The sequence below is a fragment of the Primulina eburnea genome, chromosome 13, assembly GCF_022965805.1.
Source record: "Primulina eburnea isolate SZY01 chromosome 13, ASM2296580v1, whole genome shotgun sequence".
NCBI lineage: Eukaryota > Viridiplantae > Streptophyta > Magnoliopsida > Lamiales > Gesneriaceae > Primulina > Primulina eburnea.
The window spans coordinates 3310435-3382523 of NC_133113.1; the positions used below are offsets into that span (position 1 = coordinate 3310435).

General features: G+C 37.0%; 3 protein-coding genes across 3 annotated transcripts; 1 reads left to right on the plus strand and 2 right to left on the minus strand.

Annotated features, from left to right (window-relative positions):
- Window positions 1–21575: 21575 nt before the first annotated feature.
- On the minus strand, window positions 21576–23831 carry LOC140810203 (uncharacterized). Its single transcript, XM_073168075.1, has 2 exons — window positions 22062–23831; window positions 21576–21773 (listed from the first exon to the last, which is right to left on the minus strand). Exons 1-2 carry the CDS (start codon window positions 23829–23831, stop codon window positions 21576–21578), a joined length of 1968 nt encoding a protein of 655 aa, XP_073024176.1.
- Window positions 23832–25214: 1383 nt separating this feature from the next.
- On the plus strand, window positions 25215–25939 carry LOC140810204 (uncharacterized). Its single transcript, XM_073168076.1, has 2 exons — window positions 25215–25432; window positions 25504–25939. The coding sequence occupies exons 1-2, from the start codon at window positions 25215–25217 to the stop codon at window positions 25937–25939; spliced, it is 654 nt and encodes a 217-aa protein (XP_073024177.1).
- A 6572-nt stretch (window positions 25940–32511) lies between these two features.
- Window positions 32512–33543, minus strand: LOC140810173 (protein EXORDIUM-like 2). Its single transcript, XM_073168036.1, has one exon. It carries the CDS (start codon window positions 33516–33518, stop codon window positions 32634–32636), a length of 885 nt encoding a protein of 294 aa, XP_073024137.1. The 5' UTR covers window positions 33519–33543; the 3' UTR covers window positions 32512–32633.
- Between the last annotated feature and the right edge of the window lie 38546 nt (window positions 33544–72089).

Sequence of the window (72089 nt, forward strand, 5' to 3'; positions counted from 1 at the left end):
GAGGATCTGTATTCATGGGAAATGATCATGCCTTGGAAATCGCTGGGGTCGGTACTGTCAAAATTAAAATGTTTGATGGCACCATTCGCACCATACAGGAGGTACGACATGTGAAAGGACTGACGAAAAATCTTTTGTCCTTAGGGCAATTGGATGACATCGGGTGCAAAACTCGGATCGAGAACGGGATCATGAAAATTGTGAAAGTAGCGCTTGTGGTTATGAAGGCGGAAAAAGTTGCTGCAAATCTGTATGTACTTTTGGGAGAAACACACAAAGAGGCAGAACTAGCAGTTGCATCAATTGGTTCAGGAGAAGAATTAACAGTGTTATGGCATAGAAATCTCAGGCATATGTCAGAATGGGGTTTGAAAATTCTCTCAGAACGGAAGCTGCTGCCGGGACTTACAAAAGTGTCACTACCTTTTTGTGAGCACTGTGTTACCAGTAAACAACACAGATTAAAGTTTGGCACTTCTACTGCCAGGAGCAAAAGCATATTGGAGCTAATTCATTCGGATTTTTGGCAAGCACCGGTTGTATCCCTAGGAGGAGCGAGATACTTTGTCTCGTTCATTGATGATTTCTCTAGGAGATGTTGAGTATATCCAATCAAGAAGAAATCAGATGTTTTCCAGATCTTCAAAGATTTCAAAGCGCGGGTTGAACTTGATTCTGAAAAGAAAATCAAGTGTCTGAGGACTGACAATGGAGGAGAATATACCAGTGACGAATTTGATGCATATTGTCGACATGAGGGCATCAAAAGATAGTTCACGACGGCTTACACACCTCAACAGAATGGAGTGGCAGAGCGGATGAACAGAACCTTGTTGGACAGAACAAGAGCTATGTTGAGAACTGCGGGTATAGAAAAGTCATTTTTGGCGGAAGCAGTCAAAACCGCTTGTTATATTATCAATCGTTCTCCTTCAGTGGCAATTGATCTGAAGACTCCGATGGAGATGTGGACCGGGAAGCCGACAGATTATTCTCATTTGGATACATTTGGAAGTCCGGTGTACGTTCTGTACAATGAGCAAGAAAGATCAAAATTGGATTCGAAATCCAGAAAATGTATCTTCTTGGGTTATGCTAATGGAGTAAAGGGGTTTCGCTTGTGGGATCCTATTATTCACAAGCTTGTCATCAGCAGGGATGCTATCTTCGAGGAAGATAAAGTAAAAGGAGACAAAGGCACACCGAATTCAGAAACTACTATTTTTCATGTGGAAAATAAGACAGACGAATGTCAAGTTTCTTGTGAAGCAGTATCAGAGCACGAAGAACAAGAACATTTTGAGTCTGAAGTTTCCAATGTGAGGCAGTCAACTCGAGACAGAAGACCACCAGGTTGGTTTTCAGATTATGTCACTGAAAGCAACATTGCATATTGTCTATTATCAGAGGATGGTGAGCCATCGAGTTTCCACGAGGCTACTCAAAGCTCGGATGTATCCTTATGGATGTTAGCAATGCAAGAAGAGTTGGAGGCATTAGACAAGAATAAAACTTGGGATCTTGTTACACTACCACGAGGGAGGAAAGCCATTGGAAACAGATGGGTCTATAAGATCAAGTGTAATGGCAACAACCAAGTGAAGCGGTATCATGCTAGATTGGTGGTAAAAGGGTATGCTCAGAAAGAAGGCATTGACTTCAATGAGATATTTTCTTCTCTGGTTCGGCTTACAACAGTCAGAGTGGTGCTGACATTGTGTGCGGTGTTTGACCTACATCTAGAACAGCTAGATGTGAAAACGGCATTTCTTCATGGAGATCTTGAAGAAAAAATCTATATGCTCCAGCCAGAAGGTTTTGCGGAAAACGGCAAAGAGAACTTGGTTTGCAGGTTGAACAAATCTCTGTACGGTTTCAAACAGGCGCCGAGGTGTTGGTACAAGAGATTTGATTCCTATATCATGAGCCTTGGATACAACAGACTAAGTGCAGACCCTTGTACGTATTTCAAGAGGTCTGGTGATGATTATATTATTTTGCTGTTGTATGTGGACGACATGTTGGTAGCAGACCCCAACAAAGATCAGGTCCAAGGATTGAAGGCACAGTTGGCTAGGGAATTTGATATGAAGGACTTGGGACCAGCAAACAAGACTCTAGGGATGCAAGTTCACCGAGACAGAAGTAACAGAAAGATTTGGCTTTCGCAGAAAAATTATTCGAAGAAAGTCTTGCAACGCTTCAACATGCAAGATAGTAAGCCAATTTCGACCCTTCTTCCTGTTAACTTCAAGTTATCCTCCGAGATGTGTCCTAGCAGTGAAGCAGAGAGGATGGAGATGTCTCGAGTACCATATGCATCAGCAGTGGGAAGTTTGATGTTCGCCATGATATGTACAAGACCGGACATTGCTCAAGCAGTGGGAGCAGTTAGTCAGTATATGGCGAATCCTGGATGAGAGCATTGGAGCACTGTTAAGAAGATCCTTAGATACATTAAGGGTATCTCGAATGCTGCATTATGTTATGGAGGATCAGATTTTCCACTCAGGGGCTATGTCGATTCAGATTATGCAGGTGATCCTGATAAGAGGAAATCTACTACTAGTTATGTGTTTACGCTTGCAGGAGGAGCAGTAAGTAAGCTGGGTTTCAAAATTGCAGACAGTTGTGACGTTATCTACAACAGAGGTAGAATACATGGCAGCTACTCAAGCGTGCAAGGAGGCAATATGGATCAAAAGGTTATTGGAGGAGATCAGACACAAACAAGATAATGTTCTTTTGTTTTGTGACAGTCAGAGTGCCTTGCACATCGCAAGGAATCCAGCCTTTCATTCCAGGACGAAACACATTGGAGTACAATTTCACTTTGTGCGGGAAGTAGTAGAAGAAGAAAGCGTGGATATGCAGAAGATCCATACAAAGGGTAACATAGCCGATTTTCTGACCAAGCCAGTGAACACTGATAAGTTTGAGTGGTGTAGATTCTCAAGTGGTCTAGCGGAAACGTAAGCAGCAGAGAATGGCAAGATTGAAAGGATATGTGGAGATATGCTTGATTCTCAATCAAATCTTCAAGTGGGAGAAATGTCGGCAAGTCAACATTCAAAGTTGGATGGTGCACATGTTAAATGAGTGTGAGAATTTTGAAATGATGCGTTCAGACTGAACGCGTTTTATACGCGTCTTCACACGGACTAGAGGCTCTATAAATAGAGCTCCCCCCTTCATTCTGAAATTATCCCTTCTTCGAGTTTTCTCTCATCTATTAGTTCTATAATATTTGTGAGGTGTTTGTTCTCCTGTATTAAGAGAGTGTGTGTTCTCTTTGGAAACACAGTGAGTGAGTTGTACACCACAAAATATTATAGTGGAATTCTTTTCATCTTGCCCGTGGTTTTTACCCTAATAATTTTTAGGGGTTTTCCACGTAAATCTCGGTGTCCAGTTTATTCTTTATTTTCGGGTTTATTATCTTAAATTCCGCACGTGGGACCAACAATTCACAGGGTCTGAGGCAATATGTTAAAAAAAAAAATTGTTGTGATAAATAACCGTAAAGCTCATTTTGCAAATTAAAAATAACCAAACAATATATATATAAAAAAAATATAATTTACGAGTTATATATTTATCTCTTTGCTATTTTTTCTTCGTGCGCCACAACATCAACATGACTATAACGTAATGCAGTATCATATAAACAATTAATTTGACAAACGATTGAAATTGGCAACAATTGTAAGATATGTTGCCAAAATTGAAATTTATCAATATAAACTATCAAAATAACAATGATAAATATAATGAACCAATATTGTAAATATATATGATTTGTTTTAAATAATAAATATAATATCTTATTCAAGAAATAGAAAATGAAGATGTGTAAAATAAGTAAGTATCAAATTTTTTTGTGTTTTACTTTTTGAAATAGGTTCAACTACATAAATTCAAGAAAAGAGGCCAAATAATCGATAAGTAAAATATAAAAGTTTATCACATGAGTTGACACAAGATAAAATAATAAATATATTGGATAAACATTACCATTTTATGCATTCAAATTTTTTAAAAATTTAATTAATGAGCCGTGTAGCTTTATTGTTTGGGCTTTACATAATTTGATTAAATCTACAATGAACACAATCATCATATTTAATCATGTTTTCAATGGATCAATGTTCAATTTTTTTTAAATGTACTTCATATCACATACTATTTAGGTGTGAGCCTCAACAACATGAGACTTATGATTTTTTTTTTTGGCCCCTATGAGGACCGGGCCTGAGGTGATGGCCTCTCTCGCCTCACAGGAGGTACGGCCCTAATTATCCTATCGCTTTCGTACATAATTTTAAAAAGTATACGTTTCACTTAATTTAGGATGTTTGCGTGATTTTACAGCATGCCAACCTAACCCTTCATAGGCAAAAACTTGTGTGAGACGGTCTCACGGGTCGTATTTTGTGAGACATACCTCTTATTTGGGTCATCCATGAAAAAATATTACTTTTTATGCTAAGAGTATTACTTTTTATTGTGATTATCGGTAGGGTTGACCCGTCTCACAGATAAAAATTCGTGATACCATCTCACAAGAAACCTACTCTCTCTCATGTGCATATATGTATCAGAACATGTGCATATATGTAGGATTCTGATATGTAAATTTAGGAACCAATGACTAAGAAAATGTACTTTATTTTGAATTTTACACGCAAAATTTATCCACTCTTATGCTATGCTTTCTGGAAGATCCGAGGTGAATTGGTTGTTCATGACACAAATTCAAAAAGTATGGAAAATCTACTGAAAAAAAAATATATTTCAGAAATCAAACCATCAAAGTACATATTAATCAAATATCTAGCATCTTCTATAAAAACAACAATAATTTCGGACACACAAAATGTAAATAGACACCAAGTCCATAAAAGCTACAATAACTTCAAACACACAAGGTGTCAATATACCATAAATATATAACCACAATAATAAAAGTATACTAAGAGAACAAAGCGTAAACTGGCTATGATTACACTCAAATGTGTATGTATTCTCGAAGGTAAGTCCATGCTCGAACCACCTTTCAATAATTGTCTCTCTTTTGTAAGGGTAAGCAAAAACCATATTACTTTTGAATGGAAAAATAAGAAATTACTCGAACATTGACATAAAAAAAAGTTAAAAATTGGAACAACATTTTTTCAACACAATAACAACTAGTTTATAGTTTCTTTGTAGTTGCGTCTATAGTGAACTCTCGTATGACAACGACTAGATGTTGATGAACATGTATTGATTTGTGATGACATGCACTTAGTCTTCCTACGACTTGGCTGACTGCGCACATCAGGAGTCTTAATTACCTTGGATTCACCAATACATTACTCATATATTTCAAATTTTGGGATTGAATTTATATTTACTTTGTACGCTTCGCGATACATTTCAATGTTGAAATATTTGTCACGAAAATTTTGCAACGACAGAGATTTCGACTCAATTGCGAAGTAGGCGTGCTTGCGTGCAGTGGCGAAGCCATATTGGCTAAAATTTTAAATTCTATAATATTTTAATATATTAAATTGATCTACCCGGGATAATATTATATTATTCCAAAATTATATAAAATTTAGATATAAGTTTTTTTTAAAAAAATTGGGCCACCCGAGCAAGCCTTTGGCTCCGCCCCTTCTTGCATGGAAGCTTATTGATTTGTCAAGCCCTAAATGAACAAGTCTCGTCCATTAAATCCACAACAGATAGAATTTTCACCATCAACAACCTCAAACTTCTAATTACAGGAATGATGCACTCTCAAGATTTTTGATTCAATATAGACACTGGCGACAACCTTTTCCTTTGTCAAACTTAACTCCTTAACCATGAAAAATGTTGATTCACGAAGCTGGTGCATCATGTTCATGATTTGGATGCATATGTGGTCCATCATAGCCACAAGAGGTGAAAAAAAGAGTTATTCTAACTCAATTATTCAAACATTCGGTTGTATTATTATTTATAACACCTATCTATTACCAAGAAATAACACATTCACCCTAGTATGTGGATCAGCACTTGCAGCAACCCTCTGGCACTGCCTGCACGGATAGGTTGAAACAAACCATATAAAAACATGTAAAAACGACACTTATCATATATTCCTGCGAAGAAGGATCATACACAACTTTCTTGAATATCAAAAATCAATGTCTTTTGTTATGTTGGGGTGATTTCTCAAAATCTGAAATGAAAGAAAAACAATTAACATTTTGGTTTTCAAAAATAAAAATATATATATAAAAATAAAAAAAATGATAAAGAATAATTAATTTAGAATTTACATGCTTCACAAAATTGTCAACTAAATATATTAAATAATAAGTATGGTGACGACACATAAATAGTTGTTGAACAACTTTGATAATCCCAGAATGTCTGTCCGAGAAAAAAATGAACTCGTTGAATGGAAGACTTTAATACGATAATAAGACATTTCTCATATGGTAACAAAATCAATCTCAATTCATAGAATTCTCTGCATCTACTATATCATAAGCAATTGTGAAAAGATTATCATTGACATACTTTGACACAAAAACTAAGATATCATCTTTATACTTATTCTTTATATGATTTCCATCCAAAATAATCAAAAGCCTACAACTACTAACAAAACCAACAACACATACATTAAAACAAATGAATAACTGTCAAAAAATTTTATTCAGAGTTTCAATCTCATACTCAACAACACTACCAGGATTTGTTTCTCAAACAACATCACAATACCATCTTAATCTATCATAGTTTCCTTCATCTATGCCATGGATATCATGCATCACCAACTCTTTGTCCTTCCACGCTTTGTGATTGTCCAACTCTACCACATAGCCTATTTGCAAGTCATTTCGTATAGTATAAGGACAATAAGAGGGCTCACCTCTCAATTTTTATTTCACCACATTCGCCACCCGATATCATCAGTTCTAAGATGCCAACTGTTGTGTAGATGTTCTCAGGACATGTATGAAGCAGGTTGCATTTTCGGATGCCAAAAAAATTGTATGCTTTATGTTTCGAAGCATAAATTTTCCAGCCACGACTCTTTTCACTACAAATAACAATAACATTTTTCCTATCATTTTTATTGTTATAAAAAACAACATCTTGTAGCAATAACATATATTTTAGCACATTTCCTAAAATTATCGACATCCTTGAATGTTTGACCTTCATAACAATGCAATTAATCCAAGTATCTATCGTGTTCAAGCATAGGGCTTGGTCAACATTATTATCACTCCTTGATTTCGCGTCTTCATCATCAACCCTTACCAATTTAATATAAAATTGATGATATCAATAAGGAAATAAAGACACATTGATCAAATATAAACATTAATATCAAAAAATATCATCGTCAATTACACACATGAAAAAAAAATATAGATAGAAATTTATTTTACCTCCCAAAATTTAAGTTCTTCAGATTTCAAGTTTATTCTATGTCGTCAATTCGATCATCGTGAGCTTCATACACATAAAAAGTTGAATCTATTAAGTACATCATCATCATTATTGATGATGACGGGGTGAATTGGGTCTAAGTGAGGTGGGCAATCACACTGGGTTGAGTTGCATTATGTCATGATATATTGGATTTTTAGATGAAACATGCTCAGGCTTTGATATGTCTACTTTAAGAGAACCAATAATGTTGGTGGGGGCGTCAGAGTATTCTCCGGTGTGGTCACTTCGATGTTCAAGTTTGTTAAGTGATTCCTCTTTCTTTCTTTTTTTCCTTTTTGGATAGATAGAGTGTACGAGTATTTTTTGCAAGATTATTTGAATGTCTCATTTGTGGGGACCCGGACGCTAATCAAGTTCTTAATCATCGTTGGGATTTAATTATCTATTCTGATAAACAGGGTCTAAAATTTTTCTTTTTAAATATATAACTGCGGAAGGTAATGGAATCTAAATACTATACATGTCTGTATATAAAATACAATTCAGTATTAAAAATACAATAATGTACAACATTCTAATCTAATGTTCACTACTAAAATTCTAGTGGTAAAATCCAATCTACTGTAAGTCCGGAATCACCACGCTAAACTCGTCTTCTCTCATCATCTTCGTGACCCCGATCCTGCCTCCCCTGATGTCATGAACACATACAAACAAGACACCAGCCGGATAACTCCGGTGAGAATAAATCCCAGTATAAAACATGGTAAGCATGTATATAAACAAACTATTTCATAAAACATGCAATCCTGTATAAACCAATATATTTCATAATCTATGAAATAAATCAAATAAGCATGTAACTCAAATCAGATAAACATGCATATAAACGATCTAAATCGTAAAAACATGCTAGCACAACTGGAAGCAATAACGATGGGTCCCATGATCTAGGAGCCACATCCATATAAGCATGAAGTCCTAATCAAATCATGTCTAGACTTGACTCGATCTATAACTCTAGGGATCCCGGTGTGAATAAGACGATCTATCACCTACCCTACCACTCGGGGTGATTGTACGTCTTATTCCTAGACTTCGGTCTAATCTGTATCCACATCTACAATAGGAGAGGTGATCTTCTCCTAAGCTGTGATATCACCGAACGTCTAGCAGTCTGGCTGATCTCCAAACTGTCCTATCTTAAATGCATGAATACAATCAGTAAACAAAGCATAATCATATAAAACATAAACAAGAATATAGTATGTGATTTATTGGGCAACTCAAGTAGTGATCTCAATTGAGTTGTTTCTTCCCGAATATCACATGAATTATACCTTTGTCGTCCCCGTCTGAGGAAGACGAAGTCTCGAAGTCCAGTCTGTCCATATCCGATCTGAAATGACAATACAAATACACTGTATCAATGTGTAACTCAAAACACAATCTGTTCTGATCAATACTCAACTCAGTACATAATCTGATCAATCTGTTCCAGCATATGAATACCTAACAAATACATCTTCAGGGATGCTGAAATACAACACACAGACATACTGTATTCTTTCTTCGATCTGACTTCACATATCTACTGAATAATCTATCCAAACATACAAGAATAATCATCTATTCATTCTTCAATTAAGAATACTACCATTTAGTGTGAATTCTCAGTCAATATCTTCTAAAATTCATAACAATTGTATAACCAACTTATTCTTAAATCTGTCTTCGATTATACAATGTCTACGGTAGTAGAAACACCATATCTGAATCATATACAGTTCTGACTACATCATAAATTCAAAACATTTCAAAACGCAACAAAACTTACGTCCTTGTATAGCTTTAGTCGAAAGGAGTTCAATACCGCTTTCGGATTCGAGTTCTGACACACGGATTCTTCGTAAACCAAATTCTAAACTCAAGAACTAAACTTTCTCCCTCATCTGTCGATTTTTGCTTGAAAAGTGAGAGGAAGACACGAATCCATCTATATATATAGCTTGCATGCCATGCAAAACGTGGCCTCATTCTTCTTGTTACACGCATGACCGCGGGTGCGGTAGTGCAAGGAGCGCGGGTGCGCTCATGCAATGTCTATCCTTCCTTTTCCCGAAAGCTTAGACCGCGGGTGCGGTGTTATCATTACCGCGGGTACGGTACCATCACCGCGAGTGCGGTCTTGTTCTTACCGCGGGTGCGGTGTCGCCTCGAATAAAATTTGCCAACTTTCTGTCCATGCACCGCGGGTGCGGTCTTGGTTGCACCGCGGGTGCGGTGATGCTTCGACCTTTCTTGCAAAAATCCACAATTGCATGACCGCGGGGGCACTCCTGTTCTGGGCGCGGGTGCGGTCTTGCAAACCCTATTTTCTCATGTCTTTTCTTCCCTCATTGCATGTCATGCGTTTTCATATCTTCCAAGTCTCGCGTTAATAACGATTAATAATCTTGGTTTATCAATTCTATACTTCTTGGGCATTACATTTCTCCCCTTCTTAGATCTGAGTTCGTCCTCGAACTCACAACAATCAATTCAAAGATATCAGAAGAAATGTATCACAGAGTTTAAACTAAACTCCCATATCTAATTCCAGTCTGGAATAAGAATTCGTTAAGTGTCATGTCATAACACTTCTTCAATTCTTCTGACAGAATCAGTCTCGCATTACTGGCTATACACGTCCGTATAAACCAATCTACAGCTCATAACAACCCAATGCCAGTAGTGTTACCCAGTCTGTTTATCCCAATCAAGGACGTATAACATCTTCAGCTTCAAATACCAATCGTCATTATCCGACGTTGGTTTCCTAAGTCTGTCCATTCTGAACTATTTTAATAGCTATTGTCATACAGTAATTCATACAGTGACAATAAGTCATAAGAACGAGTGCTAACCTTCAGCACTAAAGCTGTATAGTGCTAACATCCAGCACTACAGCTGTACCCAAAGTCTTCCAATATCTGGATAACCCCTTCTGACTGTCTGTCAATCTGTGAAACAATCTAAGAAAGAGTTCATGATATATTCTGTCACGAGTACAAACTCAAGCAAAATCACAATCTGACATAATCTACTATGACATTCTGATCTTTCTGACCACTTTTCTGACACCGACCTGTGTCATTTAGTCATGTTTGTACGTTATCTGGTACAAACTATTAGATATAGATTGAACAATCTGTCAATCTTAATCATATCATATTACACAATCTGTACAAATAACGGTAAGTTCATTACCAAGGCTATAGAAATGTACTCCCATTTCTATTTAGAACTATACAATCCTGTAATAAATCTTCTGATTTCTATCTTTCTGTCTTTTCTGTTAGCGATTTAAACATATCAGTACAATTTCTGCCAACACAATTCTGTTATAACTGATCTGATCGGTTTATATCACGACTGTCTGTTCGAATATCATACATTCTCAACTATCTGAATGAAAACTGAATCCATAACTGTTCGGTTCTGACGTTATTTGTGAATTCAGATTCGAACCATGCTGTATAAACACTCAGTTACTAACATAAATTAAGAAAGAAATACCTACCTGGTATTCGGCTCTGACTATCAATATCAAAATCTGTAAACAATTCTGAAACATGTTGATATCATAAAATAATCAGTCCCATCCAACACAAAATCACAGATCTGTTAATTCTGATTGATGTTCTGTTCTGATTAGCAAAATACAATTCTGAACCCTCTGATTCCTGAACTGATGTACACTCAACTGGTTACAAGAAACTGTATCAGCACTGATTCACAATAACAGTAATATTACATCAGATTCAGAATAGAAAGAACCTATAAAGATCTAGTGAGTTTAAGAAAACTCATAAAATAACAAAATCAAGCAACTGTAAATTCTGGCTATCTGACCAATCCTCATACTGCCCAGATCAACTGCTCTATCTCATCTTCAAATAACATATGCTCCCAACAATATAAGATATCGCAAATACTGATGTAGAACAATAACAATACTCAGCAGATATATAACAATAAGAGAATAAAATAATCAGAATAAGGTAATCTGCAGGTAATAAATTTCTGACATTTCTGGAATTCCTGATCTTTCTGTCTTAACTGTCTAAATCAACCGATCTTCAGATACTGTATATTCTGAATAAACACTGTATCAATAACTGCATACTGGATTCATACCTGACCCATTTCTGTATACATTGATCATAGTTCTCTGAATATTTAACACAATCTTCAATTATTCAATATAATCAATCAAGTGCTGCAATATCAAAATCTCACAGGTATAACAAGCATAAAATGATCAGAACATCTCTGAATATACTGAAACATGCCAAAGAGCAATACTAAATCAGATATAACTCCTGGTCGGTACTCTTTTATTGATCTTTCAGTTCATTCTGTATCATTCTGTACATTCAATGTCATTCTATGCTGAATTCTAAAACAACAATCAATATCTGATCTGAATTCAATTCTGAAATCTATCTTTCTGATATAAAGCAATTCTAAAATCTTATCTGGGCAAGATCAGTTAATTTGTACATCATTAGCAAATCTGCCGATGCTATGCTCGATTTCAGTCAATCTACTGAATACATAAAGATACTATTTGTTCCTTTCTGTATTAATCGAGTCATATACAACACATATATCAAAGGAATTCGAAATCTAGAATCCTTACTGTGAAATCTCTACTCATCAGCCATATCTGGTCTGAATCTTGTACTTTCCTGACTGGAATCTATAATAGTTCTGTACTTGTTTAGCATATTAACATCAATAATGCGGTCGAATCAGAAGACACAAGTACATTATAATCTAACTCAATCTTATTCTTATCTTACTGTAGAAATTTCTGATATCACTCTTTCTTTCCCAACAAATAAGAATCAATACCACAGTACCAACAAACCCCACAGATACATCATATATCAATGCAATTCAGTCTAAGATAATCGTAGGGAATGCAGTAGTATATATCAATACATATGCAATCGAATTATAAAGAATAGTACCTGTTGTAGATTCTGGGTCTGTTTCTCAAATAAACGATGTTCCCTAAGATCTTCGAGACCATCTCTGGGGACAAACTTTAGCAAAATGCCCCAGCTGTTTACAAATATTGCATCTACCAAGCACTCCTTGGCATTGCTCTGAAGAATGTCTCCCTCCGCAAGTCCTACAATAGACATCAGTATGGCTTGTGCTGGAACCACTTGAACTGGAGGAACCACTTCCCAACTTCTTGAATGGCTTCTTACGAGTTTTCAGCAAATCTTGTTTCCCACTCGTACTGCCACGCTCATATCGAAGAGGGGATTGCTGTGTCTGGGGTTGCTTCACACACAGCCGTGTCAATTGTCTAATCAGACTTGCCTCAGCTCTCTTCGCTCTACTCAAGATATCCGCAAAATGGTAAGATCGCTGCAGATTCATAAATGCAACTACCTCCGAATTCAACCCTCTGATGAACTGATTCACTATAGATTCATCATTTCCAGCTATCTGAGGAGCAAAATGCAGTAGAGTAGAGAATTTGGCAATATATTCATCTATATTCAATTGACCTTGGCTTAAATTCTCAAACTCTGCTTTCTTGTCCTCTCGGTACGAGACTGAGAAAAATCGTCGATAAAATTCAGTTCTGAATATTTCCCACGAAATCACTGTACCTCTCTGTTCCCACATTCTTCTACTGGTAATCCACCAATTCCTGGCGGCTTCTCGTAACTGATAAGGTACCATTTTAACTCTCTGTTCATCCTACAATCAAGTAAATCAAACAAAATCTCTATGTCATCCAACCAGTTCTGACAGTCTTCAGACGTCTCGATACCACTCAAAATCGGCGGCTGGAATAACTGTAATTCTACCAACTTTATTTCTATCTGCGTTTCTGATGCATCTATCTGTTCAGACGAAGTACTACCCCTTTCTGGAAATCTCCGAGGCGGTATATCTGAATATCAAACAAATCAATGTACAATCTGTATAATCTGTCTCAGCCCTCCTCTGATCATATACCTCTGATTCAGACTTGGTTCTGATCCAGGCTTAGTAATTACATGCTGCAATCAACTCAGATACAAAAAACATGTAATAGGGAAAACAGTAAATCATGCTAGCACCCATAATGTAATTCAACATTATAATAAATCTCATGCTAGCAATCACATGCAAGGAAGAAAATTCAATCTACCCCGCTCATTCTCTTCTATCTCAATCTAACTTAGTCTAAAAGATCTATCAGTTCTGACTATCTTAATCTAAAGGATCTCTCGCTCTGATACCACCTGTTGTGGGGACCCGGACGCTAATCAAGTTCTTAATCATCGTTGGGATTTAATTATCTGTTCTGATAAACAGGGTCTAAAATTTTTCTTTTTAAATTATATAACTGCAGAAGGTAATGGAATCTAAATACTATACATGTCTGTATATAAAATACAATTCAGTATTAAAAATACAATAATGTAAAACATTCTAATCTAATGTTCACTACTAAAATTCTAGTAGTAAAATCCAATCTACTGTAAGTCCGGAATCACCACGCTAAACTCGTCTTCTCTCATCATCTTCGTGACCCCGATCCTGCCTCCCCTGATGTCATGCACACATACAAACAAGACACCAGCCTGATAACTCCGGTGAAAATAAATCCCAGTATAAAACATGGTAAGCATGTATATAAACAAACTATTTCATAAAACATGCAATCCTGTATAAACCAATATATTTCATAATCTATGAAATAAATCAAATAAGCATGTAACTCAAATCAGATAAACATGCATATAAACGATCTAAATCGTAAAAACATGCTAGCACAACTGGAAGCAATAACGATGGGTCCCATGATCTAGGAGCCACATCCATATAAACATGAAGTCCTAATCAAATCATGTCTAGACTTGACTCGATCTATAACTCTAGGGATCCCGGTGTGAATAAGACGATCTATCACCTACCCTACCACTCGGGGTGATTGTACGTCTTATTCCTAGACTTTGGTCTGATCTGTATCCACATCTACAATAGGAGAGGTGATCTTCTCCTAAGCTGTGATATCACCGAACGTCTAGCAGTCTGGCTGATCTCCAAACTGTCCTATCTTAAATGCATGAATACAATCAGTAAACAAAGCATAATCATATAAAACATAAACAAGAATATAGTATGTGATTTATTGGGCAACTCAAGTAGTGATCTCAATTGAGTTGTTTCTTCCCGAATATCACATGAATTATACCTTTGTCGTCCCCGTCTGAGGAAGACGAAGTCTCGAAGTCCAGTCTGTCCATATCCGATCTGAAATGACAATACAAATACACTGTATCAATGTGTAACTCAAAACACAATCTGTTCTGATCAATACTCAACTCAGTACATAATCTGATCAATCTGTTCCAGCATATGAATACCTAACAAATACATCTTCAGGGATGCTGAAATACAACACACAGACATACTGTATTCTTTCTTCGATCTGACTTCACATATCTACTGAATAATCTATCCAAACATACAAGAATAATCATCTATTCATTCTTCAATTAAGAATACTACCATTTAGTGTGAATTCTCAGTCAATATCTTCTAAAATTCATAACAATTGTATAACCAACTTATTCTTAAATCTGTCTTCGATTATACAATGTCTACGGTAGTAGAAACACCATATCTGAATCATATACAGTTCTGACAACATCATAAATTCAAAACATTTCAAAACGCAACAAAACTTACGTCCTTGTATAGCTTTAGTCGAAAGGAGTTCAATACCGCTTTCGGATTCGAGTTCTGACACACGGATTCTTCGTAAACCAAATTCTAAACTCAAGAACTAAACTTTCTCCCTCATCTGTCGATTTTTGCTTGAAAAGTGAGAGGAAGACACGAATCCATCTATATATATAGCTTGCATGCCATGCAAAACGTGGCCTCATTCTTCTTGTTACACGCATGACCGCGAGTGCGGTAGTGCAAGGAGCGCGGGTGCGCTCATGCAATGTCTATCCTTCCTTTTCCCGAAAGCTTAGACCGCGGGTGCAGTGTTATCATTACCGCGGGTGCGGTACCACCACCGCGAGTGCGGTCTTGTTCTTACCGCGGGTGCGGTGTCGCCTCGAATAAAATTTGCCAACTTTCTGTCCATGCACCGCGGGTGCGGCCTTGGTTGCACCGCGGGTGCGGTGATGCGTCGACCTTTCTTGCAAAAATCCACAATTGCATGACCGCGGGGGCACTCCTGTTCTGGGCGCGGGTGCGGTCTTGCAAGCCCTATTTTCTCATGTCTTTTCTTCCCTCATTGCATGTCATGCGTTTTCATATCTTCCAAGTCTCACGTTAATAACGATTAATAATCTTGGTTTATCAATTCTATACTTCTTGGGCATTACATCATTGGTCAAGCGAACCTGGTATTTACAGTAGAGAAGTCAAATGATGGTATTGTTTTCAGTGTCCAATTGTTACTTATGACGAGATGGTAACCCATACTATGTTCACTGTCATTGACAGGTCTGACAACGCATGCTTGTTTCACCCTAGTCACACCATCCCTATGTGTGCTGAAAGACTTTATAATAATTATTAATTCATAGTGCCCCATACCGGTGATTTTGGAGATGACACATGTATCCGGGTGCCTGAGTAAATAACCGTGACATGGACCAACGTCTCTTATACTACTCGAGCTCTTCCTACCTGGGCTCGTGCTCCCTTCGCCTTTCCTGGCTTCATAACTACCAAGATTCTGGGCCGAAGATGACCTGATATATTATCCGGCGGTATCAATTATCGTTCAGAGACATGAACATCTTATGTTGTGGAGCTACATATTACAGAATCATGGATTTCGGATAAATTCTTGAACATTTTTTGCCTCGTCGAGGCTCACAAATATGTTCAATCAACCTATAACCACCATAGATTGAGATAACTAACATCCACTTCTTTGGAGCAACAAACATCCACTTCTTATATTTACAACAACCCAAAAAATAACGGTTACAAGTACCACTTACATATTTCATTCTCAACCTAATCAATAAAAAAATTACATTCAATGCAATATATAAAAATTGAATCATGGTTTCATTCATATAAAACATTACACAATCACACTGCACATTTTCATAATATGAAATTTCAATATTTAAGTTAAAATACATTACCATAATCATTATTGAGCATGAAAGATTTATAATCGCAAACGATGAGGAATTCCATAATCTGTCCAAAATTGGAATACAGGAACTAGATTCTCACTCACATATATAAATATCAGAGAACCTCTTTGTTAGAATGAAAAAGAGAAATTTCGGTTACAAAAGACACAATGTACGAGAATTCTTCATTATTACGAAATTTAAAAATGGGTGAATTTCAAATTTACAAACGTAAATCAATCCAAACATTCCAGTGAATTTGAATTTAAATTCCTCAATCCGAGCATGCCCTAGAGTTTTTTGAATAAATATAATCATGTTAGATTTTAGAGAGAGTGCATAAACTCTTTTAAAACTTTTTTTAAAAGCTTGAGTTACAGTAACTCGTTCTTGAAATGTTCAAAAAAATGAATGGAACATGGCGAAATTAAATTTAGTTTGACTAACAAATTAAAAACCGATTGAACATTTTATAAAACATTTGAAAAGAATGTAAGCTGAATGTATAACAAAGTATTGTTGAAACATTTTATCAAATATTTTGTATGCAAAATTTTGATATTTTAGAAAACACATAGAATTCTTCAACAATCAATCCATAAACAGAAACAACAAACAAATGCAATGACAGAAAGATGCACGAATTTGTTTATAAAAATTCGAATGTCAGATCCTTCTACATCTCTCATCCTTTCGTTGTTGGAAGGATTACACTTCAAGACCTCGATTTACACAATCCTTTGCCTAATCAAAACACCTAATATACTCTCGATTATTTGTCGCCACCTCATAGTCAACCTGATTTTTAATGTCATTAATACGAAAACTACAAAAACAGAATTAATATAAAGACTATCACTCAACTAAAATTTGAAGCTCATCTCTCTTATATATGTGAGTGATTGTGTATGAGAAAACTAATCCATTTCAATGTTGATAGGTTCGTAACAGTTATAATTTTGTTATCACATTTCTTATTATTTTCACTTCTGACATGCTTAATAAATACATTTTGATGTTATTTTGTTGTAAAAATAAATTTTATGGTCTTGGAACAAATTTGAGCTGAAAAATGATTTTTATCAAATTTAAAGCTGCCAAGATAAAAATGTAAAAGAAAGATAAAATAGAAGAAGTCATGGAATAAGGCACGACCACGTCTTGTTACTTTTTTTCTGCTGCATGTGAAACTGAAACTAACTGAATTTCAACGATTGAAATTCAAAATTTGTGAAAATTATGCCAAATTTTAGAGTTTTAATTATGGTGTTTGACTTAAAAATTATTTTTGGTGAGAGAAGTTGTTATTGGTAGAAAAAAATATTAGATAGAGTTTTATGGAATAAAACTCTATATTCTTCAACATTGGGTTCTCTTTTAGTCAATGAGATTTTCCTATAGGCCTAATCAACCATCTACACAAGAAACACAAGGAATTTCTCATTCTTTCTCCAAGAAACTATTGGCTATGTTTTATATATGATTCTAGGGATATTTTTGAGTCTTTTTCTTGTTTTTCACGTGTAGATAGTGAAATTCTATCAATTTTTGTTTCTTTTTCTTGTTTTTCAGGTGTAGATGGTTGATTAGGCCAAAAAGAAAAACTCATTAATCAAAAGAAACCAAAAAAACTCTATATAGTATTTTTCCCTCTTAATAACTTTCTCTCCAAGAATTAATTTTAATTCAAACATCATAATTAGGACTCTAAAATTTGACATATTTTTCACAAATTTAAAATTTCACTCCTTGAAATTCTGCTAGCTTCAGTTTCACATACAGCAGCAGAACAGTCACAAGACATAAACACTCATTATTCCAGGACTTCTCTATTTTATCTTTCTTTCACAGTTTTATCTTGACAACTTCAAATGTGATAAAAATCACATTTTTAGCTCAAATTTGCTCTAAGAACATGAATTTCTTCCTACAATAAAATAACACTAAAGTGTATCAATTAAGAATGTTGGAAGTGAAAATAATGAGAAATATGATAACAAAATTACAAATTATTATGAGCAAATCAAGTGTATATACTACCAAGTATATCCTCACACACAAGGATAAAAGCTCCCACTAAACTAATATATCTATTTAGACATTTCTTCTTGGGATTGCTCTCATTTTTGCTAATTTCTTCATGTAAGCTAGCCACGCTTTGAATTCCTTTCAAAAACGTGTATTTGATCTTCAAATATGTTATATATATAGTCTCAAACAGTGATATATACGTTAGACATGATCGTTGGAAAGGTTTTATGCTTTATCTGACATTGCAACGATCATATTTGTTTTCTGGCTCAAAGAGCTTAACGGTTAAATGAATGAAATGGTTGGATGAGCAAACCTGTTAAATGAACTGGTTGGATAAGCAAAAGGTTGAATGGATGTGGTCCGATCCGGTGATTAAAAGTCTTGATTCATTTATTTATGGACAAAATAATCAACATGAAAGTTGTATCTTTTTCTCTTATCTTTCCATAAAATCAAGAATCAGTCCATTTTTAGTTGGTACCAGAGAGATATTCTTGAAATATCGCCACTGCTCATGTCCAGTCGGAACCTGTATTCGTATTGCAGACCAAAACATTCATCGCGATTTATCAGCTTCTTGGGTTTCGATTCAGACATCGACCATTGAAGATGATTTGTAGATCACTGTATTATACTCAAACTCATACTGAATCGTTCCATTTCGATAATTGAACTGAGAGATACGACTGGAGAATGTTTGGATAGTCGGATCTTGCGACCACCATTGCACCTCGATAACGTCAAAATTCATCAACCAGACTGAGTTATGTTTTCTAGATAAATGAGTTTTATTTACAATCATTTTGCCCGTAATTCTTGCCAAAGGCTCAGCTTCCACCCACTTGGAAAAGTAATCGACTGCTACTAACAAAAATTTCTTCTGAGCTCGGGCAAGCGGGAAAGGACCTACAATGTCCATGCCCCATTGATCAAAAGGGCAGGATGCCCAAATAGGCTTCATAAGAGCAGCCGGGCTGTGTTTGAAATTTGCATGATGTTGACAGCCTTCGCAGGTTTGAACCACCCGAGCTGCATCCTGACCAAGGGTTGGCCACCAAAATCCTGCAAGCATGGTTTTTCGAGCTAGAGACATTTCTCCGAGGTGCTCCGCGCAACATCCTTCATGAATTTCCCGGAGTACATAATCTACCTCCTTTTTAGGCAAGCATTTTAAAAGAGGTCCCTGGAATGATCTTTTATACAAGATTGAGTTTAAGAGCACAAACCTGAGAGCTTGTCTCTTGATCTTCTGAGCTTGACCTCTGTCCTCGGGTAGTGCACCCTTTTCAATAAATCTGATTAAGGGCGTCATCCAGGAGTTTTCTGGATCGGGTGTTCCTTCTTCGTCCATCGAGAGGATCAAGCGGGAGACATGCAATACCTCCCGGGTGCTTACTTCACTTAGGGATGCTCCCATTTTTGCCAGAATATCTGCCTCGTCGTTTTCTTCTCGGGGGATTTGCTCGATACTCCAATCCGAAAAGCCTTCTGCTCGAGCTCTGATAAGTTGTAGATATTTCAGCATCCTATCATCTTTAGCTTCATACACACCCTTTATCTGCTGTGTTACGAGTTGTGAATCAGAATATATAATTATCCGGGAAGCCCCGACTTCTCGAGCAGCTCGTATTCCAGCTAGCACAGCCTCATACTCGGCCTCATTATTAGTTACTCGGGAATCAATCCTTATTGCCAATTTGATTTTTTCTCCCGGGGGAGATATCATCACGACTCCTACTCCGCACCCCGCAAGGCTAGACGCCCCATCTACAAAAACTCTCCACACTTCTTCTCTACTAGGCTGGATCATCAAAGATAAAAAGTCTGATAAAGCTTGTGCCTTGATAGCCACTCGTGGTTTGTATTCGATATCGTACTCTCCCAATTCCACCGTCCACTTAATCATTCGCCCGGATACCTCAGCATGGGTCATGATTCTACCAAGAGGGCTGTTGGTAAGAACCACTATTTGATGCGATAAGAAGTAAGGTCTTAGCTTCCGAGCGGTCATGATCAAAGCCAATGCAATCTTCTCCACCTCTGTATATCGGAGCTCGGGCCCTCTTAGAGCGTGGCTGACATAATAGACAGGCTTCTGATCAGAGCCTTCTTCTTTGATTAACACTGAACTGACAGCATGCTCTGTAGAGGATAAATACAGGAATAATCGCTCCCCGGGCTCGGGCTTTACTAACACCGGGAGCTCTGCAAGATGGGCTTTCAAGTCCTGGAAGGCTTGTTCACATTTATCGTCCCATCCGAAGTGCTTGGCCTTTCTCAAGACTTGAAAGAAAGGATAACTTCTGTGTGCTGATCGGGATATAAATCGAGAAAGGGAAGCAATCCTTCCCGTCAGCTTTTGCACCTCTTTTACAGACTGAGGAGAGGGCATACACAAGACAGACTTTACCTTCTCCGGGTTTACCTCAATTCCCCGATCTGTTACCATGAATCCCAGAAATTTGCCACTCTTTACGCCAAAAATACATTTGGCCGGGTTAAGCTTGATCCCATGTTGCATGAGGGTGGCAAAAGTTTCCTGTAGATCATCAATAAAAGTAGTGACCTCCCGGATCTTGCTTAAGATATCATCCACATAGACCTCCACGTTCCGCCCCAGCTGTTTCTCGAACACTTTGTCCATAAGACGCTGATAAGTGGCCCCTGCATTCTTCAACCCGAAAGGCATTACAATATAACAAAATGTACCTCCCGAAGTGACGAAACTAGCTTTATCTTGATCTTTTTTGGCCAAGGGAATCTGATGATACCCCTGGTATGCATCCATAAAGCTCAACAGCTCATAGCCCGAGGTGGAATCTACCAGCTGGTCAATCCGGGGCAGCGGATAATGATCTTTGGGGCACGCTTTGTTTAGATCGCGGAAGTCTACGCACATGCGCCATTTGCCAGTGGATTTAGGTACTAAAACAAATTGGAAAGCCAAGTAGGGAATTGAATTTCCCGAATATGCCCCGCCTTCAGGAGCTCCTTGACTTTTTCTGCTATGACTTTGTCCTTTTCAGGACCAAAGTGCCTCTTTTTCTGCTTCACGGGGTGAGACCCCGGGAGGATGTTTAAATGATGCTCCGATAAAAAGGGGGAAATCCCCGTAAGCTCCTGCTGGGACCAGGCAAACACATGAATGTTAGTTTTTAAACATTTAATTAAACTTACCCGGGTGGTCGTGCTGAGATCCCGAGCCACCCGGATCTGCTGTCCTGGCCCAATCTCCACCGCCTCCTGCTCTTCCTCGGCCACAAAGTGTATCTCCCCTTCCTCCACTATCCTTCCTCCTGTCTCACCTATCTTAGCCCTCTTCCCCTCCTTCTTAGATCTGTTCTGATCCGCCCGGACCGCTTCCACTTAACACTTTCTAGAAGAGGGTTGATCTCCCCGGACTTCTCCTACCCTTGCTCCCACAGGAAATTTTATTTTCTGGTGGTAGGTAGACGCTACAGCCCTTAACTCATTCATGGCCGGCCTCCCAAGGATGATGTTATACGATGAGGGGGAGTCCACCATAGTGAAGGAAGTCATCACTGTTCTCTTGAGATCGTGAGAGCCCAGGGTCAGAGGTAAAATAATCTCCCCTTCCGGATAAACCACGTGCCCGGCGAAGCCAAAAAGAGCAGTTTCCACTGTTTCAAGGTGATAGCCCTGTAAATCCATCTGCTCAAAAGCATCTTTGAAAATTACATTCACAGAACTGCCTGAATCCACGAAGACCCGCAGAATGTCATAATTCGCCACTCGGGCTTGGATCACCAAGGCATCGTTGTGGGGTAGATTCACCCCTCTTAGGTCCTCCGGGCCGAAACTGATGATTGCCTCACTCTTCCTCGATCCTTCCACCTCCAAACACTCTCTCCTACTCCTTGACTTCCTCGCTCGATTGGAGTCTCCATCAGTAGAGCCTCCGGATATCATTTTAATCGTCCCTACAACCGAGGGTGACTTCTTTCTTTGCTCGGGTTCAGGCCCCCTCCTCCTTCCGGGTTCGATTCTAGGATTGTTTCTCACACCCCCTCCCCGGGAACTAGATCCGGGCTGCCGGGACGTCCATGGCGGCACCCTAGACATCTGGGTATTGATAATGGGCCTTGGGAGGGAAGGCGCAACATAATTTCCCTTCAGAACTTTGCAATCCTCAGTGTTATGGTAGCCTAACTTGTGAAGCGCACAAAATCCCTTTTTCTCTGGCCGGGCCAGTTGATGATCCGGGGCCAAATCCCTACTACATTCCTGCACCTCCCTCTCTCGGGCAATCTTCAGAGGCACATGATGAGAGAAATGCCCTGAATTGCCTCTCTTTTGTCCCCTCTCCTCGGGCTTAGATACCCGGTCTCCTCTTTCTTTCCTCACCGCTTCCCTCTTTTGTTTCTGGGCTTCCTCCATATTTATGTACTTCTCTGCCCGGGATAACATATCCTCAAAATCCCCGGGCATCTTTTTGGTTAGTGATTTGAAGAATTCACCCTCTCTCAAACCCTGGGTGAAGGCAGTAGTCTTGGTCTCGGTGGCACAAGACGGGACGTCTAGAGCCACTCTGTTGAATCTTCTGATGTAAGCCCGCAAACTCTCCTCAAGGCTCTGCTTTACCTCAAAAAGACTGAAGGCGGTCTTTTTGTATTTCTTACTACTACTAAAGTGGTGTATGAATACCTTTTGGAAATCTCGGAACGAATGCACGCTTTGGGGGGACAAACCCTCAAACCATCTCTGAGCGGAATCCACCAGAGTGGTCAAGAACACTTTGCACTTGATTCTATCAGTATAGCAGTGTAACATGGCCATGTTCTCGAATCTGGCTAAGTGCTCCTCCGGGTCCGCATTGCCATCATAATCTTTTATTTTGGCAGACTTGAAGTTTCCAGGAAGAGGTTCCCGAACAATGATATCGGCAAATGGACATCCCTTTGCCGCGGCCCAGGCAGAGCTGCGACTTTCCAGCTGTCCTTCTAGGACCTTCATTTGCTGCTTTAAATCTTTCAACTCCTCTGCTGTAGTCGGAGCCTTCGACCCGACACTATAATCTACATTCTCTTCACTCCCTTCCTCCTCCTCCTTTCGCCCCTGCTCCTGTTCTTGCTCCTGCTCTTGCTCCTGCTCCTGCTCTGGTGGTGTGTTACGTCGAGAAACTTCTTTCCGGGCCATAGCATGAACCATTGCATCAGCCATCATTTTTTTTAATTCCTCTCGGGTCATGGTTAAGAGATTCTGGTCGGTATTATTAACGTTTACTTGTCTGGAAGATTGTCCCACGTCCGCCTGGGCCCGGGAGTTATCTTGGTCTGTTCTTCTGGTACGAGCCATATCAACGCCTCGAGCTCAATATAATTTCCCACAGACGGCGCCAATGATGAGATCCTCTTGAAATGGGCGAGCCGGGTAAGGAGCTCCAATCGGATCAAATCAACAATTTTTAATGTTTTGGGAATTTTGAGCGAAGAAAGGAGCTCCAATCGGATCAAATCAACAATTTTTAATGTTTTGGGAATTTTGAGCGAAGACAATGGCTTGAACGACACCTGCAAACAATGAAAAGAACTCGTGAATGGGCGCCGGAGGGGTTTCCGACGTAGCCACTCCGATGATAAAGTCAGCAGGTTGTATGATGATGAACTTCGAACAATATTTCAGGAAAAATACGTAGAATGCTTAAAGTTTAAAGGTTTTTTTTTTCAGGATCATTTAATGACATTAATACCTGCTATTTATAGGAGAGGAATGGGTAGTTACCTCGATTCCCGCGTCACCTACTAAGTCGGTCTACCATACTAGCTTCTGATGACTTCTCGGACACTCTAAACCCAAGTTGCTCTGGCGGATTAGATTGGCTGTAATGATTACACTCGAGTGTGGCTCATTTATCGAGGTAGCGCTATTTTCGAGGTTGCCCAAGTGGGTATCCAACCGAGAACATTCCCTGGACAGGTGAGAAGCACCCGGCCAACTCTATGAGGACCCAGGCTACTGGTAAAGGACTACGGATGAAGCCATCACACCCGGGAAGGGAAAACTTACCCGGGCATTCACAAAACTACCCGGTACCCTGGTTTGTACACATGGGTTTCAGATGAACAAACCCATATCCTTATAGGGGTATCATGATTGAAACTAGGGATGATAATATGTGGGGATGGTTGGGTCTAACAGATCCGAGACTTGACATATTAAAAATTTGAAGGACGCGCGCTTGCCCCGACCTGTTAAAACTTTACTCATGCCTGACTTGATATGACTCGTGCTCGTCCCGACCTGTTAAAACTCTACTCATGCCCGACTTGATATGTACCTGAAGTTTACTGGGTTATACCCGTTTCGGCTAATTATGTCACAACCCGATATTTATGTCATCCTTATTTTTGTGTTGTAGAAACACCAATAATCTTGATTCTTATGATAACAAAACTTGTTATTGTATTTTTAAGATATTTACTTAAGTGTGTAGTTGCAATATGTCAAGTTGAGACATTCAACAAGCTGGAAGTCAAATGAAGTCAAGCTGAAATTTTGGCAATGTCAAGTGTTTCGATGATATCTCACAAATCAGTGATCCAAATGACTAGCAGAACGGAGGTACTGAAATTCCTGTGGAAAAATATTGTATGCCGATTTGGAGTGCCCCGGAGATTAATCTCAGATAATGGTAGACAATTTCAAGGCAAAGGAATTGTTGCATGGTGCCAAGAAATGAAGATCACTCAATCCTTCACCTCTGTGGCTTATCCTCAAGCAAATGGCCAAACAGAAGTTGTCAATAGGATCATTGTACAAGCGTTGAAGACGAGACTCAGGGTAAGGGGAAGGATTGGGTTGAAGAATTACCTAGTGTTCTTTGGGCCTACAGGACCACTCCGCGGATACCGACTCAAGAAACCCCTTTCAGCCTCGTATATGGCTCTGAAGCAGTTCTCCCAGTTGAGATTGGAGAGACTTCTCCTCGGGTAGAATCTTACCCACACGATAATGATGAAAGCAGAGCCAGGGAGTTGGATATAGTCGAGGAAAAGAGAGACCGGGCATTTATCCGCATGGAAGCATACAGAGGTCGAGTGATGAAATCTTACAATAAGAAGGTCCGAATCCGAGACTTTCAAATTGGAGACTTAGTCATAAAAAAGGTCAATCCAGCAGGAGAGGTGGGAAAATTAGAGGTAAAATGGGAAGGGCCTTACAAAATCACTCGGAGAGTCAGCTCCGGATCTTTTTATCTAGAGGATGCACAAGGACGCCCTCTCAAAAGACCTTGGAATGTATTTAATTTAAAGCAATTTTATACTTGACAGATGTAATCTATTCGCCAAAAAACGTAAATGAAATATTTGTTTTTCTCAGAAGTGTTGTGTTATTATCTCCCACATTCCGGAAGAAAAAGCCCAGGGCACTACACCCTGGCTCGGGGCCACACACCTCGACCATTCCCAAGTCCCGGGACATGCTCCCCGGCCCAAGGCTCCGCACCTTGGTTCTTAAAAGCCCAGGGCACTACACCCTGGCTCGGGGCCACACACCTCGACCATTCTCAAGTCCCGGGACATGCTCCCCGGCCCAAGGCTCCGCACCTTGGTTCTTAAAATCCCAGGGCACTACACCCTGGCTCGGGGCCACACACCTCGACCATTCCCAAGTCCCGGGACATGCTCCCCGGCCCAAGGCTCCGCACCTTGGTTCTTAAAAGCCCAGGACACTACACCCTGGCTCGGGGCCACACACCTTGACCATTCCCAAGTCCCGGGACATGCTCCCCGGCCCAAGGCTCCGCACCTTGGTTCTTAAAAGCCCAGGGCACTACACCCTGGCTCGGGGCCACACACCTCGACCATTCCCAAGTCCCGGGACATGCTCCCCGGCCCAAGGCTCCGTACCTTGGTTCTAAAAAGCCCAAGGAGTTACACCCGGGCTCAAGACTCCGTATTTAGCAAGGTTCGCGTTCTTTAAATTCCTATCGAATATAAAATATTTGGTCCGCTAGAGATCAAGATATTGCGCAAGGAAAAATGATTTTTTATAGCCAAAGCCCGGGGGCGAGAATTACACAAGGAAGTATGGAAATCTAAAGAAACAATCTTAAACTAAAAATACTACAGCAGACTATTCCCCAGTCTTTTCAGGAGCCTTTTTAGTCTCCTTGTCGGCATCATCATCCTTGGGAAGGGAGTCAATGGCTCGATCTATGTCTGGAAAGCCCTCCTTGTCTGCCGGAATCAAGCCCTCCTCCTCAAATTGCTCCCGGCATTTCGCAAAGCCAACTTTGAAGTAGTTATACGATCTATCTTCAACAGCCGCTTGGAAATCCGAGGATCGGAGGAAGACAGTCTTCCATTCCTCATGAGTGAGCTGGAAAAGCTTGAGTTTATCTTCAGCAGCCACAACCCGGTGTTGTTGAAGAGTGGCTTCTTCTTTAAGAAATCGAGCTCGGGATTCCAGAAAAGCAATTTGCCTTTGAGAGGCTTCTTCTCGAGCAAAACTCTCATCTCGAGCACGTTGAGTTGAAGCCAATTGTTGATTGGCTCTTTCCAAAGAAGCAAGGAGCCCGGCAACTTTCTCCTCGTGCAGCTTCTCGGCCCGGGCAATCTCCCCTCGGAGCTGGTCATGAACTTCTTGAGACGCCCGAGCCTGTCTATTCGTCCTGGTGGCCACTGCCGCCACTTCCTCAAAGGCCGAGACCATCATTTGAGCCGCCTGGATAGAGACAAAAGTCAGGAAAAATAGGTCGGTATCAATATTAAGCTGTAAGACGAAGAACTTACCGAGAGAAGCCGGTTTGATCCTTCCAAAAATCTGTTAGTGGCAGGGATGCTCTTCAAAAATATTGCTTCAGTGGGGCTGAGCATTTGCTTGAAGCGTTTAGCACCACTAACAGTAGCTCCCTCGAAAAAAATATTGCTGGAAGGGAGCTCGGAGGTTGAGGCCCCAGTAGTTTGGGGGGGCGGTCGGGGTTGTGCAGGTGGGGAAGTGCAGGGATCACCCTCAGATGGGCCTTCCAGAACAACCAGCCCGGGCTCCGCCGTGGCTTTTCTTTTTCTTTGACTGAGAGGGGCGAGATCTTCAGCATCCTCTACAGTCTCATCCATTGCCCGAGAAGTATCTTCCCGGGGAGGATCTTCCCCAGTAACTGCCACTCCTCGAGACACCTCCTCGGCATCACGTTTCTTTTCTGCTTCGGTGGCTGCACGGCGCGCCGCAAGATCCTGTTCCCGAGCGATTTTCTCAGCTGCTCGTCTTTTGGCAAAAGCTGCTTGCATCTCGGAATTGTCTGGACAAAAAGGAATAATGTTAAAAAAATCAAGGAGGGAACAAGGAAGGAGGCGGCAGGAAAGAGGGGCGAATTACCGGGTTGAGAGCCCGAGCCTGCCACCTCATCAATAATGTGATCTTCGGGATCCTCAGCCCGGGGACTCAACCCATACGCGGTCAGATTATCATCAGAAATTAGTGTGGAAGATGAGTATCTGCGCCCCTCCACCAAATCTTGGCTCACAATGAAGGGTTCTTCGAATTTGTAAGTGCCAGGGAGGGAAGGTTGTGTAGCCAGAGAGGAGAGAAAACCGGTCAAGCAGGGAAGATCTCCCGGGAGTCGAATAAAAAAGTATCTTCCTTTCCACCCTTTTGAGAAGAGGGTATATCATCAAGGAAGCGAGTATTGTGCCGGGCAGTCAGGGAAAAGGCATTGTCCCCGAAACGGCAAGAAAAGTAATAGTGAAGGATGAGGGGGTTAATAAGAAAATTGTTCATATTGAAGAGGACATAAGTGGCAGCCATTATTCTAAAAGAATTAGGGTGGAATTGGTTAACTGGTACGCCAAAAAATTTGGCAACTGCAATGTAAAAGGGGTGAATCAGAAACCTAAGACCAATCTTAATTTGGTCCCGGAAGAAAGTAGTATACCCTAGAGGGGGGTATTTTGCCCTGTCAGAGGACCCGGGTATTAGGATAGAAAGATTGGAAGGAATGTTACCCAAGGTCCTAAGTTCCTCATCCGCCCCTGAGCGCAGGGTGCTACTCAAAGAGGAGAACCAGGGAATTCCCGGGACCTCGGTGGGAGGAGGGCCCGTGGCCCGAGCTTTACCCTTACCTTTCTTCTGGGCAAGAGCTCGGGAGTGACTAGGAGGGAGGGGTTTAGAGGAAGATGGTATGATTGGAGAGGCTACTGGTTTCTTCGCGGGTTGGGTGATAGAGCGACGGGGCGGGGGAGATTGAGAAGCATCGGAGCGTAACGCAGCAGATTCGTCGCTAGGCGAGCCTCGCGCGTTGGCCCCCGACGTGGAAGAGGTAGAATTAGACATTTTGAAAGAAGAGTACTTACGAGTAAATAAGAGAGACAGTGGGGAGGTCGCCGGAGGAAAATGGTTGTACACGCCGAAGAAGTAGAGAAAACCAAGCGCAAGAGTTCCACTGAAATTTGAATTCAATAGTGATTTTGACAAAGGAGTACACCACTATTTATAAAGGGAGGGGCTTGATCTCTACCGTTGATTTGCATCTAAACGGGTGGTCGAGATAACCCTCGGGAATCGGATAGTACGCGAAGGGACACGCGCAATCATTAAAAGTGTCAGGCCTACTGTTCCTCGGAATACGAAACGTTACTGACCGTTGGAATAGAGTAACACGTGTCATTATGATGTTGTGTGGATAGGCCGGGAGGTTTTGAATACCTCGGTGGGTTTGTTTCGTAGCTCGGGAAGCCTAAAGACCCGGGATGGTGATTTCTAGGACCGGGTAGTTCGATACCCCGGTATGTTGTTACAAATTCAAAGATTTGACTAGCACGGGAGTATGTTCTAAGTGCAGGAGATACCAGATCCGGGGACCATATTTTCACCAAATATGTCACAAGTGTAATTTCAGTCTTAAAGATTGGGTTATCCTAATTTATGGTACGTCTGTTATTTCAGTTCGCATTAATTTGTACAGGATTTGTTTGCATCAGAATAACGAGGCAGGAAAAATCAATAAAACTTCCATTACATACGATAACGACGAAGAGTTATGGGATCCATTATATCAGATACAGAATCCTGCCACTCCGTTATCCAATTAGTTAACTCGTGAATACGGAGGTTGACAAAGGATTCATCCTTCATTATCTTGTCCAAAGCACGCCATTCTTTCCACAACATCATGTGCAGCAGAACCTCGTCACCAACCAGATCTGTTACCCGGTTTACTGCAAACTCTCGGATATACTTCCTTGCTCTTGTTCTTTGTACTCGAGTAGGGGCGAGACGATTGCGGTAGGTATAGTCCAGATCATAAACCTTGTCCCGCACGGCCATGACCTTCGCCCATATGCGTTGTTCAATTCTTCTCTTCAGCTCCTCCACATGAGGACGCATTTCCGGAGTCACCAGGACATGTGTACTGCTGCAGGCACTGGAACCACTTGAGCTCGACATTTTGGATTAAGGTTCATTTTGCATCTGTATCCTCTTATTTATAGGCAAGCAAGGAAGTCCAAGAGCCTCAGCCAGTCGAAGCGTCTCCTTTATTATTCAAAGTCAAAAGTTGATCGAAACCATCGAATCTGGACAGGTGGACGATCAGAACGCTCCTCGTAAATTGCGCTGGGCAGACGAGAGGGTCTGACGGTTATCGAAACATCAAATCTGATGTACCTCGGAATACAGAACGTTTTCGTTTGGCAGGAATTTAATAAATCTCATATCATTATGACACCACGTCAGCAGACCGGAGGATTCTTGGTCCTGGCTTATTCCTTTTCCCGGACTACAAATTCGGGACTCGGGCATATTGATTGATAGGGCGGGATTTCAAAAACTCAAGCATTTGGTTTTTAAGTCTGAGGAGTATTAGCCATGTTAATCTTCGTTATTTACTTATTGTTAATTTGGTTTTGACGTTCTACCAAATACATGCAATAACAAAGCGAAAAAGATATTTTATTAATTAAAAGAAGTGGGCAGAGAGTACACGAAGATGTTCCTTTTCAACAAACATCTTCCATTTGTGCAACCAGCCACTGAGATTCCCGGTAGCGGTCTTGCCAAAGCTATCTGACCCGGATATATCCTCCAGGATCTTCAGCTCCCTTTGTAGCATTAGTGCGTAGACACCATGGTGAGTAAAGATGTCCACGTACTCCGCAACACCGAGGCGTCGGCGATATTTCCGCATAAGAGCCACGTTCTCAGGAGAAGGAACCCCCTCTACATACTGAGAGGATTCCAGCTTGTATAATTTTTCCCAGAAGTGAAGTATTTTGTGAAAGACTTCGTCCTCCATAGTCGTTTTTCTTCTCTCTATTGCAGATGCCATGAGCTCTTCAGCCATATCCGGAACTTTCGAATTGCTTGAACCTGCCATTGCACTGATGAGACGGAAGAATAAGCAAGGTCATTATTTATAGGGAAGAGAATTAATCTCCGCCCTCGATTCAAATCTAATCGGACGATCATATGACGCCTAGGAAATCGTGCGTACAAGTGAAGAGACGTGTGCGGTTATCGAGGGAACAGACTCATCAATACCTTGGAAAACGAGTAATTTTCAGTAAAATCCTTGTTAATGTATACGTAATGATGTGTTCGATCGATTCTCTCGAGAATAGTAATTATCAGATTTTGAGGAGTCGGGGGTATGAGATACAAGACGCTTAGAAAGTTCCCTCACTCGGTATTTATTCACACTTGCAATCCGGGAGAGAGCAGGAAAGATTGAATCGGGACAGCGAGTCAAGCTCTAGCCCGACTATTTTAGGGATGGGTGGTGATACCCCTATAAGGATATGGGTTTGTTCATCTGAAACCCATGTGTACAAACCAGGGTACCGGGTAGTTTTGTGAATGCCCGGGTAAGTTTTCCCTTCCCGGGTGTGATGGCTTCATCCGCAGTCCTTTACCAGTAGCCCGGGTCCTCATAGAGTTGGCCGGGTGCTTCTCACCTGTCCAGGGAATGTTCTCGGTTGGATACCCACTTGGGTAACCTCGAGAATAGCGCTACCTCGATAAATGAGCCACACTCGAGTGTAATCATTACAGCCAATCTAATCCGCCAGAGCAACTTGGGTTTAGAGTGTCCGAGAAGTCATCAGAAGCTAGTATGGTAGACCGACTTAGTAGGTGACGCGGGAATCGAGGTAACTACCCATTCCTCTCCTATAAATAGCAGGTATTAATGTCATTAAATGATCCTGAAAAAAAAAACCTTTGAACTTTAAGCATTCTACGTATTTTTCCTGAAATATTGTTCGAAGTTCATCATCATACAACCTGCTGACTTTATCATCGGAGTGGCTACGTCGGAAACCCCTCCGACGCCCATTCACGAGTTCTTTTCATTGTTTGCAGATGTCGTTCAAGCCATTGTCTTCGCTCAAAATTCCCAAAACATTAAAAATTGTTGATTTGATCCGATTGGAGCTCCTTTCTTCGCTCAAAATTCCTAAAACAAAAAATTTTTGATTTGATCCGATTGGAGCTCCTTACCCGGCTCGCCCATTTCAAGAGGATCTCATCAAATCACTTATCTTCATATATATCGACAAAAAAATAAATTAAAAATTAAATGGATGTTGTCTCCTCTCCACACTACCTCGTAAAGGCCTTGCATGCACTTCTATAGAGATATAGCTTCAAAGCCAGGTTAAACTGTTGTGTTCGGGCCAGGGGAAGGAGATCAGCGAATGATTTATATACAATTCGAACATATTAAAATTTCTTCTTTTAAATTTTTTAAATGGCTAATTTGAACGATTTTGAATTTCAAAATAATATATTTTTGATGAAATTGAAAATAAGCAAGAGTATTTTAAAAGTCAATACGATTTTCAAATCATTTATCTAAATTGATCTTTTCGGGTATTTTCGGTATAATTAATTTATTAATATCCAATTTCACTCAAAATATCCTTCATATAATTTCGATTTTTCTTTAGGAAATATATAAACATGGTACAAAGCCTGAATAAAGCCCGCCATTTGGTTGGTATATATACATATTTAGAAACATAAAATTCAGACAAGCGGGGAGCATTTGGACGTCTTTGGGTCCCACATCGCCGGCACAAGGTACTTCCTCCCGTTCACCCCGTGCGCATTGTAGCTCGCACCCGTAGTCTTATCCGTCAACAAATTACCTGGGTAGCCCGGGTACGCGCCCGACCCGAAAATCCCCGTGCAAGCCGTCACTGCTTCCAGCGGCGCCGTCGCCGGGCCCTGGAAGTACCCGTTGTTGAACGGGTTCGTCACCGTCCCCGCCAGCACAGTCGCGAGGTTTATCACCATCCCGTCGACCCCGACGTCGCCGTTCGGCGCCACCAGCGGCGGGGTCTGCGGCCCGTACAGCGGCTGATGGAACGGCCACGCGCAGTAGCCCGGGCACTGGGCTTCCGCGTTCCCCACCCAGGCGTAGGCGAAGCGAGCCACCCCAGGGGTCGACCCGTGGGTGGCGCACCTGCTCATGCAGAACCTGTCCACCGCGACGTCCTTTGCCGTCAGCACGACGTTGACCGCTCCAGGCAAGTGTCCTCCCCGTGCGGCCAAGTAAACTATATTGGAGTTCTTCAGCAGCTTTCCCAGAGAATAATTCTCGTCAAATAACTGCTTCCCGACAGCCAGCGTGGACAAGCCGCCGCCCTTGTATTTCTCCGTCGTCTTCCACCAAGAAGACACAGAGGGCTGAGAAGATCCCGGAGAGTTCAAAGACTGCAAGAAATCAACGATAATGGAGCGCTGAACGGGAGTGAACTTCCCGTACCAGATCAGGTTAACAGTGACCGGCCCTTTCAGCAGAACCCCGTTGTGATATTTCAGCACAAGGGGCTGCTGCTGCACCAGAACCGCCATCGAAGAAGAAGCTAGAAGGCTGAAAACCAAGAATAACAGAGTCGGGACAGCCATTGTTTAGGAGATCGAGGCGATGACGTTTAGAGTTTAGAGCAGAGGATATTTATACGGGGGCGTGGAAAGGGAGACAGCTGTGGGGGAGAGGGTGTCAACATCAGGTAGTGACACGTGTTGGGATATTATTGGTTTAGTACGGGTTGATGCTAGGCTGGAGGGCCGATGGTGACGTGGGATAATTAGAATCGGTATGCGTGTGCTTTTGATTGACCCGACCCTTCTATTTGCGAATGGCATTAATTTTTTAATTATTTTATCATATAAAATATTTTCCATTATTTTTTTAGGTTAAAACTTATGAGATGGTCTGACGGGTCATTTTTTTATGAGACAGATCTCTTATTTGAGTCACTTATGAAAAATATTTCTTTTTATGCTAAGACTATTACTTTTTATTTTGAAATCGGTAGGATTAACTTGTCTGTACGTGAGATCGTCTCATTTTAGCATCAATATAAAACTAACGATGTACATTTAAAGACTTCCAAATACTTTAATTTTTTTGAAAAAAATAAATAAATTGTTGGAGGACCTAATTCTACATAGTTTTGGAGAAATTCTCAGACGTTCCGAATCTATCTCTTTCTTAGATGAATGATTAATAATTGAGAATCCGGTCACAATCAATATCAAAAGTATATTCCGGCTCCGAATCTACACCAAGGTCTCTCAAGTGTATTTTTTCTCCCTTTGGGTTGTGACAATAGCAATATATTGCACCCACCGTGTATATTTATATGAATAACGATGGTTTGGTATTTGTTAAACATATGAAAATTATATATTTAGGTTATGTTTGATAGCCATGATAAGGAAATGATTATTAAATAATTATTCTTTATCTTGTGTTTGGTTCTTTTTTATTTAGTCTTCAAGTCTTTGATTATGATTGAAAGTCCTCATTAATCATGCTATTTGTGTGATTAAATATCCCTACTCAAAAGTGTGATAATTTATAATCTTGAATAGTGATCATGATAAGATTGTATATTGATCATAATACTCTTAAATTGTCTTTTTCAATATAATATGAAAATTAAATTAATGAAATTTTAATAATTAATATAATATTTAAATTTTAGTTATAGTTTTTATAAAATAATTTCATATATTTTAATTATTTTAAAAAAACATAATATTGTATTATCGCTAAAAATTTATTTACAATAAAATTAATATTTAAAATATTATACTATTTTAATTATTAAAATAAATCCATATTTACAAATTTATTTTTAATAAATATATTTAATTAAATTTTAAATAAATGTAAATTATAATTATAAATATTTAATTATCTATCCAATTATTTTAAAGATATATATGTAATTAGTATTTTGGATATTTTGGTCATTACAATAAAATGTACAAATTAATTCATTATTTTAAAATCATACCAATATCATGTTATTTATCTCACCATACTATTAATCTATATATCTCATCTTTTAATCAACTCTAATTATTAATCAATTACTTATCATATCACACGTACCAAATGGAGCCTTAGTAGATAAGTAATACATCATTTTTTTAATATAATTATGCAACTTATCAAAACTATATATATATATATATATATATATATATATATATATATAGTAAGTCTCTTGTGAGACAGTCTCACGAATCTTTATCTGTGAGACGGGTCAACCTTATCGATATTCACAATAAAAATTAATACTCTAGGTATAAAAATTAATATTTTTTAATGGATGACCCAAATAACTGATATTCACAATAAAAAGTAATACTTTTAGCATAAAAATAACATTTTTTCATGGATGACTCAAATAAGAAAACTGTCTCATAAAATACGGCCTGTTAGATCGTCTCACATTAGTTTTTGTCAGGTATATTGATACTCACGGGAAATTTATGGTCCGATTCCAGCAAGTGTCACTAGTCCAAACCCAGGTTTTGAATTTACCCTGAGCCTGAAATCACAAATAAGATCGTTAGGAGGGGGCCAGTAGGGTGTCCTGGCGTAGCCCCTCTGACACTCAAGTCAGTGATTGAGGATATATGGGGGAGAGTAGCTAAGGGTGCTGCTGAAAAAAATAGTGAATGAATGAACTTAACACTCAAACTTGGTATTTATAAAAGAATACATGGGCCCTTGATGAGCCTGGTCTTCCATTTGGGCTAGGGATGAGATCAGGGTAATGGGCCCATCCATGGGGTATCACCAGTCTCCCCCTTCCGAGTCGAACTGAATCGCAGGTTCGAAGTTCGATTAGTTGTGTTGTCCTCGGTTTACAAGGCGTGAGTTGTACATTCTTCCTTTGCACATTATTACTTATCCCACACAGAATTTATTTTGCTTCTCCCCAACACCTCTCCCTTGCTAGCACCACGCCTAGCACCCTCGTCCGCCCTCACAAGCCATAGCCCTCGCCCACTCTTCCCAGCGCGCGCTTTCTCGCCCTTCGCTCCATCCGCGGCTCCCCCTCTCCCAGCTCACTCTCGCCCTCACCCCTCCACCACTCTCGCCCTCACCTCTCCACTCTCGCCCTACTCTGCCTACGCCTGATTGCCGAGTCTCGCCCAAGCATGCCCACCCGTGCATTCACATCCCCTCGTCGCCAGTCCCCGAGCCTCGCCCGTGCGCGTCTCCCACAAGCCCTCGCCCACACGCCGAGCGCTTGCCTACGCACACATGCCCTAACCCCTTGCCCGAGAACGCCTGCGCTCACCTCGCCCAACAGCCTCCACCCTGCAGCTCGCCCCCTCGCCCGAGCACCTCGCCCCCTCGCTCAAGCACGCCCTCGCCTACGCCCACAGCCCCTCGCACAGCCACCTCTTCCCCGCCGCGGGCTCGCCCTACGCCACAGGCTCGCCCCATCGCTTCAGCCTCGCCCAAAGCCCTTTCGCAGCACCTCGCTAGCACACCTGCACGCCACCGCAGGCTCGCCCCTCTCCACATCCTTGCGCAGCCTCGCCCAACAGCCCCGCCTCCTCGCCTTGCCTCGCCCTCTCCCAACAGACCAACAGCCTCGCCCAACAGGCCCGCCTCCTCGCCTCGCCTCACCCTCGCCCAAAAGTCCAACAAGCCCCCAGCCTCACCCAAGCACGTTGAGCACTCGCCTTGTAAAGTCTTGCCATCCGCCCCTTGCGAATGGCGTGCAGGTCGATCCCCTGTAATTTTCGCAGCGGCAAACATAATTCGTTATCGACAAACGAAATAAATTTTTCTAACTCCTTCTGCCCTCGTCGCCCCCATATTCAAGGTCCTCTACTAAGCTTTTGAAGGAAAATAATTTCCACTTCCCCGCACCCTTAACTCCTCTGCTAAAATAGTCCTTAGCAGGAAAAGATGAAAACTTCAATCTCCTCACCATCACCCTCTAACTCCTCTGCTAGACGACACCTTATCATGAAAATAAAACTCTTATCTCATCATCTCATAACTTCTCTGCTAAGTCGAGCCTTTGCAGGAAAATAAAAATTCTCCACCCTCATACTCTAACTCCTCTGCTAGGCGACGCCTTAGCAGGCAAATAAAATTCAACACCTCCACCTTCTAACTCCTCTGCTAGGTGATACCTTAGCAGGAAAATAAAAATTTCACCTCGTCACCCTCTGACTCCTATGCTAGGCGACGCCTTAGCTGGAAAATAAAAATTCTCCACGCTCACCTCTAACTCCTCTGCTAGGCGACGCCTTAGCAGGAAAATAAAGTTCACCACCTTCAGCAGGAAAATAAAATTTTACCATCTTCACCCTCTAACTCCTCTACTAAGCGATGCCTTAGCAGGAAAATAATTTTTTTTTTATACCCAACTCTGCTCCTCTGCTAGGCGATGCCTTAGTAGGAAAATAAAAATTACCTCTTCCACCCTCTAACTCCTCTGCTAAGCCGGGCCTTAGAAGGAAAATAAAATTTTTCTCATCCCCAACTCTGCTCCTCTGAAGGCGATGCCTTAGCAAGAAAATAAAGTTTTTCTCCTCCCTAACTCTGCTCTTCTAGTAGGCGATGCCTTAGTAGGAAAAATAATTTTTTTCTCCTTCCTCACTCTACTCCTCTGCCCCTAGCTTTATCCTCCTCCTTCTCGCCCGCACCTCTCTTTCTACCTCCTCTTTCCGCTCCCTCAACTCTACTTCCCCCGGGCCGCTGCTCCATCCTCTTATGCCGCTGGGCATCTTCTAGATTTACATATTTTTCCGCCCGAGATAACAGATCATCAAAACTTGATGGAGGTTTCTTCACTAAGGATTTAAAGAACTCTCCTCCTCTAAGTCCCTGGGTGAAGGAACTTATCATGATGTCAGGAGTGGCCGCTGTTATTTCTAACGCTGTGTTGTTGAAACGCTGGACAAACTCTCGCAAAGTGTCAGCTTCTTGTTGTTTCACCACAAACATGCTCAAATAGTTTTTTGGTGTTTTTAGCTGCTAGCGAATCTATGCAAGAAATCAGCTGAAAAATCCTCGAAAGATCGTATGGAGTTGGGCTGCAAGGTGTTAAATCATTGTTGTGTTGACCTCACCAACGTGCCCAGAAACACCCTGCACCTGACCCCATCTGAATATTGATGTAACAGGACCGCATTCTCAAACCTCCCCAAGTGTTCCTCGGGGTCAGTATGTCCATCTTACTCTCCCACATTCGACTGTCGAAAATTTAGAGGAAGCCCTTCTTCTAAAATGACTAGTGAAAAAGGACTTCCTCTCTTGGGTACCGGCGCTCTGCTTCCCAACTGCTGCCTCAACATCTGTATTTCCTTCCACATTTCTCCCATCTCACTAATCTCCCCCCTTTGGTGGGGCTGTGGTTCTTCAACCCTGCTCTGGTGGCCCTCAGCATCTTCCTCATGCTCCTGACGGGTGGCCTGTTCCTCTACAAACACATACTCTTGATTCTTTTTCATGGCTTCATCCACTGTCTGGGTGATAAATTGGCCCAACTGCTCCAGGGTCCAGTTCCCCACGTTCTTATTGGGACGGGTTTGCTCGACCCTTGTCTCGTGAAGGGGCTGCTCGGTTCTTGTCTCTGGACGAGGTTGTTCAGTTCTCGTCTCTTGACGGGGTTGTTCCTGCCTCGCCTCAGCATGAGACTGTTCGGGTCCCCTCTCATGACACGATGATGCTGTGTTAGCTCTTCTACTTCCTTTCCTGCCTACCGTCTCTACGTCTCAACTCAAACTTCCCACAGACGACGCCAAGTGATACTCACGGGAAATTTATGGCCCGATTCCAGCAATTGTCACTAGTTTAGACGCAGGTTTTGATTTTACCCTGAGCCTGAAATCACAAATAAGATCGTTAGGAGGAGACCGGAGGGTGTCCTGGCGTAGCCCCTCTGACGCTCAAGTCAGTGATTGAGGATATATGGGGGGGAGTAGCTGAGGGTGCTGCTAAAAACAATATTGAATGAATGAATTAACACTCAAACTTGATATTTATAAGAGAATACATGGGCCCTTGATCGGCCTGTCTTCCATTTGGGCTAGGAATGAGCTCGGGGTAATGGGCTCATCCATGAGGTATCACCATATATATATATTTGAAGATTAGTTGGAGAATATTCTTATTTCTTACCCAATGGTAGGCAAATTTAGGTTGTTTATTTGGACACGGTCATTTCCTAGCTTGGATATTATTCAGAAAATTTAAATACAATCATATCCAAAATTAAATTTTATATACATCTCAACCGTTATAATAATAATGATATTAATATTAATATTAATATAAATGATAATTTGTATATACATATACGGAAAATAAATTTCTCCACAGAGAATTAATTTATCACAGGCTTTGTAATTCACATGAGACCCCTACCTGCCCAAAATGCGATCTGAATACTGGGACACAGTCACCTCTGGATCATATTTTTTCTTTTGACATCATAAATATTTATTTAAATTGAAATACTTTAAAAATCGTGCATCATTGTAAAATTTCAGGAGTTGAGTCTAGTTTACCCACGAAAACATTTAAATTCGATCTTACAATATGTAGAGGTCTGTAGCTCGAGTTCGAGTTTGGAAAAATGTATTCGGGAAATTATAATTTTTGTTTCGTGTGTCTCTTGATGATTTTTGTAGTGCTAGTATTTTATCTTTTTTTACATATAATTATAGTCATTTTCTCATATAACTGTCGACGCGACGATACGATTTCATCAAAACTCTCATACAAAAAGGACTTCGATTACAAAAAAAAATACTAAAGCTACCAACACTTAAAAAAGATATAAGAATAAAACTCGTTTTTGATAACACAAATGACCATATATTATAAATAGACAAATATACAAATCAAAATAACAATTTCTCAACATTTATATTATTTCCCAAATTTTGTAAATAATTATATAGTTGTGTTGTGATACCGTAGTTTGCCTCATGATTTTTTCTTTCTTCAAAAAATATTTAATAAAAATGAAATAAAAAAGAACGTTTTATTGCTTTATTATTATTTTTTTAATTATTATTTTGCGTTATTGTTGAAAATAGTGAAAGATGTCCCAATCTGTAATGTCATCAATTCTGGCAGATATGGATTTCAATGCCATGCTTCAAAGTTTGAGCTCCATTGGGGAAAGTGTCCCAACTCAAGTAGATCGGAGTTGAACCATCTTTCAATTATATGTCTTGTAACAATCTACAACTTAGTTTTTAAGGTAAAGTTGTATATGATCAATATCTATATAAAATTAATAATAGAGATAATGTTAATGACAATATGACACCATTGTTATTGAAATAAAGATAGCGACGAAGGTTTCGACATGTATGAAACGTACAAACAATTGCAGAGACGGTCGAGGATTCTTGAATAATCTCTCTCCGACGTTCAAGTTACTAAAAGGTTTATTTGTTACACGGAATTAATATTCATGTGAGGTTGGGGATTACATTTAGAAAATAACATCTCTAGTTGAATCGATTTTGATTGTGTCGGGATAAATGAGCATTTTCGTCCGTAAATAGCCATCCTTTGTGATTCGTGAGATAGGTTTTCCCTATCGATCAAAACTCCATTACAAATCAATTTTTAGTTGTTTAATATGATTTTTAAGAGTGAGAAAATTGTAAAAAAACAAAAAAAAATAAAATCATTATTTTAATTTAAAATTTGAAAATTATTACTTTATCATGATCCATGAGACAAATGCCTAACCTAAGTAGGTATGGAGTGCAGACTTGGAGAACAGAAGAGTGCGGAAGACAATGTGTATAATTGATTTTCTTCCTTTTTCTTGTTATGGTTTAGGGGAAAAATAGGCAGAGATAAATTTGTTTGTTTCATTTAGGAAACCAACGACTAGACATACGTACTTCTTCATGAGGTTGAGTTCAACTCGAGTTTTTTTGTTTGGTTTTATTCGTTAGATTTTTAAAGTTTGATTTTGGTACAGTAACTTTTAAATTTCGGTTATTTTGGTCTAACTGTTGAGATGGTTGGACAAGTTGGTAATTTTGATGTTGTCTCATAATTTTTGATGTCATGTCAGTATTTTATGATGTTACGTCAAGATTTTTATGTGCTATTACATCATTCCAGAAAAATAGGATTGACCGAAAAAATGATCAAATTAGTGCACTAAAGCTAAATTTGAAACTTAGTGGACCAAAACTAGGGATGACAACTTTCCCCACGGGTTTGAGGCTCCACGGGAAAAACCCGAAACAGGGATGAGGATCCCCGATTTTTTCGATTTTGGATTCGGGTTCGGTAATTTTTTTAAATCCTCGATGTAGTTTGGGACGGGAATGAGGTTATTATCCTCATCCCCGAACCCGCCCCGAAAATAATATCAATAATAAAATAATAGTATTATTAGTATCATAAATATAATAATAATATTATTTTTTAAAATATTACTAATAATATTATTAATAATATTGATGTTAATATTAATATTATCACTAATAATAATAAGTTTTGATTTGAGAAAATCTCCGAATCCGTCATCGTCTTGCAATATTAATATGAGTGGGTCTCATGTGAGACCATCTCACGGATCATAATGTGTGAGACGGGTCAACCCTACCCATATTAACAATAAAAAGTAATAATCTTAGCATAAAAAATAATTTTTTTTTTATGGATGACCCAAATAAGATATCCGTCTCACAAATACGACCCGTGAGACCGTCTCACACAAGTTTTTGCCTATTAATATTTTTGAAACGGTGATGGGGACGGGAATGAGAAGTTGAACCCCGAAATTTCGGGTTTGGAGATTCCCCGAACCCGAAAAAGCAGAGATCGAGACGGGTATGAGGGTGGGGATGAAATTCGAGGACGGGGACGGGGATGGCAAACCCGCCCTCGTTCTACCCCATTGCCTTCCCTGACCAAAACTTGAAATTAGAAATATCAGTAGACCAAAAAAATTATAATCTATCTTCAGTTTTCTGAAAATTATTTTATTATATACAATGTAATAAGATTTGACAATAATAAGATTTGACAATGTAGCTTGTAATTTTTTTGGAAAATAATAAGTAGATTAAACTAAATAATTAACAAATGTGACTTTGAAAAGAGGACACATGATAAGAAAATAATCTCGGAAAAATAAGAGTATATAATTCAAGTTGCAAATTATCAAAGACGAGATAAGATCATACCAAATCCCTTCTTCAAGATAACATACTCTACTTAGAACTTCTCATACCATCACATGTCTCTCCTTACTCTATAAATATCAGGTATCACCTTTCATTTATTCATTCACTACTTGTTTTACACAAACACTAATATATTTGCACTGCTTAAATTTGTTCATCAGACTGACTTAAATATCGAAAGAGCTACGCCGAAAATACTTATGATGTCCTCTAATGTTCGTTCATCCACGTTTATATATTTAACTTAACTTAAACATTTACATTTTTTTAAATACCCACATTTAAATATTTGTATACGTGTGTGTCTATATATATATATATATATATATAGATACAATATATAATTTCACTATTACACATACCAACAAAAGTAATAAATATGCCGGCTGCCGACGAACTTTTAGTTTATGTATAAAAATAATATTTATATATTTTATGGAAACCATTATAATTAATTAAGCATTTCCGAGATATTTCAAGTGATCATTATTATGTTATTATTATTTGGAACATCGAAGAAGCATGCAGATTCATTTGCATTATTAGTTTCATAAATGAGTTGCTAGTTAATAGTCATCTTCTTGACTTCTCACATGGTTTTCATTAATCGAGATATAGTTGTATTTCATTGATTCTCATAACTCAAGATGACAACTTCGATGTTGTTGTAAATTAGCAGGAGCTTGTGTTTTGTAATTTAGGTTACGTCGACGATATGTTTATATCGATGTTCTTACATTCTCTCGAGATATCTTTAGAAATATATTTTCGATAAAAGTGTTTATCTAGTTATATATTATTGTTCGGTAATTACATCGAAACGATGTCAATTATGATGATAATATAATATCGGAAATTGCGGGATAAAATAATAAAAAAAACAAAAATATTAACGTGGTTCACCCAATATAGGCCACGTCCACAGAGTTAATGCAAAACTTTATTATAGGGAGAAAAGATTATAAGTGTATACAACACTCAATCTTTAACTATCTCAACCACGAGTATAACCGAAAAAATATTTTCTCTGACTCACACAAGAATAACACTCAATTTTTTTTCTTCTCATTTGAGTTGCTCTCTTGAACTTGGGATATTTAGAAAGCTAGGATTGTATATCTAGCAAATGAACAATGAGCTCTATATATAGCAAACTCTTCAAATATGAAAGTCATATGTAAATTCAAACTTTGCTAGCCATCATTTAGACGGTAGTGCGGACGTTCGTATTGGATGGCAATGTGAACATAAGCATAATTTTCTTGCATACAATTTTGATATAAAAAACACAAGTCCAAATCTTAATAATTCTGACATATTGGCGTAGCTATTAATTCATATTAAGTCTCGACGCTGATGCTTCAAGATCTTATTTGAATATATGACTTGGAAGGAAAATATTGAAGTTAAGATTCTTGTAGAAACAATTAGGTTATGTTATATTAAATATTTCATGATTCTCAGCTCCAATAGTTAAGGTTGAGGTCTTGAGACTTGTTGATATTAGATTCAAACCTCGCTGATTGTTGATGATTTTTCTAATTTATTTAGGTAGATTTAGTTATTTTTGGAATTTTTTCCTCTGAGATAAGCAAGTCTTGAGTCCATGCTCAAATACCGTCAGTAGTACAAATAGTGGTGGAGCCACATGCTTATGAGCCCGGGTGGTCCAATTCTTTTTAAAAAAAGTTATATGTAAATTTTATATAATTTTGGAATAATATAATATTAGCTCGGATAGATAAATTTAAAATATTGTTTTATAACGACCATATGAATATTCAAAATATTTTAGTTTTGTAAGAAATATATAGGGGTCCTCTCGTTAATCTGTAAGAATTATTTAAAATATAGGGGTTGTTAAGATTGGAATTCGGACCTAACTCAACCCCAAAAGCTAGCTCAAGGGGAGAGGATTGTCCAATCCCATATATACCACTCAAAGGTTAATTATCCAACCGATGTGGGACATTTAACACACCCCACTCACGCACATGAATGAACATCTGGAGCGTGAAGTTTACAAATGACCCAATTATGGGCAGAACGGGTGGCCTAATTATAGACAGTCTAACACATGATGGTGAAACCCGGGCTCTGATACCATGTTAAGATTGGAACTTGGACCTAACTCAACCCTAAAAGCTAGCTCAAGGGGGGAGGATTGTCCAATCCCATATATACTACTCAAAGGTTAATAATCCAACCGATGTGAGACATTTAACAGTGGTCTCTCGTTAATCTGTAAGAAATATTTAAAATATAGGGGTCTTTCGTTAATCTGTAAGAAATATATAATTATGGAACATCACCAGAAATTAACAATATTGCAACCAAATTATGAATTATGAGCCCTTTAGTCAAAATAATAGCATTTAAATATGCATAATTTATATCAGACAGTAAATATGAATGGTAACATATATACATTATTTTTTTGTTTTATAAAATACACTAATATATATGAGTAATCCCTTATCCACAAATTAAAACATGTGACATGCATGATTGGTGACAAATTGTACGTCTTCTTGCTGTAAAGTAATTAATTTTATAAACGATATGAATTTAATTTAATTTGTTTTTTTATAAAATATGTGGAAAGAACTAACGAGTCAAACTTTTATTTACTACTACCCACCACCCCCACGTACGTCCAACATGTGCAAGAAAGGACATAGTTCAATTATTTTTTCAAAGAATGGATCTCATGTGAGACCGTCTCACGGATACTAATATGTGAGATGGGTCAACTCTACCTATATTCATAATAAAAAGTAATACTCTTAGCATAAAAAATTATACTTTTTCATGGATGACCCAAATAAGAGATCCGTCTTATAAATTCAACCCGTGAAATCGTCTCACACAAGTTTTTGTCTTTTTAAAATTTTGGTTTTTTAACATTTATTGTTAATTTTTTATTATGACATCATATAAATTAGCAATTTTTTATCACGTTAGTATTTCCAATTTCGTTCAATATTTTCATGATTAAAACTTTGTATTATGATTAATTTATATGACTATTACAAATTCAAAACTATAACGAGAAATTTAAAAAATTATTTCATTGAGATATACTAGTTACAGATCAGACACAATACAATAAATTATATTTTAATGATTTTTTTATTACATGAAGATGTTGTATTTTTTTTTTAATAATTTGAGAGATGCATTTTTTATTTGATAAAAAATTAGAGCATAACACCAAAATAATTACTCCGGGCCTCTCGTGTTTTTATATATAGTTGATATAGAATATATTTAGAATTCATTTGAATTTAATTCATAAAAACAAGATAAGAAATTTGATTTCATATTTTTTTAAAAATCATATATTAAAACTAGGGATGTAAACGATTCAAACCAAACCAAACAGTATCAGGCTTGAGCTTGGTTTGTTTAAAACTGTTTGAGGCTCGAGCTCGAGTTCGAGCTCGATTCGAGCTTCTGTTATCAGGCTCGAGCTTAGTTTGTATTGAAATTACTGAGCTCGTTAAAAGCTCGAGCTCGGCTCGTTAAAAGCTCGTTTAGCATGTTAATCAAGCCAGGCTCGAGCTCGGCTCGTTAAAAGCTCGTTTAGCATGTTAATCAAGTCAGGCTCGAGCTTGATTCATTAATAGCTCGTTTAACATGTTTAACGAGTCTGGCTTGAGCTCGTCTCGTTTTCGAGCTCGGTAAGCATAGAATTGAGCTCGAGTTTGAGTTTGAATCGAGCTTGTTGAAAATTAAATATATCTATAAACTAATTTTAAATCAGACATAAAAATGTAAATTCATTCATAAATAACCAAAACGACACAAATAAGAGCAAAAAAAACATAAATAAGCATATTATTGAACATTCCAAAATCATGTTTGCGAGCCACCTAAACGAGCCGAGCTCGAGCTCGAGCTCGCGAGCCTATTATCAAACATGTTTGCGAGCTCACGAGCCGAATATCCTCAGGCTTGAGCTTGGTTTGATTAAATTTTCAAGCTCAAAATCGAGCTTAGGCTTGGTTTGATATGATTAACAAACAAACTCAAACGAGCTTTTTATCGAACTTCATTTCGATTTTGATTTTAAGTTATTTTGTCACAACCGAAAAATGTGTTTCAATATATATATATATATATATATATATATATATATATATATATATATATATATATATATATATATATATATATTTCATATGCATGTACGAACAAAGTTAAGAGGGTGTTTAAAGAATTTCGAGCCTAGTCCATCAAAAGTTAAGAGTGCGTTGTAAAAATAGTGATTGTGAAAGTAGCGAGTAAATGTGTACAATTATGAAAGATTGTGGCATTTATATTGTTGAGATGAGCTGAATAGCTTGTAGAAGAAGAAGTTTTAGTGAGACAATATTGTGAAACACTAGATTCGTAACATATATAATTTGTACCTATTTATATTTGAGTAGGTCTTTTGTGAGACGAGCTCACGAATCTTTATCTGTGAGACGGGTCAACCCTACTCATAGTCACAATAAAAGTAACACTCTCAGCATAAAAAGTAATACTTTTTCATGGATAACCCAAATAAGAGATCCGTCTCACAAAATACGACCTGTGAGACTGTCTCATATAAGTTTTTGTCTTTATACTTATCTTCGGCAAATAATGAATTTTGAATATCATCATATTGTTGGTGTTTATCCTTTATATATAGGAGATTTGAAAAGAAAATTTGAATTAATGAGACTTTGCATTCCGCCACGTTTATTTGGTTGAGCTCGGCTCGAACGATCATGGTCCGAGCTCGGTTGCTAGGGTACTTCCATCATGCGTGACTTTTTTCCCGAGTAGAGAACAGTTCGACCTTTGTGTAAGATATTGGCCCTTACTCTGGTCTGATTATATCAAATGAGTGAGTCTCTTGTGAGACCGTCTCACGGATCATAATCTGTGAGACGGTCAACCCTACCCATATTCACAATAAAAAGTAATACTCTTAGCATAAAAAATAATATTTTTTCATGGATGATCAAAATAAGAACAAATACGACCCGTGAGACCGTCTCACACAAGTTTTTGTCATATCAAATATGGACTTATCAGCTTTGTAGATGAGCTCGGATCTTGATCGGTTCAGATCAGATCTTGGTCGGGTAGGATGTATGAGATATCAGATCCATACAACTTCTAAAATAATGGAATCAAGGCTATGTTAGTTTGCAAGCATTAGTTGGGTGATCGAATCTGTCCAAACGAAAAATGTAGATGTCGCCATTAATAATCAGAATCGTGTTGACGTTTTCGTATTAAAACGACAAGATGAGCATCCAAATAATTGAGGAGTTTGATTTTGAGAACTCAATTGGTCACCATACTTCGTCTTTTATGATTTAAAGTCTAAAAACTTGACCCTTTTAAAGTTGTTGCAGCTTGACACATTTGACTTTTTTCTTACAAAAAAAAAAATAAAAATAAATCATGCATTATCAACCAAACATATTTATCAAGAAATATTATTTTTTTGGTTCTATACATTTTTCATTTTTGTGATTTTATTGGTCAGTTCACAATTGCAATCTACTAATCTTGCAATCTACTAATCAGTATTTTTTGGTGTCCCGTCGTCATTTCAAGATTTTTGTCAACACTCGATGAAATTTGAACTAAATTAAAAAAAATGCGAATTTTAAAACTAAAATTATAAATTGTCCTACAACATGGAAAAAATAAAAAACATACAAGTTGTGTATGACCAAAGTGCGAGTGCGCGTGTGTGCGCGTGCAAGTGCGTGTGCGTGTGAGATATAAAAAATAATTGGATTTGACAATTTTAATAGAATTTTCTTTTACAAAACTACCGCCTCAGATTAGGAGAAAGCATTGCATATTTTTGCAATTTTATTTTGTGTTTAGTTAATATTGATGTAAAAAATTAATATTTTGGTATTTATATAATTCAATATAGTAGTTTTTTGTGTTTTAATTTTTCAATCAGACTATATTTTGTTTATATTATGTTCTTCGTTATTTTAAGGTGAAAGATATATGTTAATTTGAGGATATGATGGTTTCTAGATTTCTTATTAAAGTTTATAATATTTTTTTTTATTTTTTTTGTATTTAAATGTTTTATTTTTATTTCCTTAATAAATTATAAGTTTTTTTTTTTATTTGAGGGATATTTTTGATTTTTTTTGTGAAATCAAAATCCTACATATTTTATTTTTGCCAAAGGAAATCCTATATATATATATATATATATATATATATATATATATATATATATATATATATATATATAGATACATAGATACATATAACAAGTTTCAATTTAATTAAAATTAATTCATGATAATTGGGACACCCTCATTAAATGTAGCGATTGATTTTGTTGACCAAAATGAAAGGTCTAAATTTTAAAAGGGCACAATAAATTATTAACACGTGTGACATAGGTATGTCCAGTTAAGGATAAAATTTGAATTCAAATTTTAATGATTATAAACTAAATTGATCTGAATTAAGCTAAATAGATAAATTCAGATAACTCAAAAAGTCTATTGAACTAAAATGATTAGACTATCGCTGAAAGATCATCAAGCTAAACCAAACATATGCTAATAAACTACGATGCACAAGATGAGATGGTCATACATACATGATGTCTAAGTAAACTGATTTGACGACATTATCCGAAAACAACTAATAGTTATCTATGTGAAAGATTTGGTTGTTATCAACAAGGACATATTAAAAGATCAGTTGGTTATGTTTTTTACCTAGTGTCCATGAAATTTAAATTGGACATTATTATTTTTGGAAACATGACAATGACACATAGTGTTTTGTACATGATTGTCGTTCGTCCAGTATATATGTGAGTATTGCCTCTATTTATCAACGTTTGGGGCCAGTACTTATAAAAGAGGATGCATCAGAATTGAATAAAAAAATTGTTACTTTGAACATCATCAAGCATTTTCAAAATACGCAGCATCTTCCAAACATATTTACTATTAGCTGACTTGCTCACACAAAAAGTTCTATCAGAACGATTAAAGATCATCTTGTGCACATCTTATTCTTGCTTATCATTTGTAAACACAAACTTAATTCTTTAGTGAGAATCATTGTAACTGTTTAAACCATGTTTCTGAACAGATTGAGTTAAGAGATAATTACTAGGATTTTTAGCTCAATAGAGTTTATGAACCGAACTGAAGTGAGTTTGTACAAGAGTTGTACCAAGAAAATGTTCGAGTAAATCCTTCTAGAAAAAAAAATAAATGAAGACATAGAAGCTTAGCCTTCAAACTTTCATAAACAAATTTTCGCCCTATTTTATATTAGTCAAATTACGCGTTTTATTTGTTATTACTTACACTACTCTTCTGTTTAACTGAATTGATCTGTTGTACTTGTGTATATCTTATTCACTTAGTGTTTTGAGCTATTTACGCACTTAGTGTTTTAGTAGCTCGTTTTAATCAATTTGATTAAAATATTAACTTAAAGTGTTAACATAGTTTATCAGAGATGTTTTCTCCGATATCTGAATATTTGATATACTTTTATGGCTTTATTCAACAAAATCTTATGCTTTCAAAAGAATAATGACGAATGGAAAATCAGAATAAAGGCACATCTATCAGCTCGTGAAGATTACATTTGGTATGTTATAACAAATAAACCAATACAGATCTTAAAAACTAATACTCTTTTAGGCATTTCAGATGGGGCTGCACAAATGGTTGAGAAACTCATTATGGAATGGACTGCCTAAGTTAACAAGAAAGCTAATATAGAGAATGTATCAAAATACATCATTTATAAAGCATTAGATAAAATAAGTTTTGTAAAATTAAAACATGCTCAACTGCTAAAGAAATTTGGGAAAAACTAACCAAACTTTATGAAGGAAATTACTAGAATGAAGAGAACAAGCTGATAGTGGCCATTCAAAAGTTCGATAATATCAAAATGAAGGCTGGAGAGACAACGAATGAGTTCGATGAAAGATTCAGCAACATAGCGATCAAGCTAACTGCTTTTGGAAAGGAATACAACAATAGAAAGATTGCACCTAAAGTGATGAAAGCCTTACCAAGAGAATGGAACTTCAAGACTATAGTCATGCATGAATCCAAAGATCTAAGAAAAATTGAACTGCACGATTTGTTTACTGATCTAAAAGTTTATGTGTTCGAACTAGGAACAAGAAATGAGGAAGAACCATCGATCTCACAACCAACAAAAGTTCTTGTTACGACAAAAGAGCCTCTATCAAAATCTGCTGAACAACTAAGCAACGATGTCATGTCCTTTGTGAAGAAGTTCAGGAAATTCTTGAGGAAGAATCATAGCATTTCTCAAAATTTTAATAAAAAATATAACTCCTCTGATCAAGCTTATTTTAATTGTGCACAACAGGTCACTTCCTTGCTGACTGCACCAAACCAAAAAAAGATGAGAAAAATTCATATGAAAAGTCAAGATTCAGGGATGACAAGAAGTACTTCAAAAACAAAGAGAGCAGAAAGTGCTAATAGCACATGAGAGATATACTAAGTGGATGAGTTAGACTCGTGGAGCACCAGCTCAGATGATGCTTCTAGTGAAAGTGACAAAGAGTCAGTCAAGAGCTTAATGGAAGATGATGATCGGGAATCCAACATTGATGACATATTTGATTTTACTTCTGATGAATTTACATGAGATGATTTAGTCACACATTCAATGAGATGGTTAAGGAATATAAAAGACTTTTGCAGACATTTGAGGAGGTCAAATCAGGAAAAAAAAGGGTTTGTAAGATAAGTTTAAAAGCTCAAGTTGTGAAAACCTTGGTGATCTAAATAGTCTTAAGACCAAAATTACGATGCTCATGACTGAAAATAAAAATATGTTATCTATATTCCAAGTTATAATGATTGATAATCAAAGATTGACCATTTTGGTCAACACATGGATAAAATCTTATGTTTAACTTGAAAAGATGCACGAAGGTAAAAAAACAAGCTGGTGACATATTAGGCTGATGCTTTGACAATAATGACTTTTGCTCTTCTGAAAAAATAATAAGTTGATTCTGCACAATATATGAACATTTAGAGCCAGAAATTCATAATAGTCAATATGTTTATTAGAAGAACATATGAATGCATCGTGGGCATGGATATGTAGAACTTGAGAGTTCCAAGTCATGATGGCTAAAACTAGAGTCAGTAAGAATGGTTATGGTTCCCATTCTAAATCGAGCGGGTCTGATACAAGTCATATCAAACAAAAATCTATGGGGGTCAAACGTAACGATTATTAAAATTGAAAACTAGTTCATAAGAAATATATGTTAACTGATCAGAAAGAAAGATCTAATCAAAGTTTTGATAAACACACTACACACAACACTTGTAAGACATCGTCTCAATCACACATTTTATTGGAGACATACAATACATAATATTTTTGGATAATTCATATGTGGTTCCTAAAAAAACTAATTTGTTTTGGACCCAAATAAATGTGGGTACCAAAATCATTTTTAATTTGTGAATGCAAATAAAATAGCTCGAGCAATTAAAGAGATCGACATGGTACTTGGACATTCGATGTTCAAGGCATATGACAAGAAATGACATACTATTATCTGAAATCCTTAGGTCCAAAGATCACTTTTAAAGATAATTCGAAAGGTAATATTGTGAGAAAAATAAGATTATCCATGATAATATTGTTATAAATGATTTACTTTTAGTCGAAAATTTATTTTATAATTTAATTAGAATAAGTCAGTTATGTGATAATGAGAATATTGTAGAATTTCGCAGACACTCTTGCACTGTTAAAAATCCAAATAGTAAAACTATGCTGATTGGAAATAGGACTTGTAATACATATAAAAATAAACTTATTATTTGAACAACCATCTGATCCAACATTTTTTATTGTTATTAATGCCAACAAAAATTGGTTGCAAACATAAAATATTAAATCATTTGAAATTCAAGACCATCACTAATTTGAACAAGAACAGCTTAGCAGCTAGACTACCGAGATTGACTACTCGAAGGATAAGATCAATTCAGCATGTCATATGGATGCAAGTTAGATTGATTTTCAAGAACAAAAAATGTATTGCCTCAACTTGATGTTCAGAATTGCTTTATATGAGTTTGTTTGGTATTATTCTGTTATGAGTTTAGGGGGAATGAAGTACACCTTAGTGATTATCGATGATTTCTCAAGATTTACGTGGGTTCTCTTTTTGAGTTCCAAAGATCATACCAGTATTCATCTTATCAAGATCATAAAGCGTCTACAGAATGAGAAAACCTTGGTGGTTGACATGATCAAAAGCAATTGAGGAAGTGAGTTTACCAACATGTCACTTGCAACTTATCTGGAAGATAATGTAATCAAGCATGAGTTCTTAGTTGTCAGATCATATCAGCAGAGCCGTACATGTGTTGAATGAGGCCTGAAACAAAAATTGAAAAATGGGCCCTCTTTTTGCAGTAATAAATATAAAATTCAATTTACAAATAACAAATAGACTAATAAATACATAAATATATCAAAATCAATACATTACATCAATAACAACTCAATAAATATTTAAAATAACAACGTAAATACTAATCATATAGTTTTTTAGAGGCGAAAATATTTATCAAATCTATGTAATCCAATTGTCAGACAATTTCTTTCTCAATCGACAACATAGTTGGCCCATTTAGTCTATCTTGCGATGTTGTTGATCGAAGATAATTCCTGTAGAAACTACACTTTTAGTCTCAATGATCGTAGAAACTACAACATCAAAGAATTCTTTGAGTCAAAATAACTAACCACAAAATGAAAGGACAAAAAAAATCCCGAAAAACAATGAATTTCATCTTGCAACGGTCCACACATTCAAGCTCTATTCACAATTTATTTTATTTCCTTAGACTATCCACTTATTAATTACACAAGTCGCTCATTAAATTTATATAAAACTCATAATTTAATTATAACTCATTAAAGAACTTAAATAATGCGATGTGTGCTTTAGTTATATATTTAATTAATATGATCTCTAAGCAGATTACAGTGCCATATCGCAAGTAAATTTCATTTTCAGTGAGTATCCTTTGATAGATTAATCTAAAAATATAAATATAAATGTGTATTTATAAAGAAGATTTGAAATGGAAATAAAGTATAATTCATGAAGAAAATTAATTATCTTCAAGCTTAATAGAAGTATGGGACTGTAAACTTTATTTGTTGAATGAGAACAAAAATCATGGTTGAGATTTGGAGTGAGTTAAAGAATAAATAACATATATCATATATATATTTATGTATATAAAGGGCCCCTTATTGGGCTGGGCCTTGTGGCAACCGCTTGGTTGGCCTCATAAAAGGTACGGCTCTACATCTCAGCATAATAATGTTGCTGAGAGACGGAATATAACACTTAAGGAAGCAATTCAAACTATGTTATCAGACTTCGGGATCTCACAAAGTTTTTGGGCCAAAGCGGTATATGCTTCCTGTTACACCTAAAATAGATCGATGATCAACAAAATGCATGAAGAAACCTTATCAAATCTGGAACGGAAATCAACATAAAATATCGTACTTTCGGGTATTTGGTTGTAAGTTCTTTATTCATGATAATAATAAAATCATTTAACTCTTTTGGTGTAAAATCAGATACTTGAATATTTTTAGGATACTCATCTGTTAATAAAACCTATCGTGCCGTTGAAGAATCGGTTCATATATTATTGGATGAATCTTCGGTTGTTCCTAATGCACACGATTCACATTTAATGATCTTGCATATAAATGGAAAACACTAATCTTCGGTCTGAAAATGATGATGAGATTCAGATTAGAAGAATAGATAACTTGCATTGTGAACCAGACATTTCCATCAACCAAGCTGATGAGGACAACGAGTTGATACCAGAAGATTGAGGTGAACGAAATCATATCAAGATGATCAGATTCAAATCCAAACTGTGGTTGTTTCAGAACAAGCTTATTCGATCCGAGAACAAGATCATCCTACAGTAGATCATATCCTCTTGGACCATGTTATCGGTGGAATAAGAATCATCCATCTGAGCTGGCCATAGTAATCTTTCTGCTCCATTTAAAAAACAGATGAGCGACGAATTTTTGCATGATGCTTTCATTTCTCATATTGATCCTAAGAAAATTGAGGAAGCCTTGGCTGATTCTAATTGGATAAATGCTATGAAAGAGGAATTAAATCAATTTGATAGAAAGAAATTTTGGCATTTAGTTATTAGACCATTAGATCAGTATGTTATAGGTACTAGATGAGTTTATAGAAATAAACTAGATGAAAATAGTAATATCATAAGAAAAAGGCCATGTTAGTAGTATAATGATTCTGAAAAGAAGAAAGAATATATTTGATGAAATATTTGCTCTGTAGCAAGATTAAAAGCTATCAGAATGTTTCTTTCTTTTGCTGCTTTTAAAGAATTTAAGTTATGTAAGATGGATGTTAAATCTACATTTCTAAATGTTCTACTTAATGATGAACTTTATGTAGAACAACCTCCTGGAATTGTGAAAAAAAATGTACTGCATATTGAGCCACCTTCATCTTCTTTGATTCAGTTGGCGCCACAAATCAACCTTATAAAACAACAAAATATCTCTCAAAATTTCAATGATATCGATATAATTCGTCATTCACTTTCAAATATTCAGAATGAGATAGTTGGGATGTGAATGGATCAAATGTTCACTTCACTGGATCTCAAATTATTCAGACTAAGATAAATGTTTAGTTCACTGATTGTTCTCCAAATTTTGAATGAGAATCTTAGTCAAGTAGCTGAATTCAAAGCAATACATCGCAGATCCAATGTTGATTTACTATGCAGAATCGAGAAATAAGAGGTTGTGCTGACATGTCACATTGAAACACTTGGCAAAACATTTTGAAGTTGTCGAGTACCTTAAAGTCAAATAACTAGAAAGAGCCAAATAACCAGAAAAAACTAAGCCCTCTGCCTCCTCGTCTCAACACAAGAAATCACATGGTGGAAGTTCCGGTGGTAGTAATCACAACAGCTAAATTGGTAGATACATACCTAGTCACTCATCTCATGATCCTTTCAACAGAAGATATAATAAAAATTTTATTCTTATCTCTGTTTGTTCTGTTATTAATCATTACCAGACATTATCGTTTTTATCAATAAAAATTTCAGTTTCTGCTAAAGTTCATTTTTATTAATGCTTGAATAACATCTTAGTTTTGACATGACTAAGAAGAGAAACTGTTAAGATAAAATTTGAACATAAGTTTCAGTGATTACAAACTAAATTGATAAATTTGGATCACTAAAGATGCATATTGAAATAAACTGCCAAGACTATCGTTGAAAGATCATCAAGCCAAATGAAACACATGCTGATCAACTATGCCGACACAATATGTGATGGACAATCAAACTATATTGTCTAAGTAAACTGATTTGACAACTTTCTCTGAAAAAAACTAATAGTTACATTTGTGAAAATTTGGTTATAGTTACATTTGTGAAAATTTGGTTGTTATCAGCGAGGACAAACTAAATATCCATTGTTTAACCTTTCAGCTAGTGTTCAAGAAATTTAAATTGATTGTTACTCTTTTCGGAAACACGACAAGGACACATGGCTTCTTCTTGTTGCGTATTTTCTTGATTGCTCGCAAGCGCACGACGTCAAGTTATAGTAAAATGTATTTATGAGTGCAAGTGCCGATCCCACGAGGAGTGTAAATGTAAAAATGTATCAATACTCGTAATTAAAATAGTCACGATTTAATTTAGAAGAATCAGAAGAGAATTGGTGTGTTTAAAACAGTTCAATTGCGAATAAATAATAAATCGAATTACCGAATGGAGAAATATCAATGATAGAAAATATCTAGAGGAATGATTTCACTAAGTTTCCACGATAATTCTTCGTGGTTGGATTTAAATTCATGAATTCCTAATAGCCAAGAACACTTACTTGTTTTATTCTCCCTTTTCCCAAGTGACGAATAAATTGTATCAATCAACTTTCGATTCAATTATTCCTCATAAAAATCAAAATTTGATTAATAGATGCAAACCATGTTTTTACCTAAGCTTCGCTAAAGTTATACGTCTTCCGAACGATATAAACATTCAACGATGCGTCTCTAATGATCTATAATCCTAGTCCCTCTCCCGAGTTGTAGAATTAATCAGACAACAAACAATTTACGGCCAGTAAATTGCAGTGAAATAAACATAGAGAACACAATTAAACCAAAAACGAAATTCAATCAATTAAACAACCACGTCAAATCATCGTATAGACAAAACTACGTCATCCTCTAGAATGAAAATTTAATTCATCACGAAATCCAAGCGAAAACAAGACATATTCGTAGTTCTAGACATCGCTACAGAATGAAGAAGCGAAGGAAAAGATAACAAATCCGAAGTGTCGTCTCCGTCCCCAGATCCGTTGTTCTTCGTATTTGTGACTGTCGTTCGCACTCTGAATCTTCGTCTCGTGTATGATCTCCGATTTCTCGTGTCTTTCTCCAAATGACGGCTGAATCATCTTTTTTTTTACCTAAGATTCGCGCATTTATAATTTTCTGTACGCACGGTGCGCGCAGTTGCATGTGAAGTCGCGCGGTCGTGCACGAGCTTCTGCCTTGGTTGCGTGTCTGCGCGCGCGCAGCTGTGCGTGAAGTGGCGCGGCCGTGCGCGCACCTCTGGATCTTTGTGCTTCTTCTGTGCGCGGGCGGCTGCGTGTGATGTTGCACGGCCGCGCGCGCCTCTCTCTGATGGCGTGCTCGTGGCTGGGCATTTCTTGGTCCACTTGGCTTCGTTTCCACTTTTTCTCCATTCCTGAAATGACACAAAAACAAACCAAAAATGCATAATTCTGTTCGAAACAAGCATGATTCAAAATGGATTCTAATATAAAATAAGTGCAAATCTTGCACTTAACACTTCTACATAATTGTTGGACATCCATAACTTCTTTCTGTTAGTAACATTTCTATTTATTAATGTTAGAGACCAACACCTAAAAAATGAGGTGCATCAAAATTGAAGAAGATCACTATTACATTGATCATCATCAAGCATTCTCAAAATACTCAGCATCTCTCAAAAAGATTTATTAGAAGCTGACTTGTACACAAAAAAATTTATATCAGATCGATTAAGGATCATTTTGTGCACATCTTGTTCTTACTTATCATTTGTGTACACAAAATTAACTTTTTAGTGAAAATCATTGTAACTGTCAGAAATCTGTTTCTGAAAAGATTGAGTTAAGAGATACTTAATAAGAGTTTCAGCTCACTAAGGTTGTTGAACTGAGCTAAATTGAGCTTGTACAATAGTTGTACCAATCAAATCTTCCAGTGAAATCTTCTGAAAACAGAAGAATGAGAGACATAGAAGTTTAGGCATTCGAACTTCCATAAACAAATTCTTGTCTACTTTTAATTCATTCGCTTACATGCTTTATCTGTTATTACTTATACTACTATTCTATTTACCTAAACTGATCTGTTGAACTTGCATATATCTTATTTACTTAATATTTTGAGTTGATTTCGTACTTGGTATTTTAGTAGCTCATTTTACTCAGTTTGATTAGAATATTAACTTGAGCTGTTAACACAGTTTAAGTTTTGTTTTAAGTTTTCACATTTGTATAACAATTTATTCAACTTCTAGACTGTTATTTACGATCTTAACATATCGGCTTTTTATTGAGATTTTTTCTAAGGAACTTTATGATAGAGCACTCAGTGCCTTAATTAATGAATATTTTTGGCCATTGGCCGACGTACTCCATCACCAGCCTACCAAAATTATATACAACATTTTTTAGAAACAAATTAGTGATTTTTTTAATTTTTAATTAGTTTTATTTCTTGTATTTTTTTTAAAGATATAATCGGTTTTTTTTATTTAATCGGGGAAATTTGTAAAATGTATTGTTATTAAGATATTATTATGTGTTTTTATAATTTAATTGATGCATTTTTAAAATCTAATTGGTATAATACTATAATCATATATGAGTTTTTATAATTTAATTGATGCAATTTTAAAATCTAATTGGTATAATACTATAATCATATCATACTAGTAAAATTCTCTCATATTAGCAACTTACAAATCTTTCCACCAAATGAGTGTTCATAAATTAAATTTTAATATAATTTTTTTAAATAAAAAATACACTTTTACATGTAATTTTTACGTGAAATGTATTGATGTTAAAATAATTTCTTTTTAAAGTAAGTGTTTGAATTTATATTTCATTATGTTATATCATCTTTTAAAAATAGTAGTATTATGGGAAAAAAGTTATTTGGGAAAGAAAATTTGGTACAATGTTGGAGACTAAAATTATTTATTATAGGAATCTCAACCTCTGTAAATATACATATTATAGATATATAACTAATATTGGGCTCGGTTTGGGACTTCATAAAAAGTTTTTCCAAGGTTGATTTAATAACATATGAAATTGTCTTGATCTAAACTGATCAGTCGAGTAATTTTACATTCAAATATAGAAATAACTCGAACTAATACTGCGAATAGTATATGCAATCCTTACGTCTTTGTCTCATATTTAATTTAATTTTGTGGTCAAATTATAAGTACTATGATTTCTTGTTGTAAACTAACCATATAATTAATGACTTGTATAATCCATGTGTCAACTTCTTGTCCCTTTCTTAATTGTGACTGAAAAGTAATTAGATGCCTTGTATTTGCTCTAGGTCGATGGATCAAGAAATAACGCATGGGTTGACCATTGATTACCCATTATTTTCGCAAATCCAATTATTAAAATGATATATAGTATGATCTCCATAAATTACTAATATGAAACTGATTAGTAGTGTAAACAAAGTAGTCGAGATGAAGGAAATTTTAAAGTTGAATTAAGTATATTCGAGCTCGAATTCATTCGAAACTCGGAAATTTTTATATTTTCAGCTCGAATTCGGTTCGAATCAAGACCTGAGTTCGATTCGACTCGAAATATTTCGACGTATTCACTAGCTATTTGAAAATAAAGAATCGAAATATATTTATTTAATATTTAATAGTTTTACCATATTAATAAAATATTAAAGCTCCCGAACGACTTGTGAACTATCAAAAAAATAATTTGAGTTCGGATTTGGCTCAACATGAAAATATATTGAAAAATTGAAGTAGAATCACTACTATATACATATTTGTTGATTCGTTCTCAACCATTTAACTTCAAAAGACTATACATTCAAAAGCTATCATAAGATCAAATCACATTCTTTCACGTTTTTCGGTCGAACATGTTGTATATGATTTATCAATTTATCAAGTTGACATGGTTTGCAGGATACTACGTTAAGCCCTATAATTTATTCAGTACAGATCCGAAAAATAAGAGCTACGAGTTCCTTCGTTGCACAAAAAAAATCACCATTTATAAAAATTAATGTTTTACTCTATACACTTTACTTTATACTTTATATACACTTTTAAATTGCTTTTTTCCACACTCTAAATTAATAATAGACAAAATTTGAGCAAATGTAATTTTATTTTTCCAGCGACGCTTCAATATGAAGCTCGCAGTTTTACAATTTTTAACACTTTTTTTTACCGTCTCCTATAAGTTAATAATGTTATAAGATAATAATAGAAAAAATATATCTTTGTAATTTGAAATATATTTAAATTAATAAAATAATATCTTGTATTTACTAAAATATTTAATGATTTTCTTATTTTATATATCGATTATTTTGAAAATATTTAAGTGCCTTAAATCATATTCAACCGATATATATATATATATATATATATATATATATATATATATATATATATATATATATATATATATATATAGACGACACTTATCTATTAGATGTTGTAAGGCGCTTTACCCAAAGCTATAGCTAGTGGTAATGGTGGAACTCAAATCTTTTAAACCGCACAGCAGCTCAAGCACACGGTTCGATCGCTCTACCAAGCAGGGACAATTATTGCACCGAACAATCTCCCTCCTAATAATTGCACTCCTTGCAATCAATAGGAATCGAATCCATAACTTTAGTTCTGATATCAATTATAGAACCGAACGCTTGTCGTTTTATCAATATTAAGTGTCAGTTTATTGATTAACATAGAAAAAAAACAAAAGATATGTATCATATCAAAATTATATATATAAAACTTCTCATCGTCAACTGACCAAAGTTACTTTCTAGATTCCTCACTGAATAATTATGATTTAATGACTTGATCATGCATGCATGCATCTAAAGCCACTCCATTTCTTAATTAAATTAGTTGGTTTAACTACACTTATTAAAATGATAATAATAATATTATCGGATATAATAAATTAGTCTGACAAAATTATATGTTTGGTAAATAAACAATAACTTTATATCCACTATAAATTATTTTGATCTATAATAATTTTATGGGTTTACATCCTTATTAATGCTGGATATAACAGCAAGAAATAGACAGCATACCTAAACAAGGTATTTGTCTGCACTATATATCTAAATACTATATTAAATAAACATTTTCACCTAACGGATTGTGTATTGTCATATCAAAATATCTTCTAGTACAACAAATATAAAATTGCAACGAAAATAAATCTAAATTATAGCTTATATTAGAGCTCAATTTCTTACAAGTGTGTGTGTGTGTAAGGTTACAAGAAGATAGAGATTTATATAAATATAGGGTCGAACGCTTATCATTTTATCAAAAGTTATAATGGATGATAACATTGCAACTCAAATATTTTAAACCGTACAACAAAAGCACAACGTTTCGATAGCTCTACCCAACAAGAACAATTATTGCACCTAGCCACATTTTTTTCAATAATTGCATTCTTTGCGATCAATAGAAATTGAACCAGTGACGTTGACTCTGATACCAATTATAGGACCGAATACTTACTGCTTTACGAAAAGTTATAACTGGTGGTAATGGTGCAACTCAAATATTTAAATCATACAACTTGACAAGCACCACATTTCGATTGTTCCACCCAACAGAGATAATTATGACATTCAACAATAAATTTAAAAAAAAAACAGAGAACCGGGCGAAGACTGTCGAAAAAACATCAATATAGACTAGAACAAACATAACTAAACAAACTTAATGCTCCAAGTTTTACTAGAACACGAATATGCTTATCTAATTTGGACTCTAAAGTCTAAATCTTTATTCTTAAATTTACTAGCTGTCATCTAAATTACGAAAAAAGATATATAAGGTAGTTTCTGACATCTTCCTAGCCTTTTGTATTTGATATTGAGGAAGATGATCATGAAAATTATTTTAGGTCGTGGTTCGGAGGGAATGATTTTAAATTTATAGATTTAAATGTATTTTTATTGTTTAGATAAAGAAATTTAAATTCATTTTCCTTCTTATTTATACTACAATTATACTAACCACAATAAATTTCAGATCTTTAGAATATTGGAGTCATTTGAAATCTATCGTGATACTGATATGTATAAATATACTATAAATAAATAGAAGATGGATTTGAGTTTATTCTATTTAACTAATTTGACAATGAAAATAAATGTGAAATTATGGATTTCGAATGGCTCAATGAAAATGCAAGCTCGAGAGACTTCGAATATAGACCTCTAAAACATCAATCTTAATCGATGATAGAAATTAATGGTGATTTGATAAGTACCACATAACAAATCTTATCAATTCGTCTCAGAAATTTTTCAACATTCCGATAAAAATTGTTTTCCCACCATAAATAAATTTATATATTCGTAAATGTTGTGCAAGACCCGACATGGCGACACATCCTTTAACACAAAAGAGTTCAATTTACCAACGAATAGATCAATAGACCGGCAGACATTTATCAATTCATGTGAGATCGACGACAAAATCCTTGTACCCCAATGTAATAGAAGAAATTCTTTAATGGAGCTATTGCCAATTTTCGAATGTAGGTCCGATGAGTTGAATTATGTCCTAAAATATGACCCATTGGCCTGTGAGACCCATCTCGGAAAATAATCGTTCTCCAACTCCTATGATCCGTGGGCATTGTGGCCTAGCTTTGGGCTTTTATTTCAAAATATTTCATCTAATTTTTTTGAGCGGGTTGTGTTGATAAAATAACAGTCTTTTTAGAGGCGGACCAAAAGATCTGAGCCGTTTGGGTTGCGGGCCAAGATGGGACGGGCCTAAATTGGGCGGGCGGTAGAATTTTATATTTTTAAGTTTTATATAAAAATTGGAATAATTCTCCTGCACCTCCATCACTCTCTTATCTTATTTCTTCCTTATTTTTCTCTTGCGTCTCGCCTCCATCACCATGGTAAAATCTGAATCTCTCTGCTTCTTTTTTTTTTTTTTTTTTTGAAAATGCTATGTTCTCCTCTCTTTTTTGTAATGTTTAACTCAAATTAATCTAGTCAATCAAATACTTAATGGTTTTTAATGCATCTTTTAGAGTCAACTTTTTCTATTGGTACTCATGTGCTCACCAAGTATAAAAGTCGTATCCTTCCTAAAAAAATGCAAGCTCTTATTTGCATACGTGATTATCCATTTATTTAATCGAGTAAAAAAATATCTTTCATACCTTCCTCCATTGGGCCGGGTATTAAAAAAATATCTTTCATACCTTCCTCCATTGGGCCGGGTATTGGATTTTCTGTCGAGTTCGAAGAAAATCTGTCATCTATATTTGCACGCATACATACCAACAATTCATATGTTAACCAGGAAAAAATGGCTAGCACAACATCAGCACAGCATTACACAAGATTTTAGCTATTGAGTTCCATCCACAATGCGTCAAGAATCCTCCAACTGCGACGACATAGGCGAGCACCTTTTCTCGCTGGAAGACTCTATCTTCCCCCGCCTCTGAAAATTCAAGCGGGAGGGTCGTGTTTCTATAAGATTTTTTATAAAATAAATATATAATATGATATATATTTTTTTGGATAATTAATTTAAAAAATTATATAAAGAAGAATAACATTTTATTATTTTTTAAAATCAGGGTTTCTGTGTAATTATTTTGTAAATATAAATAATACTTAGCAATCTTTTAATTTTCTATAAAGTTGTTTATTTTATTTCAGTTTTGGACAGTGCTGTTGGCTTCTTATTCTATCCTATTTCTTTCCACCCAAAGTGTGGCCGCTGTTCATAAAAGCTACTTTTTAAAAAGATAGCAGATAATGTACAGAATTACGTATGGTTAAGATAAAATCTAAGTAATTTCCTACAACAATTTAACTCCCTCACAATTCATTAGTTGCTAATTTATTTGAATATCATTTTGTTTATAAAAAACGAACCTTATTCGAATGTTAATGTAGAAAGAAAAAACAACCTTTTAGACATTATAGAATAGGTTAGGCTTGTGTCTAAAAAACAAGAGTAGGTTCTTTAGGCTATTGACGAATGTCTCTTGATTTGTGTGCATCCGAGTCAGCGCACATTTAACTACGAGGTTCTTTTCATTTTAAAATCTGTCCATTTGTGTGTGTGTGAGTGTGTGTGTGTGTGTGAGCGGAGACTGGAATCCACATTTAATTTTCAGGTACCAAATTGTAATTTGGTGATACTCACCGAAGTGCTCGGTCATCTTATAGAACTCGAGGTGTGGTAAAATTAGGACCATAGAGACAAATCAGATCACCATGTGCCCAAGTGAGGTCGGACCTTCAATTGAGTTCAGATAATGCAAGCTCGGGTAGTATAATGAGATTCAGAGGACAGGGCTTCGCACCATGATCAACTACCCGAACGCCTTGGTATATTTGCCATTTATGGGTTTGTATGTATGGGATCCCATGATTCGATATCATTATATTGTGATGTCTTTCAGTGTACGTAGGGATGATGTGACTAGATCAAGATTGATATGGGTTGTCAGATGTGGCAGTGTTAGGGAGCAGAGCATAAGCAATCATCTTGCCATGAGTAACAATCAAACACTGAAAACAAGGTCATTATTGACTTTTTCTTTATAAATGTTAGGTTTACTTGATATTAATGCATTCAATATTTTTACTGAGAAAACATACTATCTTTATAGACTTTTCTTTGAACTTTTGACTAACTTAAACGTCAGAGTGGTCACGTCGCAAATTCTTCGGTGCTCCACTAACATTCTTTGCTTTTTTAAGAGTTTTTTATGTCCGTGTATTCTCCGCTTGATCTCCAATGTGCCCGAGAATAAATCCATTCGACCCAGTACAATCTGTGAGAACCCGAAATTCCAGCAGTTAGCATTTTACCAAATTCCAGCAGTTAGCATTTTACAGCAGCTAGCATTATTCAGCAGCAATGCCAGCAGCTATTAATATTTCAGAAGCTGGTATTTTTCCAGCAGACATGTATTTTTGAGCGCACAGAATCCAGCAGCAGAAGAGTTCAGTAGCGAGATTCCAGCAGATAGCTACTGATTCTGCTTATGACTTGTAACTGAAGTATTTTTAACATGGAATAAAGGTTGTTAATGGCACATCATGATAGATTATGACCATTAATAGGGAGTTCAACAGTCAGAATTTGGCTTATAAATATCACCATCAAAGCTCTGAAATTGTTGTTACATAAGTCTTGAGTTATCACTTGAAATTAGAGCTAAGAGAGTTCATTTTTCGAAGCTGTAAAATCTAGTAGTGAGAACAAGCAGATTCCAGACTTCCACCGAAATTTCTAGCAATTTACTGTGAGTGAGCTTATGTATTATGTCTTGAAATCAGTTTAATAATTCTTGTTTTAAAGCAAAGTTTCTGTATGTTTGATTTCTGATATCTGATTTTTGAAGCACTGAAACCTAATGAACTAATGGTAGGAATATATATTCTAAATATTTCTGAACTCTGATTTTTTATTCTGGCCTCACCCCTTAGAGGAGAGAACATATAGGGGACTGATTTCAGTTTAGCCATGAAATTCACAAACGTGCTCAGTGCTTACTTGCTAATTTCTGAATTTTGTTCTGAATACTGATTCCTGTTCTTAAAGTAAGAGTTTTCTGTATATTATTTTGTATTACTATTTCTGTTAAAATAGTTTCGAAAACTGGGAGTTATTCCCGCCCCCGCTTATTGAGTGACAACCATATCACTCACCCACCAAACCATCTCAGATAAGAACGAGGAAAAAATGTTAGAAGAAGATGAGCAGGCTCAATTCTGGGCTGGTGAAGAAGACTGTTGTTCTCAGTATTATTTATGTTATTTCCGCTGCATCTGTTAAGACGTTTTTATGTTTGGTTTTACATTTCCGCTGTAAAACATTAGTTATTTGAGTTGTAACAGATAATGAATTATTCAGTATTATGAATAAAAGACTGGTTTCTGAATTTTGTACTTCTGAGGCTTGTTGTTTTCGAATGTAAATTGGAGAGCAACGCCGACACCAACCCCCGTCTCGGGGTGTGACACAATCACCCACTAAGCTCAAACCGATTACTGGTCAATATCATTGGCTCCGTCTGTGGGAAACTAGATCTAAGGCGTAGATATGGTTTCTACATGAAAATCAACCTAGAGGGATGGTTCCAAAAGAGACTCCTCGGATCAGAGGTTCCTAGGGAAATCCACCACCTCAACAAACTTTTATGATCAACCAAGAACAATTAACCCAATGGATAGCAACAGCTGTCCAAAAATCCATGATGGATGAGTTACATCCTAGCAGCATTTGTGTTTAAAACAAAGAGGGGTCCGAGGATGAGTCCTCTTCTCGAGACAAGATCAATAAGGAAGAAAGTTCCTAAGTGTGCTCCAAGTCCCTTACCATGGCCAAGGAACCAGAAAACATAAGAAAGAAAGTGAAGAATCTGGAAGGACATGCCGGTCCTCAAAGGCCCTCCAAGTCCAACAAAAACCGTGCCTTTTTTCCACTCATATAGTGAATGAGCCCCTTCCCGCCGATTACAAATATGCAAAAATCAGGAAGTAATATGGAAACATATCCCAAGGAACACTTGGCCCAGTTAAAAAATACGGTCATGTTACACTGTTATGATGACAAGATAAAGTGTAAGGCTTTCCTGACCACGTTGGTTGATTTAGCCCAATGTTGGTTTGATAAAGTCAAGCCTCAAAGCATACAATCTTTTGACTGCTTCAAGAGCATTTTCTTGGATCAATTCAGTAGCAGCAAGAGATATAAGAAGATTGCTTTCAGTCTGTTTGAAGTAAAACAGGGTAGGGAGGAATTATTACGAGCATAATCTGCAAATTCAACAAAGTATCTTTGGAAGTACCTTCATGCGCCCCCGGAAACCAAGATTACCGCCTTCACACAGGGACTCCAGGAAGAGAACTTCTTCTGATCCTTGATAAAAAAAACTGTCGTGAGAATTTGAAGATATATTTTCTCGGGCAGAGAAATATATCAACATGGAAGAGGCCTAGAGGCAGTAGAGGGAGGCAATGAATAAAGAAAGGGCTGATCGACCGGGTAGAATCGAAGAACGATCATAAAAATATAACCTTGAAAATACCAAAAGATTAGGCGATGCATTTTTTTGAGGGGCAGAAAATTTTGTAAAGGTCGGGGAAAGTCCCTTACTTTGGGAGTAATCAAGATGATCTCGGGAGGATCTACAGATGATGATTCCAACCTGGCTCGTAAGGCGTGGAGCCGGCGAGAAAGCTTGGGGCTGGAAAACTTGAGGAGGGAAGATGAACCAACCATCAGTTTTGACCATCTGGATTTGCAAGGCGTCAGTCTGCCTCATTATGATGTCTTGGTCATCCAATCCAAAATTAAAAATTATGATATCAGGTGGGTGTTCGTGAATTTAGATGGCTAATGTGATATTCCAAGAAGTCCTGGACCAGATGGACTTTAAGGGTTACAGTTTGGAACCACTAGAGACCACTCTTTTTGATTTCGCTGGTCATATGGTATGTCCAAAGAGAGAGATTGTGCTTCCTTTAACAGTCGAGGCTGGAGATTTAAGAAAATAAGTCATGACCACCTTCATTATGGTTAGTGCACCCTCTTCATACAACATTATCCTGGGAAGGCCGGCTATGAACACCCTCAAGGCCATCGCTTCCACTTATCATCAGAAGATTAAATTCCTAGTAAGGGGCATGGTCGGAGAGATCCGGGGAGATCAGCCCTCATCCTGCAAATGATATGTTGAAACTATCTAGGTGGAAAAGAAGAGAGCAAGAAAGGAAGGGTATGAAAAAAAAAGTAGGAGGAGAAAGGGAAGCTCACTCGCTTGAAGAAGTGTAAGCGGTAATGGTGGAGGGACATGAGGAAATGATCTTGGTTCCCGATCAACACGAGAAAGTCACCAGAGTGGCCTGAGACCTGGAGCCTTTTATCCAGGCCTGATTATGGATTTGTCTACATCATAATGCCGATATCTTTGTGTGATCCCTTTTTGAGTTAATCAAGATCCCAACCCATGTAGCTGAGCATACATTGAATACCCTACCGGTATCCCGACCTGTGTTACAAAAGAAAAGACACTTTGGTCCTGAAAAGACATGGTGATAGCGGAGCAGGCGCAGGAGCTGTTAAAAGCCGGGCAAGTCTGAGAATTTCAAATCCCCACTTGGTTGTCAAATGTGGTCCTAGTCCAAAAGCTACAGGACAACGTAGAATATATGTGGATTTCAGGGATTTAAATAAAGCATGTCCTAAGGACTGCTATCCCTTGTCCTGAATTGATTAGATGGTGGAGTCCACCTCAGGGTATGAATTATTTGAGTTTTATGGCTGCATATCAGAGATATCATCAAATCCCCTTGGCACGGGACGATCAAAATAAGGTCAGCTTCACAACCTCATGTGGTACATTTTGTTATGCCGGCATGCTAAGATTTTTGAGAAACAGGCTGAGAGGAACATTGAAGTATATGTGGATGATATCCTTATTAAGTCTAAGGAGTTGTTTTGTTTTATCTCAGATATCGAAGAAACTTTCTCAACTCTCAGATGGCATGGGGTCAGATTAAACCCACTCAAGTGCGTGTTTGGGGTCAAGAGTGGAAAGTTTATCAGATTCATGATCACAGGCCGGAACGCTGCCCTGTCCTGCTTTATATTGAGATCGACACATCGGAGTTATCATTTTTTTCAAATATTGAGAAAAGATAAGAGACTTGGATGAAATGCCAAAGTTGTGCCAAAGTTGAACAAGTCTTCAAGGACCTGAAAAATCATCTGGCCGGGTTGCCCATCTTGGTGAAGCCCAGGCAGGGAGAAAAGTTGTGGATCTACTTGGCTGCCACCAAGCACGCTGTCAGCTCGGTCCTTATCTGAGACAAGGAACAGACCAGAATCCATATATTATGTAATCCACGCCCTCAAAAGACATGAGCTAAGATATACCAAGCTTGAAAATATAGCTTTAGCTCTGGTCATTACTACGAGGAAGTTGAGAACCTACTTTCTGTCTCATCCTATTATCGTCCTCGCAAATAGTCTAAATTTTTTTGATGCATTAATGAGGGGTGGAGGTGGTAGCCACCAGCCCCTCAATTTTTTTTAGCACAATTAAGAAATTTAAATTTGAAAGAAAAAAGAATATAGTTAATTTTAACGTGGTTCGGTCTAATCTACCTACATTCACAGAGTCACGCCCAGCTGTCAAACAAATACACTAAATATAAACAGTTACAACCACAAAAGATCTTATTCAAATAAAACACTCCCTATTTCCTAATGATGCATATATGATGAACATATTCAGTAAACTTCACTTGATGAGTAATTCGTCTTGATCGAACTCCCTACGATAATATGGGGATATAAATATTACTCGCACTATGTTTTAACTTTTAATATAACATATTAAATTGATCCTCTGATAGATCTCACACATACTTTTTATTTTTAATTTAATTGATCAATGGAATGTGTTTTATTAATTAAAACATAGAAAATTGTTACTTCAGATGATGCAGCAAAATGCTTGTCATTTTTTTCCATTAACTTTGATATGGAGTAAATTTATGTTGACTGTTTCTGCAAATGGCTGAGCATGTTTTGATTTGCGAACTCTAAGAAGTACTTGAAATAATTAAAGAACGTATTTCGAGGCATTTCCAGTATGACAAGCACATATTCTTGCCATGTCTTGTATTGTGAATTCCATTTAGAGCACACCTAACAAGAAATTGTACGATGTTGTGATAAAATTAGGCTAAATAATTTTCGTTGGGATCATAGTTGGGGCAATAGAGCAGTAGAAAATTTGCCAGCAGAATATACATATATTTATTAATGTGATCAGTATACAAATTCATCAATGAAAAATATATTTTTATATAAATAATTATTAATGATTAAAAATATAAAATATATTATTTGTTTGTTTATAGAAATTATAAATATATTATTATTTTTATTTAAAAATATGGACGGAATATTAAACTCTCGCTATTTTGTAAACTATTTTATATAAAAAAATAATTAACTTAGTGACGACTTTTGATTAAAACATTGTCATTTGCGACGAAATTTGAAAAAAAACTATCGTCATTTGCAACGGTTGTGAAGGGAAATATTGTTCTCCAAGTTTTCGATTGATATAGTTAATTATTTCCCTAGTATATTTTTCCTTATTGTTTTGATTGAGTAAATATTTGATTTGATTTTGCCTTCCTTAGATAATGAGATATTAAAAGATCTAGTGAATTGATAAGATATGATTTCAATGTTTAAAAAGAGTTTATTCCTAATAAAACTCTTACTTTCCTTGCTTAAAAGGTTCCCTTATGAGATAAGGCTCTCATCTATAAAAAGGAAAACCTAGGACGTTGAAGGTGGCCGTTTTCTACTCGAAGTAATACGCACACTCTGCACGCTCTGAATCTGAGAGAAAATCACTGTCAAACGTTGCTGCTTTGAAGACTGCCGATAGCAAGTGTTGCCGTGAATGTTGGGAACATCTCCAGACAACATCTGTGCAGAAGTTGACTGAAGATTGTTTTTCGTGGATTCCCTTTTTGGCTCATGTTTTGCTTTCTTGTTTTAGTTTTTTTTATTCTGGTTATTTGTTTTTAAAAAGCATTTGTTTTCTCAACTTGTTGAGGAAATTGATTTTTGTGAAAATCACTAGTGATAGGTTTTTGAGTAAACATTTTGGTTTTCTAGTGATTAATTTTTGCCATAAGGCACCGCACAAGTATTTATACTTGTGCATATTTAATCTTGTCCATCTATTTATTTAAAGTGAATTTGTGTTATTAATTTTCCGCTGCATGTAGATGTTGTCCGAGATGTTGTAACATCTGGCACAACATTTAATTCTGATAAAACACGAATTTATACATCATATTATGATATTTTTATTATTTGTTATATCTGTCGGACAAAATAATCCTAACAAGTGGTATCAGAGCCAACTCTTGATATACTAAGTGCTGATTCTGGTTTTTGTTTTGTTTGACAGAAATATTCAATGGACATTACGTTTGCAAGTGCAGCACTTCGACAACCAGTCCTTGATGGTACTAATTACAGCTTATGGAAGGTCAAGATAAGATACTACATAAAATCCCTAGATGAACGGGCGTGGCAGCGTGTCATCAACGGATGGACTCCACCAGTCGCAACAGATCAAGAGGGGGACAATCGACCAAAGCCTGAAAATGACTGGACTGCTGATGAAGTGCAAAATTCAAACCATAACTCAAAGGCTTTGAATTCTATATTCACATCGGTTGATATGAACATGTTCAGTTTAATCACAAACTGTACTTCGGCTAAAAGTGCATGGGATATCCTTCAATGTCATTGTGAAGGGTCTGAGAGTGTGAGACGAACCAGACTAAGGATGCTTACTTCCAAATTCGAGATGATGAGTGTCACACCCTTACTCTATACTTGACATGATTAATGATACTTATACTTGTAATCAAAATAAGGTTTGAATGATATAACTATATTATGAATCAAATCAAACAAGGGGCATCACTTTGACGGTTTGTAAAAATTTTGGCATGATGTCCCTATATTTTGTATAAGCCCAAACCAAGCAACAACATTCATATATACATAGACACAAACTCAACTCAAGCAACAACATCAACCCATATATATATAATCGTATTCTTACATACAAACATATTCTGTACCATCATACCCCTAGACATAAACATTGTAAAACTTGTTTCAAACCCAAACATTCAATTCATTATAATACATATGCGGAAGCTATACAATAAGAAGCCCGGTTCTTGTCGAGGTGAGGCACGTCACTAGCATCCATTGGCGAACCGGCATCCTACGCATCTTCACTACCTGATCCTGTAATACATGAGCTACGTGAGTTTATAAACTCAATAAGTTGGCACTTGTACGTATCAATATGCATCGAAGGAACATACATATCAAGTCGTGATCAACAATGAATCTTAAAAACATGTCATACCGTAGCATATATTCAATGTTCATTTTTGTACTTGAGCCTCATTAGTTGACCTGTACTACCGTGCTTGCTTTATTATATAGCTACTACTGTGTTGGACGTCAGGGAGCAACCTTTGGCAACCCCACGCCCCATGAACATATATTGGCCAATAGCTTTGGTGGACTTAAAACCACCCATGATGTCAACAAGCTCTATATCATGTAAAAATCAGTCATTTTCCTTTCATGTTCATGTTCTTGTTCTTGACATAGCACCCATCTTCAATATTCATGAGTTCCTTACATATTTAATACATAACAATGGAATATAGTGCTATGTTTCAACAATAAATATACTAACAATGTACATATATCAATAATCAATGAGAATCATTTGAAATCATAATATTACTCATGTATTACTTCAAGAACATGCCAACTTACAGTCCAATCGTATGAATACTTGTTTGAGACGATGTTTCTCGCTCCTATACTGTCAAATATACCAATATTTCAGTCACTATTGCATAAACTAGATGAAAATCATTCCTTTATTGTCACC

Coding starts and splice junctions, on each gene's coding strand:
- LOC140810204 (XM_073168076.1), top strand. CDS start 25,215: ATGACTAGCAGAACGGAGGTACTGAAATTCCTGTGGAAAAATATTGTA. Junction 25,433..25,503: donor AATAGGATCATTGTACAAGC/GTTGAAGACGAG, acceptor TTGGGCCTACAG/GACCACTCCGCGGATACCGA.
- LOC140810173 (XM_073168036.1), bottom strand. CDS start 33,518: ATGGCTGTCCCGACTCTGTTATTCTTGGTTTTCAGCCTTCTAGCTTCT.
- LOC140810203 (XM_073168075.1), bottom strand. CDS start 23,831: ATGGCTGATGCAATGGTTCATGCTATGGCCCGGAAAGAAGTTTCTCGA. Junction 21,774..22,061: donor AATTTCCTGTGGGAGCAAGG/GTAGGAGAAGTC, acceptor GCCTGGTCCCAG/CAGGAGCTTACGGGGATTTC.